The sequence below is a fragment of the Elaeis guineensis genome, chromosome 5 (genome assembly GCF_000442705.2).
Source record: "Elaeis guineensis isolate ETL-2024a chromosome 5, EG11, whole genome shotgun sequence".
Classification (NCBI taxonomy): Eukaryota; Viridiplantae; Streptophyta; class Magnoliopsida; order Arecales; family Arecaceae; genus Elaeis; species Elaeis guineensis.
Genome location: NC_025997.2, coordinates 29,072,019 through 29,144,107, shown reverse-complemented (window position 1 = coordinate 29,144,107; position 72,089 = coordinate 29,072,019). Strand labels below are relative to the sequence as shown.

General features: G+C 35.7%; 1 protein-coding gene and 1 pseudogene across 2 annotated transcripts; both read right to left on the bottom strand.

Annotated features, from left to right (window-relative positions):
* Nucleotides 1–232: 232 nt before the first annotated feature.
* Nucleotides 233–6,893, bottom strand: LOC140851002 (cysteine-tryptophan domain-containing zinc finger protein 7-like; annotated as a pseudogene).
* A 19,247-nt stretch (nucleotides 6,894–26,140) lies between these two features.
* Nucleotides 26,141–48,525, bottom strand: LOC105045252 (cysteine-tryptophan domain-containing zinc finger protein 7). 2 transcript variants are annotated; one of them, XR_012141479.1, is made up of 14 exons: nucleotides 48,212–48,453; nucleotides 47,421–47,493; nucleotides 47,192–47,325; nucleotides 46,708–47,067; nucleotides 45,179–46,605; nucleotides 44,465–44,922; nucleotides 42,166–44,309; nucleotides 41,911–42,071; nucleotides 31,503–31,663; nucleotides 30,161–30,321; nucleotides 28,546–29,248; nucleotides 28,231–28,382; nucleotides 28,027–28,122; nucleotides 26,141–26,356 (listed from the first exon to the last, which is right to left on the bottom strand). XR_012141479.1 is itself a non-coding variant. In XM_073257812.1 (11 exons), the coding sequence occupies exons 1-11, from the start codon at nucleotides 48,365–48,367 to the stop codon at nucleotides 29,057–29,059; spliced, it is 5,427 nt and encodes a 1,808-aa protein (XP_073113913.1). In that variant the 5' UTR covers nucleotides 48,368–48,525; the 3' UTR covers nucleotides 28,870–29,056. The 2 variants fall into 2 exon arrangements, 1 of the variants encoding a protein (XP_073113913.1); XM_073257812.1 differs by lacking the exons at nucleotides 26,141–26,356; nucleotides 28,027–28,122; nucleotides 28,231–28,382 and having other exon boundaries at nucleotides 28,870–29,248; nucleotides 48,212–48,525.
* Between the last annotated feature and the right edge of the window lie 23,564 nt (nucleotides 48,526–72,089).

Genomic DNA, 72,089 nt, shown 5'->3' with positions numbered 1-72,089 from the left:
GATGCATTAGTATTCTTATCATTACCTTTAAGCACTGGTATAGCAAAATTAATGACGTATTCCAAAAGTCCTTGCAAATGTGCAATCACACTGGAATATTGAATATTAAATTTATTTGGGATGTTGAAACAGGTTTGGTGCTGACTATGAAATGGTGGCAAAAATATTGTTCTGTTAGTTTTTTTCAAGGGTTCAAAAGTTACAAATCAAAGACGTTGACCCTTTGTAGATGTTCGATCAGGAGGAAAAATTGAAGACCCAACCATAGAAGTTGCTAGTGCAATCAAAGTGGAAGACAAGCAATGTAAATGCAAATCAAATATGCTGATTTGCCATGAAGCACTTTCTGCTAAAGAAAGGAGACTGAAAAATCAGCATAAGCAGATAAAGGCATACAACACCATAAGGTTAAAACAGCTCACAGAAGCTGCAGCTAGGACAATCACAAAGTACACGATAGGCTTATGACTAGAGTCAAGAATAAAAGAGGCTGGCATGCAATAATGAAGTTTACAAACAATCTGATTTATGGGCTTTATAATAATAAAGTCACTTTGTTAATTGCCCAGTAACAAAATAGTATAGCCTAAAAAGTGATTTAACATGAAGTTTTAGCATACTCGCAGAGTTTTGCTGTTTCAAAATACATCTGCATTGCACGTGATGCATCCCCTTGTTTTGCACTATCAAAATTGAGAGGCTCCAAAGAGAGGCATAATGAAGAAACTTCAAGGCTGCCTGAAAGTATAGGCCTGTGCTTTCAAGTTCTAATCCCTCACTCTGCAAAATGAAACATTTACAAGAACAATTGTAAAGAAACAACATGATCAGTAAGCTTCAAAGATGAGCAAATTAAATGAAATGATTATGCTAACCTTTAAACGATTAGCTGTATGCTTTAAATCTCTTGCTTCTTTCATGACAATATATGCAGCAGAATGACTATCCTTTCGAATTGGACTTGAAGTGTCAGGACCATTTGGGATGCCTTGCCTCAAACTATTGTGGTGCACCCCATTCTGGCTATCAGGCTGTCTGGATTCTTTGCCCGCCCTTGATGCATCAGCATTCACTGCATCATTGGAGGGTACTTCTGACCTGCTTCCCCTTGACAGGTGAAGAGACTTTTTGAGGGCCCTGACTATGTGTTTCCTGTTTATCTCCAGAAGACAAAATTGAATGTGCTTTCCCTATTCCAACTGGCAGTTCCCGTTGATCAATTAGATCAGAAATATTGTGATCTGATGACTTTCCATCATTGTCAGAAAATGCTGGCTGTAGGTCATCATAGATATTGGACTTACCACATCTACCTCCGACAACTGCAACTCCTGAGCCAAGATCTTTATGCTGATTAGAAAGCATGGAGGGACCATGAGTATCCCAATGTTCTTGTATTCCATTATCTCTTCTACCTGTAGAACATCTTGTGGCAGAGTCCTTCCCCAAAAAATCTTTCTCATCATTCTGAAAATTGTAATTTCCATCCCTCAAATCTTCAAGATAAGTAGAATGCTGATGCGAACTCAGGTCAACCTTCTGTTGGCAGCTGCTGCCATTCTTCATAGAATATGAATCCTTGTTTTCAGTAGACAAACCAGAAACCTTAAGCTTACCTTTGTCCAAGTCTGATTTAGAGCTCCTCGGTCTCTCTTTGAACCGTGAAAAAGAGTTCTTGCCAGACTTCTGTTGACCAGAACCATTTACCTTGTGGTTTTTATTCAGCATATCTAAATCTTCAATATGGTCTTTACATGGATGTTCATGAGGATATTTGTAATCCATAAGACCCCTAGTACCACTCACCGCATTAATCTCTTCCAAGTCAATGACTGACAGATCATCATGGCTAACCCCTTTCAAGTGAATTCCATCTTCGGGTTTGCGACAAGATAATTGATTTGATTCTTTATCCTGACGATCAAATGATGCTCTCGTAAGATTTAAAACTCCTGACTCTGCTTCTCTATGATTTTCTATAAGTCGTTGTTGGACAGAACAAGCTATCTCCTTCCTTCCTTTTCCAGAGCGGTCACTTCCACCATCAGCTTCACTATCTGAATATCTTCTTGGGCTCCCCCGGAGAGAGGAACCAACATGTAAAGCATCATCCTTCACCACTGAGTTTCTTCTGTTAAAGAGCTTTTCAGTATTTGAATATCTCAATGGAGATGAAGAAACTGACTCTACTGGAGAGCCCTTTGTTTCCTGAAAGTTGGCTTTACTTTTGCGGGAGCTTGATACCTTTGAAGAACTTGAAGTAGCTGCTGTAGAAGCCTGTGCATAGGCCATGTCCCTCTTCAAGGGATCAACAAAGTCCAATGCCTGTCTAGATGTTTCATTCGCATGGAAAGGCCCCAACTGATGCTCTTTTCCAGTGGCATATCTGCCCTCATCCATTCCATCAGGTAGATGCTCTCTGCTAGCAGGCAAGACAATTCTGGTCAAGGAACCATTTTTATCAATCCTGCCTGTACTGGACCCCTTTCCCTCAGACTTTGAAACCCTACCCTTCTTTAACTTTAACATCTCAGGTCTTAAAACTTCATTAACAGTAGCCTGGACCTCCTGATTGTGCTGATCATCTTGCCACTCCTTCCGTTTTCTCTTCATGGAAGCAAAGTCCAGTTTCTCAGATTTTTCCACATCTGACGCATTGGTTTGTATTTTAATATCCCCATTTGGAAGATACTGACTTTCATTGTTCAACCTCTTAGATGATGCAGATAAACTGCCTTTCATCTCGGACTTCAAGTCCTTTGACAAAGAAACATCTGTGTTCTGGAGATTTTTTGCAATTATCTTAGCTGACAGACCATTAGCCATGCCAGAACCTGCTTTTCCAGATATATCATGGTCAGAATAACAATCTCGGACAGGATGACATGAGCCCTCTTTCTTGATTTTCTTAAATGCTCTAAAATCATTTAGATCAACCTCTCTCTTGCTCTTTGGTTTTGAATTTTTCTCACTTTTTCCAATAAAATCACCTGCAGTAAAGTATAAGAGAAACAATATATTAATGTTACTGAACCAAGTTTGCCTATTACAAAGAAATGAACATCGGCGCAATTAATTGTTGCCTGGTAGGTCTAACGCATTGAAGAATAAGAAGAAGAGCTCAAATTGTACAGGGCGGTACCTCCATTTGAATAGCAGCCAAGATTCTTATAATTCTCCTTTTGTTTGTGCTTTTGCTTCCCTGCAGAGAAGACAGTTGATTTGCCTGCATGGTCAAGACCAACTTTGTCTGACGAGCTTGTTTCAAAAGGATACTGGTTCGCATCATTCAAATTTCTACTTCTGTTAGAGGCTTGTAGGTTCCTATTCACGGGATTTGAAAATTGAATTGAACGATTAGGTACATTAGATGCATCCTTGGGTCCATTTTTTCTCTTCCCAATAGCAGGCAGACTTCGCATATTATTTTCAAATTTTTGATTGAGATGCAGAGCATTGGTTGAAGTAATGCTTGATGCAGCAACATTATGATGACCTTCCATATTAGCACCACTCTCAGGGACAGGAATCAAGTACAGTGCATGTAGAGCTTTTGTTGTTTCCTCCTCACTGAAATTGCAACTATTCATTCCAGGCCTATATGAGAGTTTCAGATGGTAATCAGTTAGAGAACAACATAAATCTAGAAGAATGAATGCAAAAAAACATCAGATGTTAGTTGCCAAACTTCAGAAAAAGGAACATTGAAAAAGTAATAATAATTAGAATATCATAGTAGATACTTAATATATAAATTTGTGCATAACAAAACAAGAAAATGGTAAACAAAATTAAGTTGACAGTGCATTCAGAGAAAAACTTACAGCCAATCAAGCAGGCTACATTGCCAGTTCTTGGGGAGGTGATCCGGGTTGGCACCATAAGGTAAGAGGCGCCATTGCTGGCAAATATCACAACATACCCAATGTTCATTTATAACAACAGGAGCATGGCTGGCAGCAGCTGCACCTGAATCTGGGGCATTGCCCATCGAAGGCATGGTTGTGGGCTCATTAACAGAAACATCAGAGGTTGGAGCATTATCAACCTTTTTATCACCTGACCTCCCCTTTGATGCTTCAATAGATGTAAAGGGATCTTTCTCCTGTTCATACTTCAGAACCTTGAGCTTATCTTTGCAATGTAAATCTGGCAAACCAGCTTCATTCTCAAGCTGTTCAGCATTTACATCACCACAAGACTCTTTAGATGAGCCCTTACTCAATCCTTTATGGGATTTCGAAACTTTGTACTTCTTTTCAAAATGGTTAGCTTTTGCATCAGAGCTTTTCTTCTTTTCTTTTAATGATGCAGAAGAGTAACCACTCAAGTTGTCCCTTGACAACTCCATTAGTGGTGCTGCATCAGTTTGGCTTCCCTTCAATTTTCTTTTTCCCTCAAATAACTGGTCCTTCCCTTGGAATATCTTCTCTCCTTCACAAGACGTAGCTTTCTGAGAAGAAATCTGTTTAGCTGGATTTGCCAGTCCAGCCATGTGCTCCTTCTTTCCCCTGAACATATTCGAATTGCCATTAACTAGATCATACCCTTTCTCAACTTTGCTGCCGTCTTCCCTTTGCAAATCAGATGAAGTACCCTTACTGCTACTTGTAATTCGTTCTTCCAAGGCCTTCTCTGCAATCACTGCTTTTGAGTTAGGTTTTCCTTTTGCATGTGCTGCTTCATTCTCTAAATTGCCAACTACATTATTTTCCATGCTTTCCATTGACTCCAAGTGTTTATCCTTAACTATATCAGGCACTGGTAGTCTCTCCTTTGCTGTTATCTTCTCATGTTCCTTTGAGTGATCCAATATTCTAGTGACACCTTTCACTGACTCCCTAACTATCTGCCTTTTAGCTTTTCTATCAGCATTCTTCGAACCAACTAACAGTGGTATATTCAAGGCATCAGAAACAAGCTTTTGTCCTGCTGCAGTTTCAATATCAATTTCCCTATCCAAAATTGTGCTTATGCTATCTTCGCATTTTAAATTCTTTTCTTCCATGGACTTTCCTTTCTTTTCATTGTAAACTTTGACATCTTTCACAGGCAGTGTCAAATCACTTAGGACTGCACACCTGTCAGGAGTGCCCTTGTACAGCATGCCAGTTTTACATTTTTTAATGAAAGAACTATCTTTCCCTGTCAACTGGAATATATTGTCTGGAAGAGGTGAAAGCAAGACCCCCCCAGGAAATGGAGAGCATGTCATCACCTGCTCCATTAAATTTATGAACATAAAAATCATTAGCTGATGCAAACTCTATGGCCCTGTTCTCTTTAATGGAAGACAAGTTGAAGGTCGTAGCAAAATTTACCTGGAGAATGGTCCACGGAGACTCAGGTGAGAGCCCTCCACTCACATCAGGGCTATCCTCCAATGATGAAGATGGAGACATGTCGAGGCCCAGACCGCTGTAGATAGCAGCATTATTTCTTGCCAAGATGTTGTCAGGGCCAACTTTAATGCGGACCTTTAATGTCTTCTGGTCACTTCCATTAACTGGTTTATTCAAGGAATCATGCTGGGGAATAGACTCCTCATTATTTTGTGTGCTCATACCCATGTCTTTTTTGCTCGAGTTCTCGCATGGTGTCATCGAGGCAGTGCTCTTTTTAGAGAGTGATGCCCCCATTTTGATGGAAGGAGTCTGATATGTTCCCTGTAGAGATACATAATGGTAATTATCAAGTAAAAGCTAGTCTAGTGAACCATTATATGTTTTCTTTTTCTTATAGGAACCTAAACTGGCACATAAATTAGTGCATGCTGAATTTGAATAATGTACCTCGAATGAGGGGGTGTAGGGAGATCTTGTGGCATTGTGGTTTGGTACCCTCGGTGGACTTTTAGGTTGAGACAGAATGGTTGGAGAACGCTGGTAAGTAGGCAAAAAAGACCCATATCCCCCAAACTTTGTCCCTGTTATTCAATCAATTTTTCAGAACCTCATCTCTGGTTACAACCACCATAAACTGGAAAATTGATACCATAGTGGAGGCTATATAATCTGACTTACCCAAGTTTTCCGCCGACACTCCACCTTCAAAATCTTTTTGGAAATGCCCCAATACATCTTGAATTTTTTCATCCTGGAAGCAAATGAAAGCCAGTTATGTAAAGAACCATACAAATGCACATAGAAAAGAAAAGCAGCACCACATTCTCAGTGAGAATTATAAATGTGAAATGCATGAGTATTCTGCATGCTTAAATCCACATGATCTTAAATTCGACGAGCAAAAGGCATAACTTTAGAGCTTCATGACTAGGCAGTTTTCAGAGCCAGAATTCAGCCAAAAAATGTGGTTACAGTTCAACTATAACACATAGCAATTCTTCAACATGCGCTGGTGAACTTAACGAGTTCTGAAAACGAATTCTGACTGTAATTTGTGTTGCTAGATAGATGGAAATGTGGCATTCAATGGAATTTGGAAAAGATCACAATTTTTTTCCACACGCAATGTTGTAATTCCACTGATTCCCAAAATTATGCTCCAGAAAATGACATGAGCAACCAATTTCAAGTACTCAAATAGCCAGCTCAAACAGAAATATAGAAGCGAGAAACGAAAAAACTGTGAAGGGGCAACTTTTTCAAATACAAACTTCAGCCAAACCTCGTCAAAGCCATGAAACTGTCAGTCCTAATAAAACGAAAGATCCAAACTTTCTTCTGAAAACAAAATAAAGCACGACAGGGAGACCAATCGAAGGTCTTACGATGTACGAGAGGGCGATGTCGGGGTCGACGCAGGAGTCGTCCTCCCCCTCCTCCTGCTCAGAGCACGCCTCTCCTTCTTCGAGCTCGTTCTCCTCCATCCCCCCAAACCCTAAGCCTACCCCCTTCCTCTCTTCATCCCTCCTCCTCACCGACAGCATCCAATCACCCCTCCCCCCAATCCGCACCCACCCCGCCCCACCACCCAACTCGAGAAACCCAGCTCAAATCCCTCTCCCTCCGCTGCCTCCCGGAACCCCACAGCCGGATTCCAAAACCTAGAATCGCTCCCCGATAAGGGCGAGTCCAGCGGGGCCAAATCAACACGTCCCTCCGCCCCCAAAATCCTGCGGCGAAGGAGAAGAGATTCGGCGATCGAGAGATCTCCGAGATCGATTTCGTGGGGGAGCCAAAAGACGGCGGCGAGATCGCGAACGCGACAAGCCCCGGAGGGTTTTCTTCCGATATTTTTCTTCCTTGGCGTTCCGCTTAGACAGAAGCTCTCTCTCTTCTTCCAGAGAGGAGAGGAAGAAATAAAAATAAAATAAAATGCTTTTCTCTCTCTTTCTTTTTCTTTTATTTAGGGCAGTCGGGAGACAAAGCACACGCAGCGATCTAACCAGAAGACCCTCGGGGCCGAAACGCTCCCGCTTCAGGTGGAGCCCAGCTCACTGCCGAATGGTAGAGCGACACGTCACCGCGCAGCTTTCTTCCAAGATAGAAGCTTGCAGGTTCGTGATCTCGGTCGGGAACGGTCTGGATCGCCGGGCGGAAGGCAACGTCGCCAAAAATGCTTCCGTGCCCTACCATGAGCGAAGCGTATCCACGTGTCAACGTATGATTGGTAACTTGTTTCAAACCCCACTGAATTGAACTAATTAGGTTAGATCCGTAGAACTACGATGGGTAATTGAAGGGTTTATATAGGCTTCGCTCAGCTGTGCGAGAATTTCACGGTTAACCGCCGCGTTTTTTTGGGTTAGTCCAGTTTATTGCGCTACAGGTACTCAGGAAAGTGACCCAATCCGTGACTTGAATTTCTGGAATAGATAAAAGAGTTTCCGGACTGACGCCGAAAGTTCCGTGAAGAGATTTAAATGACGGAAATGCCCACGGCGGTGGGCATGCCGACTTAAGCATCAGGGGTAAAAATGTCATTTTGGGGTGAAGCGGTGTGCTTATGTGGATCGGTGTTCCGCTGTAAGGCGGCACCGGTTTTGAGTCACACCACGTGGGGATATACCGGACGTCATCCGCTGATTAATAATACAAAAGCGAAGTGAAGGCCATGTCAAGGGTGCCAGTTTTAGCAGCGATGCTGACCAAAGAAATGTTGACTTGGCCGAGTTGCTTATGGTACGTGGATGGTTAGGAACAAGGAGACTCCTTGGGAATGCTGATAAAAATCTTTTTTGTGATGTAAGCTTTATACCATGCATTAGATTTTACATGGGCTAAGATCAGAGAAATTGATGATAATTAAAAAATATATATATATTATAGACAGTACAGAATCGTGTACTGTTTACGATGATTGACTCACATGTGAAGTTGAAAGAAAAAAAAAAATCACATATCGTATCCGACTCCATACGTGAGCAAATCATCGTAAATGCTGCATGCATTTTGTACCATTTATGATGCATAAAAAAAAATTAAAAAAATTTAGAATACTCTTCATGCAATTTCTATATTCCAAAAGATTTTACTTCAATTGAGAACCTCCATCTCCTAATTATCTAAAAATCAAATCTAATGGCCGTAGAATAATTTGATGGATCATGAAGGAATACAAGATTCTGGAGAAGTTCTTATTGCAATACGTGGTTCTTTCATCATGGGTGTGACAATTCCATTGATTGAAATGAGGACACTATGGAGGGACCTTGTATACATCGTTACTATTCCAAAGGTGGAGAAAATTTCATTGGAAGTGAACTGAAAAATGATTGTCACGCTCCCGATCCGAGATTGTGAATCGAAGGTCGTGGCAATCGCCGCATACTCATGAAGAACTCTCTCCATAAGCACGCAAGACATCTCATCACGATATCAATGCATCACAGCGGAATAAATTCAAATAATTATTATTCAACTGTAATTCAAGTAATTAAATCAAATGTCTTACATCCAATAAAATTTTTGCTAAAAATAAAACATTAGATCTAAGTTTATTGAAGTTGACAACGCTAAATCTCGCCTCTAAAAGCTCTGTCCCAATATTTCTTCTCACACTCGAAATTAATTATCTGAATCTGAAAAATAGAAAGAAAGGTAATGAGCTAGACAACCCAGCAAGTAACAAGTATCTCTACCAGATATTTCAAATATTATATAATTTTCAAGAATAATGCTGCAAATAAACATAAAAATATATTTCATGCTGATTTAATACAAATTCAATATTTTTAAATATTCACATATAATATAATCATAAATCCGATTCGATTCAAAACACTCGTAACTCAACAGCTTCGACTATGACCAACGTTTAACCCCCATTGGTGGGGTCCACAGAATACCAGCGCATAACCCCCACTGGCAGGGTCCACAAATACCAGCGCAGAACCCCCACTGGTAGGGTCCACAAACACCAGCGCACAACCCCCACTGGCAGGGTCCACTGAGTACCAACGTATAATCCCCATTGGCGGGGCCCACAGAAACATAGTTAGGCTGAGAGCATAAATCCGATCTATATCAAATACTTTGTATCATAATATATCATAATTTTTCACTGAACATGCGCATAAATCGATATACCATAACATTTCAAAAGCACTTTTCTTTCAAAACATAATTTCATAAATCAGGCATAATTTCAGAGAATAATTATTTATTTTCAGAATAAATATGGAATATCTCGAGAAGATGATTCATTACTTATCTTTCACGGAGCACTGAATGAACAGATCGACTAACTTCTAGGAGATTCTTTCGTGCCTATTATCTAAAATTATATTTTTACATTAATTTTAATTCAAAATTAAATCTAACAAATCCCAAAATCAAAATCTCACTTAAAATCAGACTCTTTCCTAAACTCGATCAAAATCATCAGATGAAGCCTTCCACTATGCTAATCCTAGAGGAATAACTTTAGAGAGAGAGAAATCCATCAAGAGAGAGAAAATTCTAGAGAGAGAAAGTCCAATTCCAGAGAGAGAAAGTCAGAGTTCAGATTGAAAGAAGAGAGAGAAGAGAGAGAAACTCTCTCTCTCATCATTTTTTTATTTTATTTTATTTTTATTTATTTATTTATTTATTTATTTGTTCATATATATATATATAAATATATTATTTATTTTTATTATTATTATTATTTCTTTTCTTTTCTTTTTCTCTTTTTTTTTCTTCTTTTTCTTCTTTTTCTTTTCTTTTCTTTTCTTCTTTTTCTTCTTTTCTTTTCTTTTTCTTTTCTTTTCTTTTTTTTCTTCTTCTTCTTCTCGGCTCTTCCCACGTCGGAACAGGGGACCGGCGTCCCCTCCTTTTGCCAGGCCGTTCAGGCCACGGCTGTTGCTGCGGAGGCCGACAGCAGACGGGGGCCACTCCTCCGGTCACGGAGGAGTATGGCCTTACGATCGCCGGCACCGAAAAATCAAAGAAAAAGAGGCTCAAAAACAGGGTCTCTTTCCCGACCGAAAATCGGCGACACTCGTCGCCGGCCGCCTCAAGCAAAGGTACGGAAAGATAGGAAGGAAGAGAGGAAGGAAAGGAAGACTCACCCCGACCTCCGGTGACCTCACCGACGAGCAATCACGGCGAGAAACCGAACGGTGTCCGCGCTTCGATCGAGAAAAACGGAGAGAAAGAGAGAGGGAGGAGGCCGATGTTCGGTCTCAAGGGAGAGGGGGTCTTCTTATAGAGGGTCCTAGGACTTCGAGAGGTCCTAGGACTCCCAAATTGCTTGGGTTTCGCCGGAGAAGAAGACTCCTATCGGAAATCTTCTTCTCGATTTTCTTCTATTTTTTTTTTTTTTTGAATGGCTTTAGTGGGCTGAGATTTGGGCTATAACATTCTTCACCCCTAAAAAGAAATTTCATCCTCGAAATTTTTCATACCTGTCATCATTGTATTGGAAGCCTGTGCATTCTGTTGAGTAAGCGCATAAACTCTTCTCTGATTTTTAGAAATCTATCCACCACCCTTATGTTGTCCTTCATAAGTTCTTTGGCCAACTTGATTTTCAGTATTTAGCGGGCAGCTAGCAATTTTATGATCCTTCTGACCACATTTGAAACAAGCACCTGTATTCCAATAGCAATCCTTGTCTGCATGATTTTTGCCACATCTGGAGCACGGCTCACCATCAATCTGTTGAGTCTTATTGTCTACTGCTCCCTTAGCTGATCTTTTGATGTTTTTATTATTCTGCCTTTGTGTATCATTTGATTTTGCTCTCTTTCTTTGCCTTCTTTCCCTTTCCATGCGTTCTTCATTGACTTCCCTTTCAATTATCAGTGCTTTGTTTACCACATCTGTATAAGTTGTCAATTCATATGGAACCACTTGTTTTCGAATTTCAGTTCTCAGTCCCATCTCGAACTTGTGAACATATTCTTGCTCACCATCCACTAATCTCGGAGCAAATTTTGCTAACTCTGTAAATTTTGTTTCATATTCAGTCACACTCATACCCTTTTGCTTCAAATAAATAAACTCTTGCTCTTTCTGGATCCTTATACTCCGGAGAAAATACTGATCATAGAATGCAATCCGAAATCTTTCCCAGGTAAGTATTTCGCCGTCTTGTTCATGCTTGCGCTGTAGTCGCTGACACCAGTTGTATGCTTCTCCTTGTAGTAAATAAGCTGCATATCGAATCTTTTCTTCATCAAGACACTCTTGGATAGCGAAGGCCTTCTCCATCTCCATTATCCAGTTATCAGCCTCCAAAGGTTCAGTAGTCCCTTTGAAAACTGGAGGAGCAAGCTTTTTAAATTCTGAAATGTTGTTCCGTTGTACTGGTTGCTCTCCATATTGTGGTGGTGGATGCTGATGTTGTTGTGTATCTCGTTGTATCTGCTGTTGTTCAAACATTTGCTGTTGTATTGGTTGTTGTGTTTGTACCATCCTGATTAGGGTCTGCATTAACTGAGCCATATCTGGTTCCTGACGTGCTCTCGAAGCACTCCCATTAGGATCTACGACTCCCTCCTCCTGAGGGGTGCCACTAGTCAGATGGGGAGTGCTATCATCCCGTGGTTGTGATATCTCTCTTGCAATTCCCTGAGTAGTTCTTGTCATTCTACGGGGAGGCATGGTAACCTTATAGTAGTAAAACCTTATTAGATTCATTTATCTATTTGTTAGGATGGGTTTATTATGATGCTCATACTCTAACGTCCCAATATTCCTAATGTTTACCCACCTACACTCATACTATGTCAAATTCTATGTGTCATAATTTATCCACTTATGCTCTGATACCATATTAATTATGTCACGCCCCCGACCCGAGATTGTGAATTGAGGGTCGCGGCAACCGCCGCATACTCATGAAGAACTCTCTCCATAAGCATGCAAGGCATCTCATCACGATATCAATGCATCACAGCGGAATAAATTCAAATAATTATTATTCAACTGTAATTCAAGTAATTAAATCAAATGTCTTACATCCAATAAAATTTTTGCTAAAAATAAAATATTAGATCTAAGTTTATTGAAGTTGACAATGCTAAATCTCGCCTCTAAAAGCTCTGTCCCAATATTTCTTCCCACGCTCGAAATTAATTATCTGAATCTGAAAAATAGAAAGAAAGGTAATGAGCTAGACAGCCCACTAAGTAACAAGTATCTCTACCAGATATTTTAGATATTATATAATTTTCAAGAATAATACTGCAAATAAATATAAAAATATATTTCATGCTGATTTAATACAAATTTAATATTTTTAAATATTCACATATAATATAATCATAAATCGATTCGATTCAAAACACTCGTAACTCAACAGCCTCGACTATGACCAACGTTTAACCCCTATTGACGGGGTCCACAGAATACCAGCGCATAACCCCCACTGGCAGGATCCACAAATACCAGCGCACAACCCCCACTGGCAGGGTCCATAAACACCAGCGCACAACCCCCACTGGCAGGGTCCACTGAGTACCAACGTATAATCCCCATTGGCGGGGCCCACAGAAACATAGTTAGGCTGAGAGCATAAATCCGATTTATATCAAACACTTTGTATCATAATATATCATAATTTTTCACTGAACATGCGCATAAATCGACATACCATAACATTTCAAAAGCACTTTTCTTTCAAAACATAATTTCATAAATCATGCATAATTTCAGAGAATAATTATTTATTTTCAGAATAAATATGGAATATCTCGAGAAGATGATTCATTACTTACCTTTCATGGAGTACTGAATGAACAGATCGACTAACTTCTAGGAAATTCTTCCGTGCCTATTATCCAAAATTATATTTTTACATTAATTTTAATTCAAAATTAAATCTAACAAATCCCAAAATCAAAACCTCACTTAAAATCAGACTCTTCCTTAAACTCGATCAAAATCATCAGATGAAGCCTTTCACTACGCTAATCCTAGAGGAATAACTTTAGAGAGAGAGAAATCCATTAAGAGAGAGAAAATTTAGAGAGAGAAAGTAGAGAGAGAAAGTCCAATTTCAGAGAGAGAAAGTCAGGGTTCAGACTGAAAGAAGAGAGAGAAGAGAGAGAAACTCTCTCTCTCATCATTTTTTTATTTTATTATTTATTTATTTATTTATTTATTTGTTCATATATATATATATAAATATATATATATATATATTTTTATTATTATTTTTTTTTCTTTTCTTTTCTTTTCTTTTTCTCTTTTTTTTTCTTCTTTTTCTTCTTTTTCTTTTCTTTTCTTTTCTTCTTTTTCTTCTTTTCTTTTCTTTTTCTTTTCTTTTCTTTTTTTTCTTCTTCTTCTTCTCGCTCTTCCCGCGCCGGAACAGGGGACCGGCGTCCCCTCCTTTTGCCGGGCCGTTCAGGCCACGGCTGCCGTGGCGGAGGCCGGCGGCAGACGGGGGCCACTCCCCCAGTCACGGAGGAGTATGGCCGGCGGTCGATTACGATCGCCGGCGTCGGAAAATCAAAGAAAAAGATGCTCAAAAACACGGTCTCTTTTCCGACCGAAAATCGGCGACACTCGTCGCCGGCCGCCTCAAGCAAAGGTACGAAAGATAGAGAAAGAAGAGAGGAAGGAAAGAAGACTCACCCCGGCCTCCGGTGACCTCACCAGCGAGCAATCACGGCAAGAAACCGAACGGTGTCCGCGGCTTCGATCGAGAAAAATGGAGAGAAAGAGAGAAGGAGGAGGCCGATGTTCGGTCTCAAGGAAGAGGGGTCTTCTTATAGAGGGTCCTAGGACTTCGAGAGGTCCTAGGACTCCCAAATTGCTTGGGTTTCGCCGGAGAAGAAGACTCCTATCGGGAGTCTTCTTCCCGGTTTTCCTCTGGTTTTTTTTTTTTTTGAATGGCTTTGGTGGGCTGAGATTTGGGCTATAACAATGATCATCTCCTAGATTTTTTGTAGAGGCCTCTCCATCTATTGATGATGGATATTTGGAGACTTACATCCAGTATCATGTATGATTCAACACGTCTCCAAAGAAGCTAATGGGATGGCTTTTGAAATTAGGATACTTTATCGGTTTTAACAATGTATCTCTAGGATGTATCGATGGCAGATGCGACTAAATATATTTGTACAAGAACTTTTTAGAGTAATTGGATTCAATAACTAAATAAATAAATAGCACTCTACTTGATGACATGTGGTGTTGTGATCCTACTCTCCCTTGCTATTGGCTGGTCGGCGAAGGTAATTCGCAGAGGCCAGCTCGAGCATATTCCGTATGAAAGTGGGCGTGCAGCAGAGGATTGACGTTAAGCTTGCATCCATGATAATAATTAGAACAGTAATAGAGTTTTCAATTTTCATGGAGGTCTTTGTGGGTCTCATGGTGAATGTTGGAAGGGGCCAAAAAATAACAGTATCTGAAGCTTTGCTCCACGAAAACTATTATGGAACGAGTGTGGGCGCATGAGATCGACGTCGAATAGTTGGGAGTATGATAAGTTGTTGGGGAATTTAAATTATGATAAATTGATAAACGAGAGAGCTAATAAATTTGATGTATTACAACACTCAGTTGTTAATAAAAATGCATAATCATATTAAGAAAACTGAAATGAATTCCTAGATGCATATTTTACTTAATTTAAAACAAAACATGGATAATTTCTTCTTCTATTTGGAACTTTAGGTACATGATTACGTATTGAATATCAAACATGCGATCGACATCAACTTTTGCTTTATCATTTCCGATCAAAAATGGGTGATTAATTAAAAATTAGAATGCCCTGATGCATGAGGTAAAAAATAAATTAATAAGCATTGTCAAATGCCAAATGATTACTAAAAGGTAACCATTGCTTACTATTTTGCACCTTTGAGAGGAAAGCTTACCTGAGGGATGAATTGTGTATTAGATTTGCAAACAGGCAAGCACAAACATAAGAAATATCATAAATTTGGATCACATTGATATTAATGCATGAGATACCAGTTAGTATATATGCAGTTGAAATTGCAAGGTTACTGAACTGAAATTATTTTCATAATTGACTTCTACATTTTGTAATACAATACTGTGTAGATGAGATCCTTTGCTTTTGCATATCATTGAAAATCATCTCTTTTCTCATTCAAAGTGGTGAAGTACTTGTAGAAAGTTTAGAGGTATATAGTCGTCCATGCTTATCCTATCAATGCACCTTTCAAGAAGATGAAAGAAATGGTACACTCTATTATTCTTAGCATCGATAGTGATGAATTGATCCTAGAAGCATTCAAGCGTCTGAAGGACAACAAGATTGGTGGCCTTCCTGTTGTGGAGGGACCCAGACGCAAAATTGTTGGTAGCTTGAGCGTACGTGACATCAAATTCTTGTTGCTCAAACTTGACCTATTTTCCAATTCAGGTGTTAAATCTTGCAACTGATTTAAATATCAAATGATGGTTGCCTATACTTTCAAAAAGACAAAACAAGCATTTCAAGATCGTCATTGTTATAAAATCCGCATAAGAAGCCTTCTACATGCTTACATATGAAGTAGTTTGCCCTTCAAATTATTATCAAGTTTTGTCTTACTTTTAAAATTTTTTTATCAAAAAAAGCCGATGGCGATCATAAGCATCGTCGGAAACCATTTAAACCTTGCCACTAATGATGCTGATAAGCATTGTCGGAAATTCCTAAAGTTAATAAATAGCTTAGTCTCTGATGATGCTTTTGAGTATGGTTGGTTTCCGACGATGCTTATAAGCATCGTTAGTGCCAACTATGGTTTTAAGAACTAATTGATGCTTATAAGTGTCGTTAAATTTAAGATTTTTGTCTATGATGACAAACGTCATTGGAGACCATTTAATCCTTGCCACTAATGACAGTTATCAACGTCGTCGGAAACATCTAAAGTTAATAAATAGCTTGGCTTCCAATGATGCTTTTGAGTGTGGTTGGTTTTTGATGATGCTTATAAGCGTCGTTAGTGCCAACTATGATTTTAGGGGCTAAATGATGCTTATAAAAATTTAAAAATTTTCATCCACGATGATAAGCATCGTTAACTTTTAAGATTTTTCTATGCATGCATAGCTGAACCGCCCACGACGCTTTGGGAAGCATCATGCTAGCATTTAGCCATTTGGATTTGCATCGATAAAGGTCAAAAATAGCGTCGACAATTTTTATTTTTTTGTAGTGAGATGGCTGCTGATGATGATGAACTAGTGATATCCACTAGGTGATTATCCTCCATACCTTGAAGTAGGTACAAGCTACTTTATAAGTAGCTTGACTTGCTACTCTCCATTCATTATCCCAAAGGGATGATTAGTTCCAATGACAAAGCCACATGTTGATGTAATTTCATTGACATTCTCTTGAGCAATCATCTATGAACCAAGATGGTTGAAGCCCGTCGTGGACTCGAAGACCAGCCTAATATTGACTGAACCATCATTAATTGTCTATTCAATCTTTTCTTCTCCTGCATTGACCCATAGGATATCTTTCTCATTGTCTCGGTCCGTAGATTCTAAGGATACTGTGTAGCAAATCTAACTTTTAGATAAAAATTCTCTACTTCCTGCCTTCCGGTTTAGAGTAGTTACTTCTCTCTAGCTGTCTTACTACTAGACTAGTTGCATTTCTTCTTAGTAGCGGAATGTTGGCTATACTATATCCTTTTGCTTTTTATCCTATGGGTCTCGACACTCTTGGTTACACCATAGATGGTGGATGTTTTCATCTTGCTCCTCATGCCATATGAAAATGAAAAAATCGCTCTAGTAAGGAAAGAAAGGAACGAGTTGTTCTTGCTTGCCTTTACCTACCCTGCTAAGGAGTTCCCGCAATATCTGTGAACACTCATCAGGTAGGCCTTCAGCTCACCAATAGTTCAAATTCCTCAAGTTAGAAGGAAAAAGAACCGTAAATAAATAGGTTACAGAGAAGGGGGCAGATTCATGAGTATGCCTCGTATGTCTTTACCAAAAGATAGTCTTTTTCTCAATAAAAGAGAAGGCGATCCCTACTCTTTCCCCTAAAGAATGCGGCTAGAAACTTCACCCTTGACTTGCACTTTTTTCATGAATGAAATGCACCAATATGTTGTCAAGCTTCGTGGTCTGGAAGGGATCTAGCTAGTGCGAGTAAGCTTCAACAACGGGAGTCCATTTTTTTAGGTAGGCTGAAAAATGGTAAGACAAGTTTCTTAAGCATCCTAATATCTCATGTTGTGAAACTTCATAAGCCAATTTACCCAACAAAATAGTAGGATTTGCTGATTTTGTAATTATGTGCACTGAAATATATTGTGGCACATAATATCAACTTTCAATAATAGAAATCAACCTATTTACCTATTCCAACATTGAAGTCTATTTACCTATTTATGGCTTTCTCTATAATTTTTTTCTTATCTTTCTTCATTAATAGCACGATGGCAACTATGTAGGGACCCATCAAGCATGTTACAAAATTTGCTTGTCCTTCCTGTCCGGATCGAATGTGCCAAAAAACTTACTAGTTGAGGAAAAGAGTAACAAGTCAATGGACTATGATAGATAGATATAATTAGCCAAAAAGATTGTGATTGAAGGAAGAATAGAGAGTAACATAGATCTAGATGCCTTGATTTTTACAAGTATCTTCCTACCATCACATCACCATTTGAAGGAAGTGAATTTAGATAGAGATAAGGGGTATAGCACAAGACTATGACAATATAAATTCTAAAATATGGCTACCCTTCAAATAGAAACTATTGGTAGATTCAAAATTAAGATAAGATAAAATGCATTGATTTAGATTACCGAAGGGTTCTTCACACAGAGTACCTATGCATTATTTATTCTACAATATAATAATTGCCCACTCTAACAACTACCATTCATATTTGGTTCCACTCTTGACAGTTTTAGCAACTGATGCCAATTATCTCTACTATGCACATTCATTATCATGGTTGCTCTACATATAATTATTGGATCGATGATCGTATCTTATTAATGATAGCTTATATTGGTTGTCTCTTTTACCTTAACCTATAATATAATAGTATACTTGGGAGTAACTCTGAGACTGCTTTAATCATCTTGGTCTATCCCTACATACTATGGTTGATCATGGCTAGATCTTAAGTTTTCAACCCGTTTATCAATGAGCAAATTTTTCTCTTTTAGTCCATGTCTTCACATAATGAAATTTATCATGATCAAACTCCATAAAATCCAACAAAGATCATTTGACTTTCATCAAGTTTGACTAAATCGAATATTAGTCAATGTTGCGCTTGTTTATGGCAGCCAATTTAGTTGTTGAGATAGGATATAAATAATCATATTACTAATAATGTGTGTGTGTTTTTTCTCATACAAGATTAGCCAATATGTATCCAAAAACTAATAAATAGAAATACAATCCTTATTTTCTATTACCACAAAAGTTGTCAGTTTTGTTACTAGATTATAGTTACAAGGGCTTCCAAAATAAACATATTCTACTCATTTTCTATATCTTTTTGACTAATTTCATATACCCAATTATCAGGATCCATGTATTGTGCGACTGCATGGAGCACATGGAATCATGGCAATCATGCAATGCACACATGGTCATGATTATAGGTTGAACTAGTTTAGTTTAATCTAAAAATAGAGAAGATCTAAACTCTCCCAAAATTCAACAGAGAGGTCCCTAGTTTAAATATAAGTTATAGCATCTTAGAGACCTTATTTTCTAAGGATATCACATAAAAACGGTGTGTTTAGGAAGGCTCCGATGAATTTCTTAGGATTATGTTAATTTATAAATTTTATGGTAAGTTCATGGCATTACTGATAGAGACATGATGCCAAAAAGAATAAGTTGCCATCATTGGAGGATGTTTAAATTTTCTTTTCTTTTTTATTACATAGGTAAAATCTTAGCAGGATATCAAAACTCTCATAGCCTGACATATTAGGATACATAAAGAAATATTATAGCAAACTAATGTAACAAGTATGGAACAAGATTGCATTTTTTTGATAAATCACTATTAATATGTAGATCACATGCACAATAGGATAAATATATATCTATTAAAAGATACCAAGACTATGAAAACACATGATCCTCTGAAAATTATTATCCTCAGCTACTTTAATCTATATGCCTATCTAGAGCTTTACCTAGCTTTGAGTCTCTATCAATTATAGGCCAAAGGGATACCTTGTAAGAAGCTTTCTTTTACAGTTTTCTTTTCTCTCTAACTCTTGTAAAAGGGAGAACCATCTCCTTATACGCTTCTCTCTCTCTCTCAAAGACATGAGAACCACTAGGATTTCTACCCTTTTTATGAAAAAAATGAGGCACCAAGAAAACCTAGTCTGCCCCAAATAAGAAGCTCCCTAGAGTCCTAATAAGAAGGGTGAGGTGGCATTTTTAAATGCCCCTCTATGCTCCTAGATGGACTCCGAATAGGAGAGCTAATTAAGAAGATGTTGGTCATTTAAGTAGCTACCTCATCTCTTATAAATGTGCACATTACCAATGAGAGTGCACAATTTAGGTAGCACTCAACTCGGCAAAGATACCAGCAACCTTCTCTGCTTGGTGGGCCTAAGTAAGATCCTATATAAGTGGTCTAAGATTAATTTAGGTTTAGCTTTACTTGACCTAACCTAGCCTAGTCGCTATCTTGATCCAACTTGTGAGAGAATAATCAACTTAAATATTTTGTTAAATGACCTAAAAATAGATGAGATATGTTGGATGCATTACTAAGATAAATTAACTCGAATTCCTACTCAACAAAGACCTATCTTTTCAAATTCACTTTGTCATGTATTAGCTACGTGGTTCAGCATGGGGATATGGAGTCCATATCCTCTTAGTAGGTAAGATGAAACTAGTTGATCTTGCAATTTTTGCATAAGCTACATCTTACAATTCAGTCCCCCCATCATCTCAGTATCCTCACATGATTATTACCTATTATACTATCAAATCTTTAGCCATATAATATCATAGTGATATCAGAATGTTGGATCATGTTAAACTTCCTTTCATGTGACTATTCGTACGCAATCTTTTGGTGATATTAGAACCTTGGATCATGTTAAACTTCCTTTCATGTAACCATTCATACACAATCTTTTGAAAATAATTAATTATTAGTTATAATAATTTATAAAAGTAGTTATTTTCAAAATCTTTTAAGTAACTATTTGGTTGAGTCTAATATGTCGGAACATATCTCTATTCTAATATGTATACCATGTCATTATAATGATTTTCTTGTTGAAAAGCTTAACTATTTCTTGCATTTAGATCCTATAAATCATTATGCTCCCAGTCAAGAATATAGACCATAGTACCATTGTTAATACATAGGTTTGGTTGCAAATTTATTAACTTATATAACGTGTGTGTAGCATAGTCCAATAATGATGGCTAGAATGCTATGTACATCAATGATGTTATCAAGATTCTAGTTTCTCCTTTTGTCTTTAAAATTACTCTAGTGACATGATAGCCAAAAAAATCAGCTAAAAAAGCAATACACCATAAGAGCTCATTCTTTGGAAGGTAAATAACTTTTCTGAGAATCTCTATTTTCTTAGATAAATATTTTTTTAACAACATTTAGGTAAAAAAATAATTTATTTATTTTTTCATGTACTGAAAAATGGCTTCAAAATCTGTTATGCATGTTCTTTTATTTTACTACTTTTTCGAGGTATATTACTAATGTCTATCCATATTCCCATAATACCAAGATTTCACATGAAAATGATGGCATGGACATGCCGGTAGGCTCTAATTATTGTCACTATAATTTATCGGACTAAGATTCTAGTAATGTCCGTGAAAGAAAAAAGATTATTAGACCAAGATTCTAGTAATGTCCATGGATTGCTTGCAACACTGAAATGTTTCACTTATGGTCTCATTACAGTAGCTACCAGGCCTTCAAAATGGAGCCATGAATCCAACTCTAGTACAGCCCAGTACATGATGGCTTATGACGTGCCACCAAAATTGAGCCCACACTGTCTCCATACATCAGAGCACATCGAACAACCCCTATATTTCTTCGTGTTAATTTGTGTTAACATAAACTAACACAGGCGTTAAGTCCCATCTAACAACGCAGACTTGAGCTCTGATACCATGTTAAGATCTTATTTAAAAATGCATATGTTTAGATAGATGGGTCTAACTGCAGACAAGCACGACAAAAATTCTTAACCTATCTGATACGAGACTATTATTCCTAAACAATTTAATCTAGCTCATCCAGCAATCAAGTCTATCACCTATTAAAGTCGATCAAAATCCCGGACTTAGGATTGAAACCTCAGCAACCATCTCTTTAATGACAATTTAATGGTAGTTAAATATTTATGTGACTATATATCCCTATCAACTTTGCAATCCCATGATAATGGATGCCAGTCTATTTTTCCCCTCAAAGTAAAACCTCCTGTCATTTATTTTCCTTTTTCTTTACCCATTTATTTTCTTCTTTCTGGGTCAAGCATTGGCAGCAGTCAATGTTCCTGGCCAATAAAATAGCGTGACCAAGAACGAAAAATGATGATCCACACGCTTGGGGGCAGTTTAGACATCACCTCAGTTGGCTGCCTTTCCTATCACCTGGTCCACTAGATGTTATGGCAATGGTCCACCAATATTTTAGGCTCTCCTTTTTCTTACACACTATTGGGCTTTCTTACAGCCCAAGTTGTCTTCACCACATCTGCATCAATATCTACTGCCCGGAATCAAATTTGGTAGACATTGAACTACAGATTAGATCATTTGACAATAACAACTTAATTAGACAAGATCTCCCAACTGTGCGACCATGGGGACAATATCATGATGAGGTTTTTTGGAGTCCAGGAAAAGCAAGCCAATGACTAATTTTGTGCACCTAGCTGTTGTAACCTCGGTCATTGTAAAACTTCAAGCACCTCAGTCACGTATCACCACTATTCTCAGCAGCCAAAACCCTAGGTGGCAGTTTGATTGGCATGGGTCTCCACCGGCTAGTCAGGAGATACATTTGACACTGAACCGATTCAAATCAGTTTTTTAAAACCGAAACTAGCACAAACAACAATCCCGCCATCAATAAAAACCACTTGAAACTGAATCGAAATATATATATATATATATATATATATATATATATATATATATATATTATATATATATATATATATATATATATAAATTCTATTACATATATTAAAGATAACATAAAAAAATTCAGAAATAAATGCAAGTATCTATGTACGTACATATGGTGAGTTGGTTCAGTTTTTAAACTGATTGTTAGAAAACAAATCAAAACCGAATAAATTTTTTCTGATTCAAATCTTTTTTGAACCGACACTACATTAGTTTAATAAAAAAAATGATATAAACTGAACCGAAATGATCAGATTTACGATTTGACCCTTTTTTGCGCACCCTTACTGATGACCATGGTAGAGGTAGCCCGACAGTAAATAACAATTCATCTATGTGAGTTTCTTTATCAAATTATCACTATGATTGTTAAACTTCAACCACCTCAGTCACATATCGACACTACCCTCTGCAGCCAAAACCCTAGGTAGCAGTTTGATCGGCATGGGCCTCCAACATGCACAGTTCAGATCAATTAGGAGGTATACTTGAAACTAAACCAATTCAAATTAGTTTCCTAAAATCGAAACCGAAATCAACACCAAAAGCGAGCCAGCCATCTACAAAAACCGCTGGAAACTGAATCAATAAACAAAAATTCTATTGTATACGTAAAAGGTAATATGAGGAGAAAAATTTAGAGGTAAATGCAAGTATATATATATGTATGTATGCTTGTTCAGTCCAGTTTTAATTGGTTTTTAAAAAACTCAAATCGAAACCAAATCAAAATTTTTTGGTTCAAATCTTTTCTCAAATCGACACCGTACCAGGATATAAATTAAATCAAGGAGACCGATCTTTTCGGGCCTGTGGTTCGGCCGATTTTTTTGCACATCCTTGCCGATAAACATGATAAAGAAACCCCAATGGTAAATAACTAAATGCCCACGTGAGTTTATGTGTCAAACTGTCACCATAATAATTTTACCAAAAAAACTGTCACAATAGTAAGGTTGGTGGATGTATATCCAGAACATAGGACAATGTCAGACCCAACCTGGACTGCTCACATGTGCACCTTTACCTACATCACGAGTAGATCTGCAACTGCCGGTCCCAAAACGAAGACTATTTGGTGAAATGCATTCACATAAACAAATTGTTGGGCAGTAACTAATAACTGCTTCACAAACAAATACTATAATTTACCTGAGAAATCTGTCTAAACGACAGAAAAAGTGAGAAAAAAAAAAAAAAGAGATACCGGTTCCATCTACCCAGTCCAATTTTGTTGCAAACTTAAAGTGCATTTGCTTAGCCATTAAAAAATATTTTTTTTTTATTTTTTGATTTTTAAAAAATAAAAATCAAAAAATAATATTTGATAACATCATGAAAAGTAAAAAGAAAAATCAAAAAAATTAAAATATTTACTTTATATGTAAAATAAAAAATTTTTACTTTTCAAAACTTGCTTTTCTGCTATTTTTGCTTTCGCACATCTAAAACACTAAACCAAAAAGTAAAGAGTCCGAATCCTTCTTTCTCGTCGAGCTCTTCACCTCCCTACCCTCTTCTTCCTTCCATTCTGAATCCTTCTTCCTCGTCGAGCTCTTCATCTGTCATCCCCAAATGTTGCTTTTTGCTTTATAGCAACGTAGTTACCAAACATACTTTTTATTTTTTTACTTTTATTTAATAGTAAAAATAAAAAAATAAAAAATATTTTTTAAAAATTAAAAATCAAAAATCAAAAAGTGTAACCAAACGCACTCTTAATTTTTAGGACTTATTTGGCTCATGAGAAGTAGAGAAGAGAAAAGGCAATTCCTGAAAAGTAAAGAGGGGGTCTCTTGCTTGATTAGAATTTTAAGAGAAGAGAGAATAAAAAAATCTCTTTCAATAAGAAGACACTTTCTATGTTTCATGGAAAATAAAAATCTATGGAGAAGATAGATTTTGAAACTTCCCACAAAATAAAAATTAATAATATTTTTTTCTTTTCAAAAATATTCTTTTAAGATCTATAGTTAAGATTTTGTAAAATATCAATGAATGATTAGGATAAAATACTGAATAATAATAATATAATATTATATAAATATAATATAATATTTATATTTAATATTATTTTAATATTTATATCAATATAATATTTTTATTAATATTAATATAGTATTTATATTAATATATTAATGTTTATATTAAGGTAAGTTAATATTATATTTTATCTATATTAGTAAATTTATTATGTTAAAATACTAATTTTGTATTAATAGAATATTAATATATATTAGTATTATAATAATATAATAAATTATTATAATCTAATGTTACATTATAATATACTCATATTATATTTATATTAATATAAATATAACATAATTATTTATATAAAATTTAGGAGTAAAAAGATATTATCTTATATCTATTAAAAATATAATAGATATTGTATATCATTTTTTCAGAAAAATGAATGCTCAACCAAACATAAGTCACTTTTCAATAAATTATGATCAATCAAATATTTTAAAATTTTATTTACAAAATAATTTTTTAAAAAATAATTTTTTAAAAAATTATTCTTTGAGAAGAAAAGTTCTCCCCACAAATTAAATGAAACCTCAGCATAAAAGCTGGAAGATAAGGATGGAGCTGCAACTTATCCTCGCACTTCTCGGGATAGTTCAATGAATGCTGCAAGGGAATTGGCAATATATATTCTAGAAGCAGTCGTAGAGGAAAGATTTTGCAATTGAGTGACAAACTCCCTTTTTTTTTTTGGGGGGGGGGGGTAAAAGACAAACTGTGTTTGTTTGCAAACGGCCTGCACATCAACGAAGGAACTAAAAGAATGCTAGTACTTTAATAAAACGAAAATTTCAACATACCTTTTACAGAAAAATTCAAGTCACTTCCTTTTTTGGTTACAGAATTCAAGTCACTTCTTGACAATAAAATCCTAAACCTACTCTTTATTCGAGTAAAAAATATTGGTGCAACGTCATGCTCCAGTCATTTTTATATGAGTATCTTCTAAACTGGGAGGTTTTTTTCTAAATGCGTATGAATGAAAGAAGAATAAAACTTTGAACCGAAGAATTTGAATCAAATAATGGTTCGCCAGATACGAGGTAGGTCTCCGAAGCAGATAAGAAAGCAGACATTTTGACAAGGTTCCCTCCAGAGGAAACCCAAGCCCTGATGCCTGTCAACGTTGCAGTAAAAACTTTTTAATTCATATCAACACCTGGAATGCATGGAATCTGAGTTATTAGCCTAGTCAAAATTGCAACGTCCTGCAACATGCTGATCACTCGGGAAACAAAATGGAAAATCTGCTCTCAGCCTGCCCCTCATCTCGCAGTGTGTGTGTGTGTGTATATATATATATATATATATATATATCCAGACCCAGGAAAATCATCATTATTTCAAGCATCATAAAAGTTTTATCTTAGAGAGAACATGGCAGAGGGGTGTCCTGGTGAACTAGCCTAGATAGAGAGGAAGAGAAACATGATGGGAATCCAAGAACAAGACCTCATGGTGATGTTTTAGGTGCTTGATCACTGGTGGAGTGCAGCAGAAGAGATGCATGAGCTGTACTTCACTGAAATCCTTACATCCACGATACCCAACCAACCATGCCACAAAAAAATAAATAGGCCCAACCAGAGTAAGCACCAAAAAATTGGAAGGGGGAAAAAAAAATTCATGCTTCCATGTTAAGTTTTTTTATTTTCAAATAAATCAATGCACTTTTCTTCTATTTAAACAAATGGGGAGTCACCAGATCCAACTCAGAGTGTGTGCTCTTTTGTACAATTCTTGATACAAACCGATCAAAACAACTGAAAGCATATAGCCGCCCGTGTTGCTGCACAGTCATCTCGTCATCTTTTCCAACCTAGAAGACAGAAATTTTGAACAATCAGCACTCATCTAAAACAACACTCGCACATTAAGGTTGCTGTCTAGTGCTCAAATGACCACAGTTCGCTGTTTCCTATAAAAGAACAGGATTTGCATCATAATTACAACCCAACAGCAGCATATATTTGCTAAGCTCATTGCAGCTGCATGAATATCCCAGGAAAACATGCCATTAATCTAAACCAAGGCAGGTAGAGTTCCATTAAATTGTTATTTATATTTACAAACAAACATTAATTTAAATTTGGATTCGTTGTTACTTATAAATTCATATAATGCTGATTATTACTTGAAAGTATTTTAATTTGGATCAACCCAACATCCAACTTACCAAGATCCCAGAATCAGCACAATTACAAGCCTTGGGAACAAGGTTTAACATGTTTAAAAACATAATCATAAACCACATCAACTGTTTCATCTTACCATCAAGGGTGTCCTTTTTTCAACTCAAAAAAAGTCCACTAAATGCAAAGGTAAGAAACCTTGAAAGCGGTTGTTTGTGGGTCTTTATATGTTCTTAGATTGCAAAATCATGATGTATGGTGCAAATTCTCAATTAGATGGTCCCTGGTTATTTGTAAAATCTGAGGCAAATCTAACACAAAGTACTCGCTGGATCAGAAAAAATTGTCCACTGCATAACTACTCAATACCAAAATAAGAAATTTCAAAATCATCTAAGTCGTGACGTTTGGCACTTTCAGGAAATTGAAGATCTTGTAAATAATATGAAATCTTTGTATATGGCCCACTATTGTTAGCAGGACTTGGAGTTCTGAATAGAGCAAAAATACTCATTTAGAAGGTTTGAACCCCATATTTAATGCCCAAAACATAAATGAAAACTTTTAATTAAGGAAAAATCATGACAATGTCCTAAACTAAAGTAGTTCATTATATAAATAACATGAGGATGACATCCTGGTCTCATTGGAAGGAGAAAACAAAGCAAAAGATCTGTTGGAAGTGCAAATAAAGCACATAGAATATTCGCACCTACCAAGGTGCGTCAATGGACAAAACCATGAAGATTTGGTATTCCACTGATGACCTTCCAAAACTAAAATCAGAAACATTAGCATGAACATTGTGCTCAAGTGCTACAAGCGTACAAACAACTTCAGATGCTCACATTTATGCTTTAATGTCAACCAAATTTTCATCATTTACTTGTATTCATGTGCTCAAATCTGCTAAATTTAGAAGTACATGTAATGATATCAGCAACTCATTTTCATGTCTCCAACACTTGGACATAAAATATTCCGGCATCCAACAGCAAATTGTACAAGCACTTGCATACAATGGTGGAGATTTCAACCAGTTTAACCAACAGATTCTAAAATATAAATGGATCATCTAGCAAAATTTGCAAAGAAGAATAGAGAGTTTTGATCTTATCCAAGGAAGATTTGATAGAAAGTTATGTTGGTCTGAGAATGTACGTAACTACACCCTGGACAGGGACTTAGTTTTCTTTGATTCTGTTCAAGTACTTTGTCCATTTCTCCCTGTTTCTTCCATCCACTACATCGCCTTTACCAAAATTTTATCATACTCTCTTCTGTCTCTCTGTGAATGTATCTTACTGCTTATCAAATCTTTAAAACATTGTTGTAACTGGGTAGCATGGAGTTTTACCTGTTGGAATTTTGACTAAAGACTGACAGCAACAAGAACCCAACAACTATACCCTTGCTCCCCACCCTATGTCAGTGTTATGATTTAACAAATCCCCTGCCACATACAATAGACATGCATCAGTTAATCGAGTCTAAGATAAGCCTTAGAAGATGGAAAAGCAAAAAGGAAAAAAAAAAAAACATAAAACTCCACTTAACAGACCTCTTCAGGTAAGGTTAGAACCAAGATGCTTCAATGTCAAAGAACCTAAAAACTGAATGTCTTTATACACTCTAAATGCTCAGTACTAGTCTGCCTTGTCCAGGATCACACGTGCTCCAACCCTGGTTATCAACAAAAGCCGGTAGGACAACCTGAAAAGATAAGAAAATAAATAAAATAAAACAAAATGCAAACAATTTAGCATCGCCTATAGCAGTTGGCCTCCAAATAGAAAACAGTTTATCCCATATTATTATAGCTTAAAACAAGAAAAGAATGAGAAACATAATTCTGAAAACATTATAAAATACGTACAATGACAAGCAATGTCAGCTGTATTCTGCTTCATCGCATTTTAAACAAGGTCAGCTTTGGCACCTCAAACCAAACTGAGCATAATGGAAAACAACTCATGTCTGCCCACTTCCACAATGTTTCCACTGTCACAGATTTTGAATCCATGAACAAAGCAAGGGAACAACCTTCTCTATGGATGGTCTCCATCATGTTGCAGAGGAAGACTAGTAAGAAATGCACATCATCTGTCACCTCTCTACAGTTGATAGCACAAGGGCCAATGAATTAAGCCCTTAAACGAGCCTAAAAACAACAAAGGCTGCAATGAATACAAAGACTGCAATGTGATCTTTCTGTACACATTTACGGGAAGCAAGACTTAAAAGTCCAATCCCTTGTGGAGGAAAGAATATGCTATCATAACAGTGAGAAGGAAACTAATCAAGCATTTTCGCCCCACTATAACCAGCACAGCAGAGGATAAATTGTTTATATTCACAGGGACAATTCTTCCTCTATCTTTGAGCACTCAACAATTAATAGACTCCATCGACAGTCGTACAAGTGGCAATAGTCCTTCCATGTTGTGAAAGCTGAACTCCAGAACCTTTCTCACTGAAGACATGCCATCAGGCCTGTCCTTCTCCAGGCTGGCAGTAGCAGCTGCAATTGCAATTTGTGATTTCCTGGTTGCTTCAAATGCACAGTTTACATCACTTGCCTGCAGTCAAATTTGTTTAGGACACTTTCAGATTCCATGATAAAGCCATTAACAATCAAAAAAGGTATACATTGCATTTGTCTTATATATGAGAAAACAGCAGATCACCTGTCCATATGTGCCAATACTAACAAAAAGCCCTACATCTCTATATCCACCTTTAGATAAAGCCAATTTTAGGCAACATTCTTGCCGCAAATTGCATGAAATTCCCAAACAAAAATTTTCTTCATGAACATAAAAAGACACCATGCATATACATACATATATCCTATGAATCATGGAAATGGATACAAACAGGGTTGTGGAAAAATACAAATCTGGGAAAAAGAAATCGATATGATGCAGCTGAGACCTGGTAGTAAAAAATACACAACTTCTACAAATTCATTCATAAAGCATAATGAGTTATCATGATAGCAATATTCCATGCTTGACACAATAACTTCAAAATCCAAAATCTCATTGTTTGGTTATCATCCATAGACTGCAACATGTAACACATACAATAACATCAAAATTACAAAATCTAAAATTAATCCCCATCACTAAGAAGTCAACACTCACCCAAGAAGGGCATAAAAGAAAGAAATAGAAAAAGCACTGCCCCTCATCCCTGGAGGAATCTATAAAGTATCACAATATTGTATCCAACCCATATTGGATGGAAACACATGTACTGCCAGTGAATGATAAAATGGTGCCAATTTCTTGAAAATATTTAAGTTAGTGTTTCCAGTGGCTTCAGGCAAGTGTATATTTGTCTGTGTTTGTTGTTGTCATTCTCATTTTTTTTTGGGAATCGGGCTAATAAGATATAATTTATCAAATAAAAGTTATTTACACCAAATTTGATATGCCTATTTCTCATCTACCAAAGCTTCATGAAGAATCCAAATTAGTAAGACTTACATAGCTGAGCAACCGCATGATGTGGGGATGATTGCAAGCAGCTATAACATGGTTGCCGGCAACCTGTGGAGAACTAACACCTCTGACTGACATAGCTTTACCAAATGTACCCTGATTATTTAAATTATCAACATCTGAAGCAGAAGAAGACGGAGACTCCCCTATGATCAAAAAATGGAAAATTGTCAACATCCAAGCACGTCTCTTCATTAGAATGAGAATAGTAACTCAAATAGCAGGCATAAACAGAAATAATGTGAAGTAATTATTGAATAGCACAGGAAGGAAAACATTGAAAAGCAACCATAAAGTATGCCAAACTATATCAGGGAAAGGAAGTGCAGATCAACTTAAGCGACAACATATGATGCATGACAATCTTTGATCATTAAAAATTCCCATTTAATAAGAATAGATTACTTTAGGATAAATAATATACATATGTGTGTGCATATAGACACATCAAAGAATATCCCCTCAAAACTTAACCTTTGGGAAATCAATGGAATTTTGTTATCCATTGTCTTGAAAGGAACTAAGCATTGGTAAGGGCTAACCCTTGGCAGATTCATTATCTATTCCATGAAATCAATAAGAACCAACAACCCCTCTCTATGCAACTTTCTGCAACGGTTTCCAGTGAAAGCATATATTGCCTATATTCCAATGAAACTAGCTTACTTTTTTTTTTTTTTTTTTTTTTGAACTTGAGGGTAGGCAGCTGCAAAGCCCATCCTCCTTTTATTATTGTGAAGGAGGGACTTGAACCTTGGCTGCTGGTAACAACAGCCAGCAACTTTGACTCTACCATTTGCACTTTCAACATGACCAAATTCACAGGCAACTGGACACTGATATCATCATTAGCAAATAATTATTTAAAAATTTTATAGGAAACAGAATCCAACTAGCCCATTATTGGAGGTCATAACAAGATTCTCGTTGTCCAAACAAAATGATGAATTATATTCACAAATAATACTGGTCATAATGTTCATTTCTCAGAGTTGGCAAAAAATAGAAGTACAGGCTTATGCTTATGGAACTTCACAATGAGCTCATGAGATATCGCAGTCGATCATATGTGAAGTAGTCTGTATTGTCCACTTTGTCATTTCAAGCGGATGAGATCCTTATAGCACAATCTGCTCATTCACATGCTAGTTTTTCACACAACTCCTATTGAGCTCTGATAATTGGATTGTTAGAAGTATCAACTACAATTATCAATATTTAAATCTATAGCTCAGGCAACAACCACTATTAACTCTATGTATTCAAGAAGCAAAACTTAGGGTAACCTTTAAACCAAATTGCCAAGAATTGCTACATCTCCACTAACCTGGTTGAAGAATCTGAAGAGCTGCTTGCAATTCATGTTGGTCTTTGATTGCATTGGGATATTTGTAGTATGCAGACTTCAAATAGGCCACTTCTACGCACTTGTATGCTAAAGCAGCAGCTGCCATTTCTTTACATCTTTCATATTCATGAGCACAAAATCTGTTGAAAATAACTAAGCATCAGCCAAATAAAATGGCCTAATGTAGCCAAAATATTTTCTTTATTCTAACATGAGGTTTTAATTTGAGCAAAAAAATATATAGATTAGCATGGTCCAGTTCCTCAACTTAGATAGGATATTCCCATTCCTCAACTTGCATAGAGACATGTAATTGGATACCAATATGCATAGGTACTCAAGTTGCTAAGTAAAAAATAAAATCATGACTGCTTCATAATCAGTCCAGATCCACTGGGTCAATCACCCCAAACCATCATGCACAAGCCAATGCAAGTCAGGTTATTTGAACTAGAAAAAAGTATGAGCAGCTTTTTTAACCACCAACCCAAGCTGTTTAACCATCTGACCCACATCGATCGGATGACTAATGCCCACACAGTTCCAGTGATAGAGATTCCTAGAGATAGGCAATTAAAAAAAAAAAAAAAAGGGAAATGGCTTATTTTTCTGATACCCCTTTTTTCCCATCTAGGTTTCTATTTCCCCAGTTAAGGATTTCAGGTGGAGTTTAATTCCCCTTGATGCCGACAATGAGATTGAGAAGACAACCAGAATCATTTCTGGAATCAACAATAGAAGCCATAGTCCTAGATAGGAACAGTTGATCTGTGCTTTCTCCACCAGATCTCAAACATCTTTAGGAATTAGCGGTAACACTTGGTTCCGACTCAGTTCTTCCTCTTCCAATTAGCTGATCTGGAAAGGATCACATTCAATTCAATTTTCACTAGTGAAGATCAGGTTGTAGCCGGCTGGAATATTGCTCCTCTCCTCATCTTCTTCCTCGGATGAACACAGGGCTTGGCCATTGGCTCTCTTCTGGACCGAGGCACGTCGAGGCAAGTAGGCAGACAAAGGGCTCGCTAGTTAAGACAGGAAGAAATGGTAGAGGCCAGACATGAAAAACGGATACATGCTGTCCAAATATAGATTTCTGATTGACCCATAATTAGAACAACGAACCATGAGCCGGCCACCAGAAGTGGTTCCCTCCAGGTTGGTGAGTTTAAAGCACTAGTGATATGCACTAGGACATACTTCTTAAAAGTACATATTGAGGTCAAAACGGGTATAGAAATGTTGAATATTATCAAACCACTCTTCTCCTCCTTCCGAAATCATGATTTATCTCAGTCTTTGTCATGCCCCAAATCCAGGACATAACACGGCTATGCTACCGAAAGATGCAGCCCACGATAACACGAATCCAATCAATCATAATCAACTAAAATCCTTCATAAATAAAACATAATAAAAGATTCAATTCCATTATTCATCAAATAATTAAACCAATATTGGTTTGAAGCATCTAAATCCAAAAGCACATACTAACCAAAATCTCAACATTCGTAAATAAATAACTAAAAATTCATTATCATAAAATAAACTAAACTTCCGCTACCAAATTTTCAAGCTTACTACACAAATCTCCAAGTTTAAATCCTTTATCGGTCTTAACCTTTTTCTCTGTAAAAGAAAAAGAAATATAAAAAGAATATGAGCTACACTAGCCTATTAAGTAGAACCGACGCTTTCTTATCGGATCAAACATAAGTTTTTCATGATAATAAAATATTTAAAAAATAACAGATGTTACAAAAATAAATATTTCATAGAGTATATAATAAAACAAGTTATAAACCAAATCATGCTTGCATAAATCATGATTATTTCATAAACATGAATCATAAATCATTCTTGTCAGATATTCGTATCATGTTTCAAAATATTGCTCACAGATATTCGTGCTAAGGTCACTATTATATCCGTGACAGGACTATGTTTCTTAATCGACAAAGTTTTTATTTCGTATGCTAACTTTATACCCATTGACAGGGTCATGTTTTGTGTGGATGCTAGCTCCGGATGTCGATCTTCCCGAAGGGATTCGTTCATAGCTATTTGAGAGCCTTTGAAATGTTTACATCTTTTTCTTAAAACATACATATACATAGGTGAAAAAATCATAAAATTCATACTTCAAACTATGCTATTTTTATAAAACATATTCATGGAATCAATGCTCATAATAAAACATGCTTTTTCATATCACATATATGGATCCTTATTTTATGAAAAACATGATTTCATCAACAACAATTCTTTGCATAGAAAATATGGTTATTTAAACATATATAAGGAGCGTAAGATCCACTTACCTCGTTCTTCTTAAATCTTCAGACTTCATTAGAAGAATCAACTAATCCTATTTAAAATATCAAATCATCATCAATTTCTATTCGATGAATATAATAAAATTAAATCATAAGAAAAGAGTACTATTGATCGGACGTATCGGACCATCCAGACATCAGGACAATTCAGGATCTCCGAGCTGAGGGTCAGATTTAAGCGACTTGATCAAGGAATCGTGAAGTACAAATCAGATCAAGTTCAAGATCAATCAATAAGGTTCATTAATAATAAATTTGAAAGATATTTGATATGGCCAAATGAGGTTGACATACAACACGGATATCAAAGCGGCTTCAGATCATCTTGTTGGAGTCGACATGAGTCTCTAGAAGATGAAGGCATGACTCAGTACAGGATTCATAGATCTTCTTAAACAGAGAAAGTCGGTCATGAGAGAGAAAGTAGAGAGAGAAAGTGAAGAGAGAATCTTCGCATCCTTCAAAAGAGGCAATCATGATTGAGATCATCAGATATCATATCAAGATGACTCAATATGGATTAACTATGATCAGATGCTATAAATTTTGAATAAAGACCGGACTGGAATCCAACCTACTGCACGAATTTCGAAGCGATTCAGATCATCTTATTTTCATCTCAAGTTTGTCCTAGGATCCGTAATGCAGTGAGAGAGAGAAAGAGAGAGAAGAGAAAGACCTTAGAGAGAGAAAAAAGGAGGAGAGAATCTTTTTCTCTCTTTTTTTTTCCTTTTCTTTTCTTGTTCTTCTTTCTTTTCTTTTCTTCTTTCTTTTCTTGGCCGAACAGAGGGACACAAGGGGGGCTTGGTGGGTCATGCTCCGACGAGGTGCAGCGGCACGATCGGAGGTTCGACAGCAGTGTCCAACGGTCATAGGGCAAGGCGACGATGCACAGGTGGCCGACGGCAAGGACCGATCAACAGAAAATCATAGAAAAAAAATATCCAAAAATAAGGGATTATTCTTTGTGGTGTTTTCCGGCCAAATCGATGGCCGACAGTAAGCCCTGGGTCAAAGGGAGAAAGGGAAGAGAGAGAGGAAGAAGGAGAGGAGCATACCTCGAGCTCCAACAATGTCTCTGGCGTCGATTCAAGGGGAACAGGGTGAGCATGTCCGTAGCTTCAATGAAAAAATCCTAAGAAAAGGAAGAGAGAGAAGACTGGTGTTCACCGTAGGTGGCTTTGGAGGAGGGAGGGGAGGTTTTATAGAGTGGAGGGGAGGCCAAATCCTTCTCAGATTCGACTTCCTCTTCGATGAGGTCGCACAATTCAACGTTTTCCTTCTCTTTTTTTTTTATTTTTGTTTTGTTTAAAGCAGGATATCACATTCTACCCTCAAAAAAAATTTCGTCCTCGAAATTTGGCATACTTGAGGTCTCGAATATTAAAATACATAATCCTCGTATTGTCCTTAAGCTTCTAAATTATTTACATCTTAAAGTACTTGTTCCATGAGTTTTCAATATAAATAATTATACGGTATTTCAAAACAAGATTATTTTTATTTGCAAGATAATGAATTTCTTTGATCTCTTAATCTTAGACTGAAATTTCATAATTCCTTATCTATGAAATTATTTGCTTTTGATTAATTTTACAAGAGAATCATAATCGACCCCATCTATTTTTCATAAACATAGAAAGGTTTAAAGCATTAGATGCTCAAAATTCTTCTAACCATTGCTATAACAAAAGAACCAATTATCGAAGATAGTATTGCAATATCTAAACAAGCCCAAGAATCAATAATCTTGTCCTTTCATTTATTAATGGTGGTCTCTTTTACAAAAATCAAATCTCCGTTCATATCACTTACTGCATTAGTATTCTTAACTAGTTTTAATATAATTCAACCACCATACTTCTATTATGCACTTTGATATGAACCCATCGAATTCTTCAAGTCTATTGGATGAATCCTAACAAAAGATCCAATTATTCCTCGAGCATGCCACATTAAAATTAAATCTTGATCCACTTTCTATATTTGAAATCATTGCATAAGCTTTCACCACTCATCTAGAATTCAATATATCTAAAATTAATTTGGAATAAGTTAACTCTAGATTTCCTGATAATTGGGACAATTCCAAACTAACCTTTCTTTATAAAATGATTAACCCAAATCTCCAACAAATTAGAAGGTCTCAAGTCAATACCATTGTAAGTAGAATCAATTTGGTTATCTTTTATGGATAGCTTCTTTCATCACGACTCTTACATCAATAAATAAATCGACATGAAATCTTGTCGTTTATTTATTAAAAACTCATATAAGTCTTTCAAAAATTTGATAATAGCAAGATACCTTAGATCAGCTTCAAAACCTAAACTTTGACTTGAAATAATCAATATACTCCATTATCTTCAACAGACTTAAGAAAGATCAAGTAATCTAATATAAAAGATAACAATACAAATTATTAAAGATTCCACCAATATGTGCATGTCATCCAATCCACAAATAAACTAAATATATATATATATTTCATTTACCTACCAATTTTATACATGATCCTCTTATAGGTTCAATGCTCGAAAAATATTTGTTTTTTGTATGATGTAATTCTTTCTTAAGCCAAATCCTAAATAAATTTATTCTAATAAATCTAAAATTATAATGATCAAATAATTAACATCAAAATTTGAAAAGCCATCATGATCTTTATCCATATCAAGTTTAAAACTCCAGAATCATCTAAATAACAATAGAACAAATATACTCGATACAATATATCAATATATCATATTTTATTCCAGAGTCAACATCTCTCATACTTAAGTCTTATTTATAGAAATCCAAGATATAATTCATCCAATTCTTTAATATACATCGTATACCACTTTTTGCAAAAAAAATTATTATAATGCCTATTGATCCAAAATCTAGACTTTGAATTCTTGCTGTTACTTCTATCATGTTTCTTGTGATCATAACCTTCATATTTAAATCCCACTTAAGTCATGGTCCCTATTGATCATAACCTAAACTCTGATATTATTTATATCATGTCCTAGTCACTTAATCCACAGTCTCAAGTAATCATAACCTAGGCTCCGATACCATAAAATATCACGTTCCAAATTCGGAACATAACACAGCCATGTTATCGAGAGGTACAGCCCACGATAACACGAAGCCAATCAATCATAATAACTAAAATCCTTCATAAATAAAACATAATAAAAGATTCAATTCCATTATTCATCAAATAATTAAACCAATATTCGTTTGGAGCATCTAAATCCAAAAGCAAGTACCAATCCAAATCTCAACATTCGTAAATAAATAACTACAAATCCATGATCATAAAATAAACTAAACTTCCGCTACCAAATTTTCAAGCTTGCTACACAGATCCTCAAGTTTAAATCCTTCATCGATCTTAATCTTTTTTCTCTGTAAAAAAAAATATATATATGAGCTATACTAGTCCAGTAAGTAGAACCGATGCTTCCTTATCAGATTAAGCATAAGTTTTTCCATGATAATGCAATATTTAGAAAGTAACAGATATTACAAAAATAAATATTTCATAGAGCATATAATAAAACAAGTTATAAACCCAATCATGCTTGCATAAAGCATAATTATTTTATAAACATGAATCATAAATCATTCTTGTCAGATATTCGTATCATGTTTCAAAATATTGCTCACAAATATTCGTGCTAAGATCACTATTATATCCGTGACAAAGCCATGTTTCTTAATCGATAGAGTTCTTATTTTGTATGCCAACTTTACACCCATTGGCGGGGCCATGTTTTGTGTGGATGTTATTTCCGAATATCGACCTTCCCGAAGAGACTCGTTTATAGCTATCTGAGAGCCTTTGAAATCTTTACATCTTTTTCTTAAAACATACATATACATAGATGAAAAAATCATAAAATTCATACTTCATAACCATGCTATTTTCATAAAATATATTCATGGAATCAATGCTCATAATAAAACATACTTTTTCATATCACATATATTGATCCTTATTTCATGAAAAATATGATTTCATCAATAATAATTCTTTGCATAGAAAATATGGCTATTAAAAAATATATAAGGAGCGTAAGATCTACTTACCTAGTTCGTCTTAGATCTTCAGACTTCATTAGAAGAATCAGTTAATCCTATTTAAAATATCAAATCATCATCAATTTCTATTCGATGAATATAATAAGATTAAATCATAAGGAAAGAGGACTATTGATCGGACGTGTCGGACCATCCAGACACCAGAGCAATTCAGGATTTTCGAGCTAAGGGTCAAATTTAAGTGACTTGATCAAGAAATCGTGAAGTACAAATCGGATTAAGGTCAAGATCAATCAATAGGGTTCATTAATAATGAATTTGAAAGATACTTGATATGGCCAAATAAGGTTGACATACAACACGGATACCAAAGCGACTTCGGATCATCTTATTGGAGTCAACATGAGTCCCTAGAAGATGAAGGCATGACTTAGTACAAGATTCATAGATCTTCTTAAAGAGAGAAAATCGATCATGAGATAGAAAGTAGAGAGAGAAAATGGAGAGAGAATCTTCATATCCTTCAAAAGAGGCAATCATGATTGAGATCATCAGAGGTCGTATCAAGATGACTCAATATGGATTAATTATGATCAGATGCTATAAATTTCGAATAAGAACCGGACTGGGAATCAACATACTGCATGAATTTCGAAGTGATTCTAGTTCATCTTATTTTCATCTCAAGTTTGTCCTAGGGTCCGTGATGCAGTTGGAGAGAGAACGAGAGTAGAAAGATCCTAAAAAGAGAAGAAGAGAGAGACGAGAAAGAAAAAATCCTTCTCTCTCTTTTTTTCTTTTTTTCTTTTCCTTTTCTTTTCTTCTTCTTTCTTTTCTTTTCTTCTTTCGTTTCCTAGCCGAACAGAGGAGGGACACGAGGGGGGCTTCGTGGCTCATGCTCCGGCGAGGTGCGGCGGCATGGCCAGAGGTCCGGCAACAATGACCGATGGTCACAGGGCAAGACGATGATGCACGAGTGGCCGGCAGCAAGGACCAATTAGCAGAAAATCATGAAAAAAAAATATCCAAAAATAGGGGATTATTCTTTATGGTGTTTTCCGGCCAAACCAGTGGCCAATGATGAGCCCTGGGTCAAGGGGAGAAAGGGAAGAGGGAGAGGAAGGAGAGGGGCATACCTCGAGCTCCGACAATGTCTCCGATATCGATTCAAGGGGAACACAGTGAGTGTGTCCGCAGCTTCAATAGAAAAATCCTAGAAAAAGGAAGAGGAAGGGGACCGGTGTTCACCGTAGGTAGCTTTGGAGGAGGGAGGGGAGGTTTTATAGAGTCAAAGGGAGGCCGAATCCTTCTCAAATTCGACTTTCTCTCCGATGAGGTCGCGCGAAAGAAGACTCCCACTGGGAGTCTTCAACGTTTTCCTTCTCTTTTTTTTTGTCTCTTTTTTTTTTTTTTTTTTTTTTTTGTTTAGAGTGGGATATCACAGTCTTTTATCTTCATCAACTACAACTGGTCATGTTATGGCTTCAATCACAAAATGACTAACTTCTCTTTTGTACAAGCAAGAAGATTATGATGTTAGGCGTCAGAAGACTCATTCTAAAATATAAACTCTTATGGCTCAGGCTCAGATTCCCATTAGAAAGCTTTTGGCTTTTTTCAAAGCAAGAGACCAAGGGATAAGCCTTAGTATGGTGCATGATGATGTCAAAACTCAAAAGCAAGCATATTAACCTATTTTCAGTGATGGTGGTTGCTAACATCATCTTTGATCTCTTTTATCCAGAACATATTTGTAATGACTAGGCAAGTAATGATGGTTCCTGTGTAACAAGACAAAAAAAAGGGTCCAGATTATATCTTGCTGCACGAGTTCACATTCTTTTCAACACAAAAACTGAAATGTGCATACCTATATTGAGATTTCTATATGTCCACCTTGACTCTATCAAACCATAACCATCAACCACTTCTTGACTATATATATTGCAAGCATCCTCAATTACCAGGTAATTTTTATTAAGGGAAAATCCCCAAGACTGAAAGCTTTTTTAAATCTTCCAAAAACATTTATCCATGCTATCTCCAGTTTCTCCCCTATCCAAATTGTTCAATGTGAATCAAATATTTTTCTAATGAAGGCTCCCTGGACCTCCAATGGTAATTCCTTACTTCCTTTTCCATCTCCATCATTTAGCCCACAATAATACCAACTCCTTTCCTCCTCAATACTTAATCCACCCCCTAATGTTTCTTGACTGACAATATTACCTCAACAATGTTCATGTGAGCAAAACTCACCTTGTATGCTTCATGCCCTAGCCCCCCTTTTATTCTCGACATAATAAGCTATACAGTATTCTCCCACCCACTTCTACCACCAAACATTCCCACTGCCCACGCAACCACCCCCCATTGCCTCTTTGTTTGCCTTAAAAAATGTTCTCCTTTGGACCTTGTCCTCCTCTATTGTTTCCTAACCACACCATGACTTCACCTTGCTGCTTCACCCACTTAATGCCATTGATGTGAAGACTCAAGTTGCTCTGGAAGATGTCTCAATGGACCTCCAATCTGCTTTAGATCTCCCATTTCTTGATCTCTCATCTCCCTGTTTCCTTTTCACCCACAAATGGATGCTCTAACAAGTCAAATTGAGTTTTTCATGTCAAGCTGAAGCTAGCTTGAAGCTTTCACGAGCCGAGCTTAAGCTAAGTCTTCTCCCAATTCAACTTGAGCTCAAGCCAAGCTTGAAATGCTGAGATTTAATTTCAAGTAAAGCTTGAAAAATCTCTAGCTCACTTGTGTTCAACTAATTTGCATCTTTATTATATGATAGCATTTAATTTATTTTCATATCGTTGAAATGTATGCAGCCACATGCTATATATGCACTATATGGTCCCTTCACTGCCCTCTCTCCGGCCACCATTTTCTAAAACACTAGCTACAAGGGATATTGAAGTGCAAGAGAAACAGCTGTGTATTGAAGGATCAGGATCAAGAAGCACCTTCTAGCACACATGGGTATTGATCACATAGGACTAATGAATAGTCATTAGTGCGATCTAATGGTGCTAGCTTTCTTCATTTCATGTTCATAAAGGTCTAATAGCACCTCGAATTTAGATTTCCAATTCATGCATGAACTCCTAAATTTGAGGCAAACCATGTAAAGAATTATCTTTCTTAATAAGATCTAATTTGAATTTTTAATGGAAAGGATAGAAGAATGCATTTTAGACATTAGAAATTCCTTCTTGTCTAACTGATCCAGGGTTTTCTTTAGAGGTGAATAATGCCTCCATGATTAAGTCGTGAAAATGGCATGATTCAGAATCAGGAGCTTCTTCATATTCAATGCATCATGAAGTGGTGTTCCTATGGTTACCCTTAAGCATTGGTATAACATAGTTAGGTATCCCATAAGTCCTTGCTGAATTTGCAATCACTTTGATTATTAAAAGCATTTGGGATGTTCAAACATCATTTTGGGTTCAGTACTAGCTATGAAATGGTTGTGAGAAAATATTTGTATTTATTTTTAAAGATTCAAAAGTTACAAATCAAGGACATCAACACCTTGTTTATGAGGCTTGTAGATGTTTTCTAAGGAGGAAAAACAGACCCAACCATGGAAGTTGCCAGTGAACCAAAGAGGTAGCCTAACTAATGTAATGCCACTCAAATATGTTGATCTCCCAGCAATCCAAAGGATTTCCTGGTAAAGGAGAGGAGGCTCGAAGAACTAGCACAATTAGAAAAGCGCATGATTATTTTATGATCAACTATTTGATCAGCATAAGGTTACAACTTATAACAGCTCAGGGGGTGCATCTAGCAAAATCACGAAGTACTCTAGGTTTCCAGCTAGATCAAGAAGAAAGAGGCTGGCACCCATTTTTGTACCTCAAGGACAAATTATCTGATATGGTTGTTATCATAATGAAGTTGCTTTGTCAATTGCCAGTTAATAAAATAATACAACATTAAACAAAAGTAATTTATCATGGTATTTTTAGCTTAAAAAATAATTTATCATGGTATTTTTGGCTTACTCAGAGAGCTTTGCTGTTTCAAAATATATCTGCATTGAACGGGAAGCATCTCCTTGTTTTGTACCATCAAAACTGATAGGCTCCATAAGAAAGGCACAATGCAGAAACTTCAATGCTGCCTGAAAGTATAGGCATGTGCTTTCAAGTTCTAGTCCCTCACTCTGTAAAATAAAGCATTTATTAAAATGTTTGTAAGTGAATAGTAACACTAGTGCACCTCAAAATGAGCAAATTATATGAAACAAGTATGGCGACCTTTAAACGATTAGCTTTATGCTTTAAATCTCTTGCTTCTTTCATGGCAATGTGCGCAGCAGAATGGCCATCCTTTCGAATTGGACTTGATGTGTCAGGATCGTTTGGGGGGGGCTGCCTCAAACCCATATGGTGCACTCCATTCTGGATATTGGGCTGTCTAGATTGTTTCCCTGCCCTGGATATATCAGCATTTACTGCATCACTGGACGGTACTTCTGACCTGCTTTCTTTGACAGGTGAGGAGAGCTTCTGAGGGCCCCGACAGTGAGTTCCTTGTTTATCCCTAGGAAGAAAAATTGAATGTGCTTTCCCCGTAACAGATGGCAGTTCCGGTAGATCAATCCGATCAGAAATTAAGTGATTTGGTGATTTTTCCTCATTGTAAGAAAATCCCAATTGACGGTCATCCCGTACATTGGACTTGCCACATCTAGCTCCTACAACTGAAACCCTTGAGTCAAGATCTTTGAGCTGATTAGGAAGAATGGAAGGACCATGCTCGTCCAAACTTTCTTGCATTCCAAAACTTGAGTTATTAACTCTTCTACCTGTAGAATATCTTGCAGTACAGTCTTTCTTCCCTGAGCAATCTTTCTCATCCTTCCCCTCAAAATTGTAATTTTCATCCCTCGCATCTTCAAGATAAGTAGAACGCTGATAAGAATCAGGGTCAACCTTCTGTCGGCAGCTGCTGCCATTCTTGGTAGAATATGAATCCTTGTTTTCGCAAGAGGAACCAGGAACCCTTAGTTTACCATTGTCCATGTCTGATTTAGAACTCCTATGTCTCCCTTGGAACTTTGAAGAAGAGTTCTTACCAGAGTTCTGATGACTAGAACCGTCTAGCTGGTGGTGTTTATTCAGCTTATCAAGATCTTGAGCATGGTCTTTACATAGAGATTCATGAAGATATTTGTTATCATGATCCATAAGATTTCTAATACCACTCACCACATTAATCTCTTCAAACTCAGAGGTTGAGACACCATCACATGCACCCCTTTTCAAATGCATCTCATCTTCAACTTTGCCACCAGATAATTGATTTGTTTCTCTGCTCTGGCAATACAATGGCCTTCTCACAGAATCTAAAACTCCAGATTCTAGTGCTTTATAATTTTCCATATGTTGTTGGACCAAATAAGATGTTTCCTTACTTATTTTTCTCGAACGATCACTTCCACCATCAACTTCACTATCTGAACATCTTTTTGGACTCCTCAGGACAGAGGAACCCATATTTATTGCATCTTCCTTTACCACTGACTTTCTTTTGGTAAAAAGCTTCTCAGTATTTGAAATCCTTAATGGAGACGAAGAAACTGACTCTACTGGAGAGCCCTTGAGTTCCTGAAAGTTGGCTTTACTTCTGCGGGAGCTTGAAACCTTTGAAGAACTTGAAGTAGCTGCCATACAAGCCTGTGCATAAGCCATATCGCTCTTCAAGGTATCAACACAGTCCAATGCCTGTGGAAATGTTGCAATCCCCTGGCACTGCCCCAACTGATGCTCCTTTCCAACAGCATATCTGCCTTCATCATCCATTCCATCAGGTGGATGTTCTCCACTGGAAGGCAAGATAACCCTCATTGAGGAACCTCCTTTGTCCATCCCACCATCAATCTTACTTGTACTAGAAACCATTCTGGACTTCGAAACCCTAGCCTTCTTTGACTTTAACATCTCATTTTCACTTAATACTTCATTAAGGCAGGCCTGAGCCTCCTGACTGTCCTGCCACTCCTTTGGTTTTCTCTTCTTAGCAGCAAATGTCAGTCTCTGAGGTTTTTCAAGATCTGACGCACTGACTATTTCTTTAATCTCCCCAGTTGAAATATCCTGAACTTCATTTTTTAACCTCTTAGATGACACAGATAAACTGCCTTTCATCTCGCACTTCAAGTCCTTGGACAAAGAAATATCATTGTGCTTCTGACGATTTTTTGCAATTTTCAAAGTTGAAAGACCATTAACCATGTCAGGACCAGCTTTTCCAGCTACATCATGGTCAGGATAACAATCTTTGATATGATAATGTGAGCCTTCATTCTTGATTTTTTTAAATGCTCTAGAGTCATCTTGATCAACCTCTCTCTTGCTCTTTGGCTTTGATTGTTTCTCTCTCTTTTCAATAAAATCACCTGTAGCAGAGTACAAGAGAAACAACCTATTACCATCACAGAACCAAGTTCATATGTTGCAAAAAAAATGAGTATTGGCACAATTAATGGTTGCCTGGTAGGTCAAGTGCCTCCAGAAAGATGTAAAGAAGTGCTTAAATGGTACCGGACAGTACCTCCATTCGAATAGCAGCCCAGATTTTTGTGCTTCTCCTTTTGTTTGTGTTTTTGCTTCTCTGAAGAGAAGTCAGTTAATTTTCTTGCATGTCCCATGCCAACTTTGTCTGATGAGTTTGTTTCAAAAGGATACTGGCTTGCATTATTTAAACTTCTATTTTTGATAGAGGCCTGCTGGTTCATTTTCACAGGATTTGAAAACTGAATTGAATGATTAGACACATTTGATGCATCCTTGGGTCCATTCTTCCTCTTCCGAATAGCAGGCACACTCTGAGAATTTTGTTCAAATTTTTGATTGAGATACTGAGCATTGGTTGTTGTAATGCCTGATGCAGAAACATTATGATGACCTTCCAAACTAGCACCACTCTCTGGGGCAACAGGAACCAGGTAGAGTGCATTGAGAGCTCTTGTTGTTTCCTCCTCACTGATTTCACAACTATTCATTCCAGGCCTAGATAAGAGTTTCAAATAGTAATCAGCTAGAGCACAATATTAATCTATAGGCATTAATGATAAAAATGCAAGTTGTTCCGTGACCTACTTAAACTAGAAAAATAATGAAAATTTAACCAGGTATTGCTATACTAATAAATACTCATAAGAATTTCTGCATCAAAAAAACAAAGACAAGAAAAAAGATATAATACACTGATGACCAAACCAAATTAAGTTTTGATGGTCGACAGTGCATTGAAAGAAGAACTTACAGCCAATTAAGCATGTTACATTTCCAACTCTTGGGTAGGTGATCAGGATTTGTCCAATAGGGTAAGAGACGCCACTTCTGGCATGCATCGCAACATACCCAATGTTCCTCTATAACAACAGGAGCATGAGGGGCAGCAGCTGCACCTGAAGTTGCTGCAGTTCCCATCAAAGGCATAACTGTAGACTCACTAACAGGCACATCAGTGATTGGAGGCTTATCGATCTTTTTACCACCAGACCTCTCCTTTGATGTTTTAATAGATTGAAACAGCTCCTCATGCTCAGGCTTCAGAACTTTCATCTTATCTTTTGAATGTAAATCCGGCAGATCAGTTCCATTTTCTCGCTGTTTGGCATTTATATCACCCAAAACATCCCCACGCAACTCTTTAAAGGAGCCACCATTCAGTTCTTTACGGGATTTTGAAACTTTGGACTTTTTTTCAGAATAGTTGGCTTTTGCATGAGACTTTTTCCTTTTTTCTTTTAATAATGCAGAAGAGTGACCACTCAGGTTATCCTTAGATAACTCCATGAGTGATGCAGCATCAGTTTGTTTTCCCAGTTGTCTTTTGCCTTCAGACAACTGGTCCTTTCCTTGGAATATCTTCTCTCCATCTTGTTCAAATGGAGTACCTTTCTGCAATGAAACATGTTTAATGTGATCTGCAGGTCCAGAAACTTGCTCCTTCCTCCCCTTAAGCCTGTCAGAATCGGCATTACCTAGATCATATTTTTCCTTAATTTTGCCTTTGACTTCTTGTTGCAAATCAAATGAAGGACCCTTAGGATTACATGTATTTCGTTCTTCCAAGGCCTTCTCTGCCATAATTGTTTTTGAGTTAAACATCCCTTTTGAATATGTTGTATCATTTCCTAAACTGCCAGCCCCATTATTTTCCATGTTTTCCATTGACTCCAATTGTTTATGCTTCACTAAATCAGGTGAGGGTATTCTCTCCTTCACTTGTATCTTCTTTGAATCCTTCGGCCCATTCAACATCCTACTGACACCCTTCACTGGCTCCCCAACTATCTGCCTTTCTGCCTTTCTATCAGCATTCCTTGAACCAGACAACAATGGCATATTCATTGAATTAGAAACAAGCTCGTGTCCAGCTGGGGTTTCAATGTTAGTTTCCCGGTTCATAGCAGTGTCTATCTCATCTTTGTATTTTAAATTCTTTACTTCCATGGACCTCCCTTTCTTATCATCAGATTTCATTTTGTTCTCACTGCAACCTTCAACATCTCTAATAGGCAGTGTCAAATCACCCAAGACTGCATACTTTTCAGGACTGTCCTTGTAAAGCATGCCTGTTTTACAGTTTTTAATGAAAGAAGTATCTTTTTTACTCAACTGGAAAAGACTTTCTCGAAGAGGTGAAAGCAAAAATCCCCCCGGTACCGGAAAGCATGTCATTATCTGCTTCATCATATTTATGAACACAAGAATCGTTAGCTAATGAAAACTATATTATCCTGCCTTCTTTAATTGAAGACAAGCCAATGGTTGTAGCAAATTTACCTGGAGAATGGTCCTGGGAGACTCATCAGGCATGTCTGGAAATTCAGGGGTAAGCCCTCCACTCCCGTCAGGGCTGTCCTCCAGTGATGAAGATGGAGACATGTCGAGGCCCAGGCCACTGTAGATAGCAGCATTATTTCTTGCCAAGATATTATCAGGGCCAACTTTTATGCGGACCTTTAGTGTCTTCTGGTCACTGCTATTAACTGGTTTACACAATGAATCATGATGGGGAATAGGCTTCTCATTATTGACTGTCCCAATGTTATTTTTGCTTGAGTTATCTAACAGTGGTGCCGAGGCAGTGCTATCTTTGGAAAGTGATGACCACATCCCGATTGAAGGATTCTGATGTGTACCCTATAGAGAGACATGATGATGATTCCAAAATAAAGGCAGGCATGCTGGCCTGCTGTACATTTCCTTCTACCTAAAGACCTAAAATGGTACATAATTTAATACGTGCTCAATTACAAGAAAATACCTCAAATAAAGGGGCATAGGGAGATCTTGCAGCATTGGTGTTTGGTGCTTTTGGTGGACTTTTAGGTTGAGTAAGAATGAATGGAGAGCGCTGGTAAGTAGGCAAAAATGAACCATATCCCCCAAACTTTGACCCTGTTGTCGAATCAATTTTCCAACCATCATCTACTGCTAAAATTACTATAATTGGAAAACTAATATCATACTGAAGACTATGTAATCTGCCTTACCCAAGTTTTCTGCTGACACTCCACCTTCAAAGTCTTTTTGGAAGTGACCCAGTACATCTTGAAGTCTTTCACCCTGAAAGAAAAAGAAAGCCAGCAATGTAAAAAACAGTATAGATGCACATGGAAAAGAAGGGTGCCACCACATTCTCACCGAGAACTATAAACATAAACTGTATGAGTACTCTGCCTGCTTAAATTCATGTACTCTCAATTCAACAATCAAACATCATAAATTTAAAGCCCCATGAAAAAACTGGTTTTTTCAGCCAAAGTTCTAAATCTCTGTGCAAGATCATATAATATTTTTACAGTTGCCACCATAAGACTTTAGAAGAACTCACACATTTCTATATTTCATGGAAAATATTCAGTACTGGCTCATCCACAATGCTTGCAGCGAAACTTAAGGGGTTCCTAGAAAGAACTTTGATGAAAAGTCTTTCTGAAAAAGCATATTGACCCACAAAAATTATAGGTAAATTGACACTATTGAATTTGGAAAAGAACATGCATCTTTTCATCTAGGCGTCCCATCATAAAACAATGCGTCTAATTCCGCGGGTTCCCAAAATTATGCTTCAGAAGACAACATGAGCAACAAATTCGAACTACCTATACAGCCTACTCAAATTCCAACATAGAAGAAAGAAAAATAGAATCCGTAAAAGGCAAACTACTAGCACCAACCCTCATCAAAGCCATGAATATATCAATTCAGATGAAACGAAAGATTCAATCTTTCTCCTAAAAATGATAGAAACTACAACCGAGAGACCAATGAAAGTCCTTACGATGTAGGAGAGGGCAATATCGGGGTCGATGCAGGAGTCGTCATCCTCCTCCTGCCCGGACCACGCCTCTCCTTCTTCGAGCTCGTTCTCCTCCATTCCCCTAAACCCTAATTCTATCTGCTTTCTCCCCTCATGACCCCTCCTTACTGACAGCATCCAATCACCCACCCGCCCCACCGCCCAACACGAGACACCCCGGCCAAATCCTTCTCTACTCACCGCCTCCAAGCGAACCAGAACCGAAACCCTACAATCCACCCTAGAACCGCTCCAAGGTAGGGGCAAACCCGGCGGGCTGCATCGATCCCTACCCCCGCCCCCCGAAATCCGTCGGCGATCGACGCCAGGAGAAGCGGAGATTCCGCGATCGCAAGATCTCCGAGATCGAATTCGATGGAAAGAAGAGACGGCGGCGAGATCGAGATCGCGACGATCGCCGGAGGGTTTTTCTCTTCTTGGCTGTCCGCCAAGGGAGAGAGAGAGGGGTGTTCTCTTCTCAAGAAACAGGAGGTGAAGAGAAAAAATGAAAGAAACAAAAGGTTTTCTTTCTTGCTTTTATATTAAGGCAGCGGGGAGGCAGAGCATACGCAGCCAAACAGGGCCGAAAGGGGTTTCTTATTTTAATTAATTTTTCTCACCGTTTATTCTATTTTCTATTTTATGTTTCGCAACCGGTTGATGAGTTCGGACGCCGCCGGAGACCAGCTCTGGTGTTTTTTTTGGCAGCGAAGGCTTTCCCCAAGGTGGGACCCAGCCAAAAAGCTGGGGGACGACTGACACGTCAGCAACTCGTCGGGAGGAGGTGGTGGCGTCATAGAACACTGTTTGCAGCCGATATCAAACGTTCGCCGAACTGGTGCAACTCGTGGCATTATTTAATTGGTGGACTCCGTGACCCCACCTTTCTTATCCAATAATCCCTTTCCATGTGTATGAAAGATATCTAGTAGCAACATTTGGCTGCGTAGCAACTACTGTTGGGTAGAGAAGGGTTCCAGAGGTTCTGTTTCGTCGTGGGAGACTTCGATCCTGGGGAGCCTAGACACACCCAGAGAAGATACCCTAGCTTGGGACTTCGAAAATAGATAGAGAAATTATGAGAGAGAAAAATATTTTTTTGGGACTGCGGCGAGTGGCGAGTGGCGGTGAAATTTTCCGGTGGCAGTTAAATAGGGGGCATTTCCATGAAGGGGCGAAAATGTCATCATTCGTGTGTGAAGCATTGTCTGTATTCAGCAGTTTTTTCATAATTTTTATACCTCAAATTTATTAGATGACGAAGTTTTGAGGTCAAAACTAAATTTTTGAGTTTTAGGATGTTTAACATTATTCATTGTAGGGATAAAAATGATATGATTATTATTCATCTAAATCTATTTTTGTATCAAAATCAATTGGGATATGGATAAAAATTTAAAAATCCGACTAATATCCGTATCTATATCTGTAAAAAAAAAAATAAATATGGATATAGATAGATATAACTATCTATCTGTATCCGAATATCCAAATCTATATATAACCTTATATAATTTTATATAGTATTTATTAATTTTTTAAAAAATATACAATCATAAAATATCTTATTATTTTGATTTATCATCTATTTATTAATATTTTTGATTCTGTAATCATGAAATTTAATTATCTAAGTTATATCCATACTTTTAATATCCAAATTATATCCGTATCTATTTAAAATAAATATGGATATAAATTTTTACATCCGAATAATATCCATATCTATATTTATATTCATCAGATAAAATAAATATGGATATGAATATGCTGGCATCCAATCCGTATCTGATCTAATTTCAGTCCTAATTCATTATGTTTGAAAACCATGGCAATAGTGTTGTATATATATAAAATTATCCACTTATGAACATCCTTTTATAATGCCTATCGCTTGCAGAGACTTTGATCTATAATTGTAGTTCACTTCGTTTGGATATATTTAAAATAACTCTTTCAAGTATACTTTGATCAGATTTTAAAATTATGATAAAATTATTAAATAAGAATTTTGCTATTGTGCATTCTTATTTTTTTATACTAATTTTCAAAAAATATTTTCAAATATGTTACAAAAAAATATTTTCAAAAAATAATATTAAACTTTCTATGCGTGCTTTTGACATAGAAAATATTTTTTTAAAACAATCATCAAGATTCATCATGCTTGTTAGCATATTGTTTATTTTATTGATCTTATTAAATATAATATTTGATATCTTTATATATTTACGTGTGAATGTATATTAAGATTATGGTAACAAGAGCGGTGCAATTAACCATTGACACCACTTCTCTCATCTTGCTTTTCACATTGTGAAAACTATACTTAATGTTGGGCAAGCATATAATATGAGGGTTTTTTTGTATGTACATCCTCTTAAATATTCAAATTTATATAAATATTCTTTCAAAATTGATATCTACATGTATATTCTTATAAAATATTTTTTTTATATTTATAACATCATCTAATGTTGTTAAAATTAACAGTTTAAAATTAAAATGACTAAAACATCCTTATAGGTAAATATGCAAAAAAAAAAATTATAAAGATATATATATATATAATATATATATATATATATATATTATATATATATATGCAAATAGCAATTTATGAGGGTATTCATGTAAATGTTTGAAAGGATAAATATATAAAAAATCTAAATTAAATTTTTTGCATATAATACACCTCTATTGGTTTGCTATTTTTTTCTTATTCTAATGAAAAAAATTAACATACACAACTAAAATGATGAATATACTTTATTTATTGACTTACATAGATAAAATGATATTTTTATTAAATGATGGATCAAAAATTATTTTATCTAAAAAATAGATAGATCGTAACCATCTATATTTCCTCTAATATATAATAATATGCTTATGAGAAAGTATCTAAATCTGATATTAAATGGATAGCTTGTATGTTTGCACCAAATGGATATAGTTGTGGATTTGGAGATTATATAATAATAAAAATTTATGATTTTATTATATTTTATTTTAATAATTTTTATCGAAAATATCTTTGTAAAATGCATAAGGTATATCGTATTGTTATAAGATAGATATAGTCATCTCATCTTGGCTAAAAATAAAATAAAATATATTATCTTAAGATATAAAATATTATATAATATCATCATTATGTTGTTATATTATATAATATGTTACTCTATTATAGAGTAAGAGAGTCTAAATCTATCTAAATAAAATAGATAAAAATTAAATTAAAATTTTTACATATATATTCTTCTAAACATTCAAATTTACATAAATACCCTCATCAAATTGCTATTTACATATATATCCTTATATTTTTTTTACACATCTACCCATGAGGATATTTTAGTTATTTAAATTTTAAACCATTAATTTTTTAATGGTGTTAGATAATATGGATACATATATAAAAAATAAAAAATATATATATATGTAAAATAAATATTTTATGAGGATATATATGTAAATATTAATTTTGAAAGAATATTCACATAAATTTTAATATTTAGAAGGATATACACATAAAAAATTCTAAATATAGTAGATTAAAGTTACTACAATATGAACTACCGATAAAATGTGAATCATGTATGAAGTTAGAGAATATATTAAGATATTTTCATTAGATAGTTAAGTCAATGACCCTTGATCAATAAAGAGAGATGCTAAATTCGCACTTAAAGATTTTTCCCTTTTGGATTGTGAATCCAAGTTTTTGCCTTTAAAGTTCTCATTATTTTTTGGACACAAATATTTTATAATCTTCCCTAGATTTTATAAATGTCTATATATGATAGGTCATTAATTTTATGCTCCTTATAAAAATCCTTTTTAGTAATATCACCAATAAAGATCAAATACATGCCTACAATGAACAAGAAAAATTGTGAGATATGCATCTAAAGTATTTTTTTTTCAAATGTCCACTTTAATATGAGTACATTGATCAATGTATATCAACATTCAATGATAAAAAAGTTGCCAATATTGTATGATAATTAAATCTATAAATTAAGTAGAATATCAATTGAGTATGAAACATGTTTTGAAATAATAACAAATATAAATAAAATTTGCAAAAATAATTATACAAAAATTCATTTGAGAAAATTGATATTAACACTATATTAGAGTGTGTAAGCTTTAAGTATCGATGTTTATGACTCAAAATCCAAGAATATAAGGGAGAAAAGGAAGATAAATAGAAAAGTCCAAGTTAGAAACAATGAGGGGTTGCTTGGGAGATCATATTAAGAATTTTGAAAAATAAAAAGTATGACTACAATCTCCAGAAGGATAGTTTAACTATTAAAAATTAGTATTTGACGCTTGTAATGTATGTGTCTTTCTGAAAAATGGAGAGCGCTTAGGAGATATAAGAGAGTGTGATTCAAAGGTTGGAAAAATAAAGCAAGACAAATATATCATATTATTTATTTAAAAGAAGGGAATGGAGGTTTAGGATATATTTAGATACAAGAGAAATAGCTTGGAAACTCAATTTTCTTAAAAAAAGAAATATCAAACTTGTTATTTGTTTATTATACTAGAAAAGCAAAAATTTGGAAGTCTGATAACTATTTTTCTAAAAAGCTTTTGAAAATCTTAGTCCCCATTTGGTATGATTTTTCCTTTAAAGAATATGATAATTAAAGTAGGAAATAGTTCAGTCATAATCTTTCTTTTTTAAAAAAAAAGGTTATCCTATTTTTAAAAAATTGGAAATGAGAAATTTTCACCTTTTTTTTAATTGGGAACTTCTCTATCATGCCTTCCAACTCTTTTCCTTTGAATCCAATCCATCCTCTACTGTGACTTTCTAATGCTTTGTCATAGCCTTTTGATGCTCTACTCCGACTCTCTTCTACCTCTCCCCCTACTTTTCTCTTTCACAGTCCTAGCAAGAGCTGGAGGAGGAGGTTGGGGGTAGGGGGCAATAGAGATAGTATTGAAAAATATGTCCTAAAGCCAATCGTTTGGACGATTGTGCTCATTTTGTAATATGTATATGAATTATTAATTAATGAATAAAAATTATTTTGACATTATTCATTATAAAGTTACATCTTTCTTGCTAGAACTCTTGTGTTGTGATGAAGTCCTTAGAACTATAAAGCAATCGATAAAGGAGGATTTATCATATAGTTTTTAAACATATTCGCGATCAAATGATACGTCATTAAAGGATGATGATGTTTATTGAGTGAAAATCATTGTGTGCCATATGGATTGATTGTCCTCTTAACCAAAGAGTGTGGAGACACTGATATGGCATACAGGTGAGATGTAGAAGTACATCGTCACTGAACAAGTGACTCACCTAATGAGTATTCTTCTATCAAGAGCAGCTCGCAAAGTATATGGACATAAGTATTCTTCAGACCTAAGATCACCACAGTGACTTGCAAGCAACTCACTGTACTTTGGTGCCGAACTACCTATATTTCTAATATAATGACGGAAGGTTATTGAGTACAGTTAAATACTTGTGAAGTCTATGTATGGATCGAGATAGAATTGACCCTTCTAGATTATAGAAGCTGACACATCACTATATTTTAATTTAATAAAATCTTGATCAGGATAATCCTTATGATGTATTTGAAAAGTTGGAATACAATGTGAATTATCATTCAGGGTTGACAGTTTAACCTTAGACCGTCTTAGAGCATTCAGGATCAAAGGGATGAATTATGTGGTAACTATATGCATAGGCTCTCAAATATTATCTTGCAATAATTTGACCTTTCTGGACGTTAGGAATTATTGCTAGATGGTAACTTTGATTAGTACAGAAAATAGTTTCTGTGCTACCGACTTAATATTCGAATCTATAAAATCATGCACAAAGTCAAGCGACGTAGGAAAAAATTGATCGAAGTCTAAATGTTCAATTTGAAAGTATGTGACTTGATTGAATAAATAGATTAACTTGATTAAAAATTAAGTTATAGGTTATATGGAATTAAACAGTTGACTATGTCTAGCTAGCACTAAACATGAGGTTCATGTTCAATTTTGAGGATGAACAAGATTTGATCTTTAATCCAAAGGAGTCTATGAGAGATTGGATTTAAGTGCTAATTAATTTTAGATTAGATTAGATTTAATTAAATTTAATTAGATTCATAAATTCAAGTTAGATTAGGTCCTAAATTTTGAATAGCTTGATTGACAGTCTATTTGAAATTATTTTGAATCAGGTTTGAATTGGATTCAAATTGATCCATATTTGGATTAGATCCTTAGAATCTACTTTTACTGAGACTCTTTCTCCTTCATAGCCGACCAACACTTGATGGGGTGCTGATTGTTGCCACCCCACATGGGGTGTGGGTAGGGGTGCACATTGGCGCCAAGTTAGGCACCAATCCTTTCTCCCTTAGGACTCCTTTGATAAGTCATGGATTAATTCAAAATTTATTTGAATTAAAAATTTTAATCTTATGGATTATGAAAAATCATTTATAAATAGAGGAGACCTCTAACTATCATGGCATAACAATTGGATTGTGTGCTAAGGAGAGAAAGAGAGAGATGTGTGGAGAGGTATGGGCGTCCCCCCTTGGCATGCTCCCTTTGGGCATCCTCTTCCTCCTTGGCATGAAGGCATCTTAGGCGTCCCTCTTACTGGTGTGAGGCATTACACCTGAGCCTCTCTCTCCTCTCTTTGGTGCCTTGCGAAGGTGCTTCAATCGAAGGCTTTATCCTGCTTTTCTGCGAAGTTCGCCATGCGCGTGAAGTAGAGAGTTTGTGGATTTAGACCTACGTGAGATTTTGGATTCAGAATCATTGAGATTTGATCCCTATTTCACTACGTATCAAGTAAAGATCTAAGTTTTATTAAGCTTTTTTAGAAAATAATTAGATTTACTCTGGCTATCCATTGCATTTTTGATAGAAACAGGCTTTCTCTCCCTTCAACTGAGATCAGAGACAGGCTTTGATACATGGATGAATAATTAATTTTTTTAATTTATTTATCTATTGTACATAATTAAAATTTTATGTTAGATATTAAATCTAATTTAGATTTATTTAAATAAAATTTATGATCTGATTTTGATTGGATTATAAGAACCTAATCAATAGTTGGTTAAGGTTATTATAAATTTGTTATAACAGAATTTTTTTATTACTAAATTTTATTGGAATAACAACTTATTTTAAAATTTATTTTAAATTAATTTTAATAAAATTTTAATATTATTATTTTGATTATGAAGTTGGACTTATTTCAGATCTGAATTGAATCTATTTTGATAGATTTTTAGATTTGGTTTCTATCAAAATTCTGCACAACGTCAAAATAGATCTAATCAGAAAATTAATCTTTATGTGTTTACATATGCATCTAATTAATTTTTTTATAGGATTTCATATCTGAATTTGATATTTATAATTAGTATAAGATATATTTCAGATCTGATATAATATATATAATGTATCAAATATGATTAGATTAGATGAAGAACATGGTTGATGTGATCAAAGTCATGCTCATGACATAAAATATTTTTATCAAATTACATGTTGATGTGATTCCATATGAAATAAGATTTCAGATCTTAATAGCCCAGTATTCGAATTGATGAGATCACCAGACCATCCGATCATAAGAGGAAGAAGGGATTCATCTCTCTCTCTTGTCCATTCGACAGATTCTCTTATGACGTGTAGGGGTGTCATTGTGATCTGGTTTCATGAAGAAGAAGAGCAAACAGATTTTATAAATTATTTTGATCATAAATAAATTTAGATTAGATCTAAAATAATTTATTATTTATTATAATAAGATAGATTCAGATATAAAATTATTTTAAAATCTGAAAAGCATGTTACATTAGATATAATCGGTAGTGATCTAAAAGTAGTCATGATACATATGATATATATATAAAGTTTAGATCATACTTATGTATATTTAATTATTAAATATATATATATATAATTATTTTTATAATATAAAACACATGATATGCTTCACATAAAATTTTGATAGAATAGTTCTACAAACTGAAACATACGTTTCACATACTTAATTTAGAATTAAGTTTAAACGATCTAGATTTAAGAATTGAAGATTACTAAGACACCACATAAATTAATGGGCAATGGGCTAGCATGAATCAGATCTTTCTAATGGATTAGACCTAGGGTTAAAAATAAATATGGACTGAATAGATAAATTGATTAAATCTAATCAAAAATTGAATTAGATTAGATCAGAATTTTTCTAGATCAACCTCAATAGTTGAAGCTTGATCAAGTCCATATTTTTGACCTTACTAAATGGACCATGATCATGGCTCAGTGGTTGAGCCCAAATCTTCTGGTGGACCAAATCAAAATTAATTAACCAGTTGGTGTTTAAGGTAAGTTTGACAGTTTTGATCAAATGGTTATTAATTGGAAGCTACTCACCTAGATGCGTCTACGGTGAGTTAATGGCATATCCCTCCACTGTCTCACTTATCTCGCCAATATGGTAAATTATATTTTGATTAGGTCACTAGTCGATTCGAGCTGATCTATGTTATTAAGGTTAATCAGTATGACTGATTCAAATATCTTTAGACCAACTTGTGTCTAATCTTCTACATGACTTGATGAAGTCAGTGGAAGGATTTACAATTTGCAGGTCAATTTTTTCTCTTATTTTTAAATTAATAAATCAAAATTTTAAATTATTAGATCCTTAAAATGATACAGTTATGGAGATAACTTGTTCATAGCCTCCCATTAAGGTGTGTGATAATGAGTCCAATAATCTAAATAGGTATTGGAGGTGCCACACGCCTGGTGTCTATTAGGTATTGAAATTATCATTCATTATATGACTATCTTATTGTGCCCTTCAGATCAATGCTCAAGTTGGCCAAGCCATACTACAGCCTGGATATTCATTTGTTGGATGCGCTTAGTGTGGCCATGTTAATGGTTGGAGCTAACCAAAATTTTCAATGGAGGTGCTACACGCCTACTGAAGAGAGGCCTAGAGCAAAACCTAATTGCTAAAAGTTATTTAGAGAAATAATTGATTATGAACCTACCCATGGATGCACTAGGATTGGCCGAGCCACATTCACTCTCGAATGTAGTCTGTGTGGATTCTAGTATCCGCTAAGAAATTAATATAATTTCTCAAATTAGAGGTAGAAGGTATCGATTTATATAAAATAGTAGGAGAACCTTTAGACTAAAGTCTATATCTTTAGGATTAAAATAATTTATATACTAATAGGTTTATGTTTTTTCTTTTCAGCTATGGCCAACACACTATCATTTCGTTCGCTGTTGGACAGCGACATGCTTATTGTACCCAACTTTGATAGTTGGTATCAGAAGTTAAAAATCATTCTAGAGTATGAGAGGATCCTGTACGTGCTTACGGATCCACCACCTAAAGAACCTACTGTCAATGCATCCCATACTGTAAGAGATACTTACTTAAAATGGCTCAGTGACCGCACGATAGTGCGTTGCATTATGAGGATGGCCATGAACGACAAATTTAGTCATAAATTCGAAAGTATGCAACCAGAGGATATGATTCAAATATTGAATGAGTCCTTTGGTACCTCAAAAGATGCGGAGAGATATAAAATCTCCTGTGCAATGTTTAATGCCCGTATGAGAAAGGGGCATCAGTCACTGATCATGTGTTGTACATGATCAAGCAGATTGAATGCTTGAGCATTACATGAATAGTTAGGCAAAGATGCTATCCTCAATTCGCTACCGAAATTTTACCTACACTTCTTGAGTCATTATAGAATGACCAAGCTTGCAGTGAACTATCATGATTTGCTAGGATTACTACAGACATTCGAGAAAGACCATCAGCTCCAAAAGGAGCCGGTGCTTGTAGTGGGAGGTTCATCTGTAGGTCATCGATCTCTAAAAAAGAAAAGAAGAAGAAGGTGCAAAAAAATCATACTGTCGATCTTAAGTCAAAGCAGAGCAAAAAGTTGAAAGTCGACAAGAGCCAGACAGAATACTTCTTTTGCAAGAAGCTAGATCATTGAAAAAAGAACTATCCTGCTTATATAGCTATCTTTGATCCAAACAGACCTAAGAACAAGAGAATCGAACAATCGGTTGCTTTGCAAGGTACTTATATGATAACTTCTTATAATTTCTCTATTTGTGATACTACTACCTAAGTATTGGATATTAAAAGTCTGATTAATATTTGTAATTTGTTGCAAAGACTGCAGGTCAGTAGAAAATTTAGAGAAGACGAGCGATTCATGAACGTTGGAGATGGAAGTCTTGTTCTGGTTCTAATATTAGGAACATGCAGCTTATTTTCGAGTCTAAAAGTATCATGTTATATGAGTGTCATTATTGTCTTTTTTTTTTATGAATATCATTTCTGTAGGCCTTTTGGCCAAATTTGATTTTAAATTTTTAATAAAGGATGATTTTTGTAATATTGTGAATGATACTATAATTATACGTGGATAATTGAGACATGGCATATATATATTATCGCAGTCTGTTGGTGTAATGTATACATCAAACAAATATCTTAGGATAGATAATGTCAGTGATTCCTATCTTTGGTATTATAGGCCAGGTCATGTGAATAAGAATAGGATAGATAGGTTAATCAAGGAGGGTGTCTTTGAAATTAATGATTGTGAATCATTATCGACCTATGAAGTTTGTCTACTTGATAAGATGACCAAGTCATCTTTTAAAAAAAAAGATGAACGAGCCAGTGATGTTTTAGGTCTAATACATAGTGATGTATGTGAACCCATGAATATAGCTGTCAGAGGAGGATACTATTACTTCATTACATTTACAGATGACCTATCGAGGTATGGGTATGTCTACCTTATGAAGCACAAATCCAAATCATTTAAAATATTTAAACGATTCTATAATGAAGTAGAAGAATAGATTGGGAAGAGTATTAAAACTCTTCAGTCAGATCGAGGAGGTAAATATCTTACTAGTGATTTTCTGACATATCTAGAGGAGAATGGAATTCTTTCTCAGTGGATCCCTCTTGAAACACCACAACATAATGGGATGTCTGAAAGGAGAAATCGAACCTTGTTAGATATGGTTTGATCCACGATGAGGTTTGTAAATCTGTCAATCTCTTTTTGGGGATACACTCTTGAAATTATTTGCTATATTCTGAATAAGATTCTGAGCAAGTCCATCGATAAAACTCCATATGAGATATGGACTGGGCGTAGGCCAATACTCTCACACCTTAAGATCTGGGGGTATCCAGTTTATGTCAAGCATTTAAAGACAGATAAGCTTGGATTAAAGTTTGATAAATACTTGTTCGTAGGGTACCCAAAGAAAACTAAAGGATATCACTTCTACCTTACTGAAGAACAAAAGATGTTCATAAGCAACAGAGTAATCTTTTTGAAAAAAGAATTCTTTGGAAAAAGAGCTAACGTCAATAAAATTGAACTTGGTGAAGTTCATGAGATAGAAGAACCGACATACACAGAATCAAATTTAATTGGAGAATCAAATTCGGAGCCTGTAGAGGCATCATTAAGGAGATTCAGTAGAGTACCGCATCAATCGGATAGATACTATAATTTTTTAATTCGAGACGATGATCCTATCGAACTCAATGAGAACGATGAGGATCTGATCACCTATATGGAAGCCATACAAAAGTCTGACTCCCAGAAGTGGCTTGAGATCATGAAATCCGATATAGAGTCCATGGAGATCAATGGTGTATAAACACTAATTGATACGCTCGAAAGGATAAAATCCATAGGATACAAGTAGATTTTCAAAAGAAAAAAAAGAGCGAACGAAAAGATAAAGATCTATAAAGCCTATCTAGTTGTCAAGAGTTACCATCAACGTTATGGTATTGACTATGACGAGACATTCTCACCTATGCAATGCTTAAGTCTATCTGGATTATGCTTGCGATAGCAGCACACTTAGTTTATAAGATCTGGCAAATGGATATCAAAACCATTTTCCTTAATAGGAAGCTAGAAGAAAAGATGTATATGATACAACTTGAAAGATTCACATCCACAGACGAATTTAAGGTGTGCAAACTGAATAGGTCCAACTATGGATTGAAGCAGGCATCTAAGAGTTAGAACATATATTTTGATAAGATAATCAAAATGTATGGCTTCATTAGAAATAGAGAAGAGCCTTGTGTCTACAAATGGGCTAACGATTCTGTGGTCATCTTCTTTATACTATATGAAGATGACATACTGTTAATAGAAAAAGGCATCCTGATTTTACAGAGTATGAAGCTTTGGTTCTCATCACAGTTCTTCATGAAAGATTTGAAAGAAGCATCCTACATCCTAGAGATGAAGATCTATAGAGATAGATCTAGAAGATTGCTTGGATTATCCCAATCTATGTATATTGATACCACATTGAAACGGTTCAACGTGGAGAATTCTAAGAAAGACTATCTTTCGATAGACCATGAAATTACTCTCTCTAAGAAAAAAATATTTGATAATCCCTCAGGAGAGAGAGCGTATGAGTAAAATTCTATATATTTTGATAGTGGGGTCTATCATGTATGCCATGATGTGTACGTGATTGAATGTGACCTATTCATTAGGGTAGTGAGTAGATATCAGTCTGATCTGTTTGAAAATCATTAGAAGATTGTGAAGACAATCCTTAAGTATTTAAGAAATACTAAAGATCAATGACTTATCTATTGGGATACTGACTTAAAACTTATGGGATATACTGATTTTAATTTTCAATCAGACCATGATGACAACAGAAGCGTGTCGGACTACGTATTTACTTTAAATGGAGGAGCAATTTACTGAAAGAGTTTCAAGCAATATACTGTGGCTGATTCTGTATGCGAAGCAGAATACATTGCTGCATCCGATGCTGTAAAGGAGACGGTGTGGTTGCAGAAGTTTATCACCAAGCTTGGAGTTACATCCTCTATTGGTAGCTCTGTTCTGCTGTATTGTGACAGCACTGGAGCCATAGCTCAAGCGAAAGAATCAAAGTCATACAAGCATACCAAGCACATTCTGCATTGTTATCATCTTATACGTGAGATCATAGATCGAGGTGACATCGAGATTCAGAAGATCAATGAAAAAGAGAATATAGCCGATCCCTTCACTAAAACTCTCGAGATCAAAGAGTTTGATGATCATAAGTAAAAGATGGGTGTAAGATACTACTTCGATTGACTTTAGTTCAAGTAAAAATTATTGAAAAATATATCCTAAAATCAATCATTTGGACGATTATGCTCTTTCTGTAATATGTATATGAATTATTAATTAATAAATAAAAATTATTTTGGCATTATTCATCACAAAGTTATATTTTTCTTGCTAGAACTCTTGTATTATAATGAAGTCCTTAGAACTATAAAGTAATCAATAAATAAAATTTATTATATAATTTTTAAATATATTTATGATCAAATGATACGTCATTAAAGGATGATGACGTTTATCGAATGGAGGTCGTTGTTGTTGGGATGCACAGGGGTTTCATGCATGCATTTCAAAAATTTTTCAGTATAAAAAAATTAAATTAAACTATTTAATCTACAAATACATGCATAAGATCTGATTTTAAAACTCTTACAAATGGATCGATGACATGAATTTATATGTATAAAAATTTGAATCTAAAATGACAAGCATGCGAACCAAAAATAGCATTTAGTAATAGATCTAATCTACTACTTCTAGGATTTCGAACCCAATATCTGAAAGTGGATAGTCAAACTCTATGATCGAGAATATAGAATTGAAAGTCTTCTTTGGTCACTCACAGTCGTACAAGCATCCGATCTCTATGGATGATCCACATGAAGCCCCTCGAACTGATCAGTCCTCCACGGAAGTGCTAGCTCGCGCAGTCAGCTTCTGATGGCAGATCTGACTTGATCTCCTTCTTCGATTATCTCAAACCTTTCTGATGTCGAAGATAGATCAGAGAAGGATGCTGGATGGTGGAGAAAAATCAGATGAAGACTCTCTTCTCTTTGATTTTTTCCTTACCCAAAAATCTAGAACAGTTCTAGGTCTCTCACCCGAGAGGAGAATGGTCTTCTCTTTTGTTCACGCCAAAGAAGAATGAAACCCACCCAAATCTCACATCCTAAAGAAGAATTTTTGCCCCACTATCTCTCTGGTATCTCAAAGTGAAAAGCTCTCTTAGTTTGGTGCATAAAAATATGGCTTTTTTAGGATTGTCGCACAAACCAGATAAGACAAGATAAGGGCTGGAGTTTGTTGCAATTCAAATCATTTTAAATTTTAATTTAACTTCAATTTTTTCTCACCCTTATCTAACTTAAAGAGGGATTTATCAGAGAAAATTGAGTAAGAAAATCAATTGAAAAGACTTTTTTTTCTCGTACATAATGGGCACCTTCAAAAACTGCCAATATGTGGAAGGATATGGATAAGGTTTTAAGTTGAAATTCAAACTAATTTGAATTCAAATCAAAACCAATCAATTTCTATCCTTAATGGATGACAAAAGAAAGATATTTTTTAATTTTTTTATATACAAACTGATTTTGTATGGTGAGAAAAGGTGTGAGATAATTTGGATGGCGTAAGGGAGAGATCTCACTCATTTAGGACTCCAGGGTTTAATCAATTGGATTTTTTTCAAATTCAATCCAATTAGATCCAAATAAAATATGATGAACTTAATCTAATTAGGCTCTTATAACTTCAATTAAATTTAATTAAATCAATAAATTAATTGATCCATAGATCCGATCAAATCAGGATCATTTCTTTCTTACCGATTAGGTCATTTTATAACCTAATCAGACCTGACCTGATTGAATCCAATTCAATCAAACTTGATCAAGACTTTAATACTCAATCAAATTGAGCTAATTAGTGATCTAATTACTAATTAATTTTCTTTTAATGATAGAGTCCAAATCTAGTGGAACTCTTCTCTAGAGTCTCCGTCCAGTAGGACTCTTCAGCAGAGTCCCCATCCACTAAAACTATTCAGATTAGCCATATGATCGGAGAAAAATTTTTAATGTGTGTGATCTCATAGGTTCGAACCTAAGTTAGTAGCACAAAAACTGATTCCTATACCAATCGGAGTAACCATCTAGCAATGGTATCCGACGTCCGGATAGGTCGAATGTATGCAAAACAACACTTAAGAATCTATTTGGATATAGTTACCATATAATTCATCTCTTTGACCCTTGATGTCGGAATGATTTAGAGTTTAAACTATCAACTCTTAACAGTACATCTATTATGTGTCTCAACATGATAAATCCTGTGACTTCTCACAAAGATTGCCTTAGCCAAGATCTTACTAAATTGAAACACAAAGCATTCTCTTCAATCTCTTGGAGTGGTCAATTTCATCTTGACTCATGCACCGACTTCACAAGTACTTGACTGTACTCAAAAACCTTCCGATCTTGAATTAAAAATTCAGATAGTCTGACACTAAAGTACAGTGAGTTGCTTGTAAGTCACTATAGTGATCTCAGATCGGAGGAACACTTATACCCATATCCTTTCGAAGTGACTCTTGACAGTAGAGTACTTCAGAGTTGGTCACGTTCAGTGAAATATACTCCTATATTTCACTTGCATGCCATACCAGTGTCTCTACGTTCCTTGGTTAAGAGGCCAACTAACTTATATAGCACACAATGATCTACACTTGATATGTCTATCATTCTAGTAATAGCATATCATTTGATCGCCAACTCATTTAAGGACTAAACGATAAATTCTTCTTTATCGATTTAAAATAGTTCTAAAGACTTTTATCATAATACAGAAGTTCGATGTAGAAGATGTACAAGCTTATGATGAAAATTATCAAATAAATATTTTATTAATTAATTCATATATAATTACATCAAATAGTATAACCGTCAATAGGATGATGATTGGCTTTGGGATATATTTTTCAACAGTTGTGTGTCATATGGGTTGGTTGTTCTCTTAAGTAAGGAGTGTAGAGATACTGGTATGACATACGGTGAGATGTAGGAGTACATCATCACTAAATAAGTGACTCACTTGCTAAGCACTCTGCTGTCAAGAGCAGCTCGCGAAGCATATGCGCATAAGTGTCCCTCAAATCTGAGATTATCATAATGATTTGTAAGTAACTCACTGTGCTTTGGTGCCAGACTACCTGCATTTCTAATGTAATGACGGAAGGCTACTAGGTACAGTCAAGTGCTTGCAAAGTCTGTGTATGGATCGAGATGGAATTTACCCCTCCAGATTATAGGAGTTGATACATCATTGTATTTCAATTTAGTAAAATTTTAATCAAGATAATCCATGTGATAGATTTGAAAGGTTGGAATACATTGTGGATGATCATTTAGAATTAACAATTTAGCCGTAGATCGTCCCAGAGTATCCAGGGTCAAAGAAATGAATTATGCGGTAACCATATGCATAGGTTCTTGAATATTATCTTGTGATAATTCGATCTATCCGAATATTAAAAATCATTGCTAGATGGTAACTTCGATTAGTACAGAAAACAGTTTCTGTGCTACCAGCTTAGTGTTCGAACTTATGGAGTCACGCACAAAATCAAGTGATGTAGGAAAGAATTGACCTAAGTCTATATGTTCAATTTGAAAATACGTGATTTGATTGAATAAATAGATTAACTTGATTAAGAATTAACTTATGGATCATACGAAATTAAACAATTGACTATGTCTAGCTAGCACTAGACATGAGGTTCAGGTTCAACTCCGAAGATGAACGAAATTTGATCTTTGATCCAAAGAAGTCTATGAGAGATTGAATTTAAGTGCTAATTAATTTTAGATTAGATTTGATTTGATTAGATTTAATTGGGTTCATAAATTCAAATTAGACTTGGTCCTAAATCCTGAATACTTTGGGATTGACAGTCTATTCAAAATTATTTTGAATCAGATTCGAATTGGATTCAAATTGATCCATATTTGAATTAGATCCTTAGAGTCCACTTTTACTGAGACTCTCTCTCCTTCATGGCCAACCAACATCTGATGGGGTGCTGGTTGTTACCACCCCACATGGGGTGTGGGTGTGGGTGCATGTTGGCTTCAAGTTAGGCGCCAATTCTTTCTCCCTTAGGACTCCTTCTTTGATAAGTCATGGATTAATTCAAAACTTGTTGAATTAGAAATTCTAGTCTTATGGATCATGAAAAATCATCTATAAATGGAGGAGATCTCTAACTATCATGGCATAACAATTGGATTGTGTGCTAAGGAGAGAAAGAGAGAGAGAGAGAGAGAGACATGTGGAGAGGTGTGGGCATCCCCCCTTGGCGTGCTCCCTTTGGGCATCCTCTTCCTCCTTGGCATGGAGGCATCTTGAGCATCCCTCTTGCTGGTGTGAGATGTCACACCTGAGCCTCTCTCTCCTCTCTTTAGTGCCTTGTAAAAGTGCTTCAATCCAAGCTTCATCCTACTTTCCTCCGAAGTTTGGCGTATGTACGAAGTAGAGGATTTGTAGATTCAGATCTATCTGAAATTTTGAATTTAGAATCATTGAGATTTGATCCCTATTTCGCTACGTATCAGGTAAAGATCTAATCTTTATTAAGCTTTTTTAGAAAATAATTAGATACATCTTGGCTATCTATTGCGTTTTTGATAGAAATAGGCTTTCTCTCCCTTCAAATAGGTGGTAGTGGGTGGCAAAGGGGGAGGCAAAGAGATGGGAGATGGAATAAGAGGAGGCGGAGGCAAGGGGCATGGAGAAGGATTAGGTAGGGATAGAGAAGGTGGAGATAGGGGGATGGAGGAGACGAGAGTAGAGAAGCAGATGAATATAAGGGCAATTGATGTTTAAAAAAATAGTGATACCAACATGGGGTCTATTTTTAGAAATCTAAAAAAATAAAAATAAATTTTCTATTTTTAATTTTTAAAAAAAATTAAAAATGATGTCAGATGAGGTTTTAGTTTTCTATTTCTTTATCTAGGATTTTCAACAATTAAATTTATACTCATCCTATATTTAGTTAGGGTCATAAGAGGGAAGATAGATCGGGTTAGAAGGATTAATGACCCCCATCCACTATTTAGTTCAAAAAAATGTTATGAATGATGGATAAAAATGAAGGATTGTCTATCCATCTTGCCCCATTATTTGTTCGTTTCAAATTGAAAGAATGTAAGGAAGGATAAATAAAACATGTGAGAAGCAAATTCTATATTGATAAAATTATCTCTTATTAATTTGACAAAGTTCTAACACTTCGTCAACTCTTTTATTAGAATAAATTATCTTTATTAAATTATAAACTAATTTTTATCTAATTAATATATATGTATAAATAAATTAATTTATATATAATTAATTTATAAAATTATTTATAAAATTAAATTAAACTAAATATTTATATAAATTTTTAATATAATTATAAATTATAAAAATTATAATTTATATATCATCTTATTTTTTAATATAAATAAATATTATAAATTAATAATAATATTTTTTTTTATCAAATGATAGTTCAGTAAAAATGTCATAGAAATATCACACATCCTTTCTTTCATTCCTTCTAAAAGAAAATCATTTCCATCACCTTCCATATTTACCAAATAAATGGAAGGACTATCCTCCTTTTCTCTCTTATAATCCTTCATATCAAAGAAAGGGTTAAAAAATGAAATAAGTAAAATTCCAGTGAAGTTAAAACCCACTCCACCATGTGGATGGAGAAGCACCACTCAAGTTTCATTAATAATAGTAAATATACATCTAGTTACATAAACCTTCTATCATTAAAACCTTCTATCATTAAAATCATAGAGATATATTATTTTCTAATATTATGTATTTACAGAAATCCCCAATCTATATCTATAGCAACCAACTAGAAATACAACAATTGTTTCTTAGATGATGATTTAAAATTCATTATATTATGCCAATCTTGCTAGACTATCATGTTTAATAGGGTTTACTAATTATCATAGATCTATATTATAGAATAATTATGAAATGCATATACATATAAAATTATTACAATATATAACACCCAAAAATCATAGAAACTTAACAAGACATACCCAGAGATTTTTTTTATTATGTGTCAAATGCTTACAAATGACTATGTTAAACCATATGCTTAGATATTCATATTTTGATTTATCATTTAAAACATTTATATAAGTTGATGTTCATTTTCATGCATTTTGAATGCATAGGTTATAGTCAATATCTTAGACTTTTGATCTATGTATAGTACAAGCTATTTTGTCTAACAAACTCTGATGACAATCTAGTGTTTGTTTATATGAAGACAAAATATTCTTAGGTAATTTGAAAAGTTATTACTAGCGATATTTATCATAAATATTAATGGCATATTTTTGGTTTTGCATTCATAAAATTCATGTTTCATTCAGTTGATAGAATTCTAGTTCAACTCTATGCCCATTAATTTGATATTGTTGCTATTATGCATAATGTAATATTTGCATTTGTATGTATGTATAGGTTTGTGCATGGATAGACCGATAGAGAGATAGAGAACATCCAATCATACTTAGCTAGTAAATTTTATTTAGTTAGCACATCTCTTCACATGAGAGAGGTTATGAGTTTGTTTGGACATCTTAATAGGCCTTAGAAACATGGATTGCTTCAATTTATTAGACTATAATAATTCTAATAATGCTATTAAAAATAAATTAATTAAATTAGAAAAATCTATGAATAGTAGCAAGGGAATAAAAAGAATCTCTTGTGGATTTGCAATATACAGAGTTACCACCTTTGACTATCCATTAAATTGCAGTTATTATTATTAGGCCACTTGAAGCAATTCCAAAAACCATCTCTTGATGGCTCGAGATACAAAAAGAAATTCATTTATTTTCTATCTAAAATTAAAATATAATACTTAAAGCATTGGTTACAAGCTAACTATTAAAAATAGACAGAGGCTAATAGCCTAATATAGTACATATAGAGCTAATACTGGAAATGGGCCTTAACTGAGTAATCATCCTCACTTCTCTCTCAAAATTTTTAAAATCTTTCTGTTGAAAAGGATCCCTCATGAGTACGAAATATGGATCTCCGATCCAAGATCACAAATACTGATAACGATGTCGATACTGCAATAGGAAGAAAGAAGAGATATAAGAAAGGACACAATCAAATATGTGCATCAATTCAAGGCTTACCTCCATGGAACATATAAGCTTCACTATAAAAAAAAATAATACAAGAGGAGATCAAACACTCTCTACCTTGTACATCAATCTCTCTCTCAACAAGAAGCACAAAATCCTTACAATGCTCTCAAAAAAAAATTCAAAAAAAGACCCTCTGTCGTTCTTCAAAATCCTCTTGTTTCCTTACTGCTTCTCAGGCTGTCAGGCCTTATTTGTAGGTCTTAAATTGAGTCCTAATCGAAATTAAAGTCTTAACAGGACTCAAAAAACTCTTTTGATCATTTGATCACCCCTGCATGCACTTGCAGCCATCCGATCGCATCTACAAGCCTTCCTAATCATCCGATCGTACAAAACAACACATGGACCATGATAAACACCATGTGAGGCCTTCTCCTGGACCGTGAGTGGATCGTGTAGTGCCTACGCCATGCTGTCGTGATGTGGACCGCATGTGCACCGTGCGCCTCATGCGCGAGCGCGCCCTGGACCATGCGGTAGACCATGCTGCTCGCGTGCATGTGCCACATGCGCCAGTAGGCCGCATGCTCCTTGGGCCTCACATGCTGAGCTTCTCTACTGTGGATTTTTCCATCTTGGACTGCTTTGGATCAAATTTGAGGTGCCAAAATTCAATAATCTCCACCTTGACTCGACATTCAGCCTCAATATAACTTTGAGAGCTTCTGGATGATCTCACTCCTATGTCTTGGGATATATGTCTGACTGCTCATGGATGGACAAATATGAGAGTCGAGTCAGACCACTCGATCCCATCTCCATCATATGCTGCAATCTGTCTGACCTGAGACCTACTCAGAGTAGCCTCCTATGGTAATAGAAACTTCATCTTGCGATGTTACCTATTATCCTTCTGAATCTCCCATCTTATGTCCAATCCACCTGTACCTGAAGCTCCACCTCACTCTGAGCTCTCACTGGCTTCGGAAGCTCCACCTCGCGCTAAGCTCCCTGCCAAGAGATAATATCCTCCATATCTCTTCCCTTTCAATACAATCCTATTGGTATGCTAAATCTTCAGGATTCCATCTTCAGCTCTCTACTTGTAGTTGCTTGAATCCAATCACTTAGTGAAATTAGATTATTCCTGAAATTGGGTATGTATCAGACCTCACCTAGTTTCTTCACTGCTCCATCATGAGTTTATAAGCTGACAGTCTCAATACCCTTGATCATACAGTTCGATCCATTCGACAGATGAATGTATCCTCACTGCTTTCTAAAAAGTCAAACAGCTCCTCTTTACATCAAACATGATATGAACATACAGAATCTAATATTCACTATGGAGAAGAAGTAGATACCTCATAAGATATCAGAAGAACACCATCACTTTCTTCTGTATCGCTATCTTGGACCGCTGTTGTAGTAGCCTTCGTCCGATCTTTGAGATGTAGGCAATCTCTGACTCGATGCTCCAGCTCATCACACTTGTAACACCTGATCTTACTGTAGTCCCTTGACTTGAATCTAGACCGCCCACCTTACGATTCTCTGCCCCTTCATTCTTTGCCATTGCCACCTTCGGTCACCATCATAACCGAGTCACCATCAAAACTTGAAGCTTGATTTTTCCGTTTAAGAATGTCATTCTAGAGAAGTACAGAAGTAACCTCATCCATCTTGATGATGCTTTTTTCTATAAGAAGAGTAGTCACCAAAGGCTCAAGAGAAGAAGAAAATGATGAAAATAAATCAATGCCTTGGTCTTCTCCTCAACCTTCTCACCAATGTTGAGAAGATCAGTGAAGATCTTCTGAAAGTTATTGAGATGCTTCTGCATGCTCTGTCTCTCATTCATCCGAAGCTGGTAGAACTGCTTTCAGAGAAAGAGAGTATTGATGAGTGATTTCATCAAGTACATCTCCTCGAATTTTGTCTACATCACCATTAAAAAAATCTCACTAAGTACATGGATCACCACATCATCCATCAAGTACAAGCAGATTGTACTCATCATCTGCATCTAAGCTACTTTCAACTCTTATCCTCCATGATAGTCGACTTCTCCTTTCATAAGAGAGCATCAATCAATCTTTGCTAGATGAGCACATCCTTCACCTTTGCTTGCCATAGGGAGAAATTACTATTCCTATCATATTGGATGATCTCTACCTTGATTGAGGCTATCTTCTCCATCTTCTTCAATCTCGATCAACACCATCATAATTTGGACAACCACATGCTCTGATACTACTTGTTAGGAAGCATCCCTCACATGTACAGAATACGAATCTCTTGTCCCAAATCGCAAACACCGGTGACAATGTTGATACCACAATAGGAAGAAAGAAAATATATAAAAATGATACAATCAAATATGTGGATCAGCCCAATGCTTATCTCTACAGGACATGATACTTCATTATGAAAGAAAATAAATATAAGAGGAGATCAAACACTCTCTACTCTGTACATCAATCTCTTTCTAAATAAGAAGCACAAAATCCTTACAATGCTCTAAAAAAAAAACCCAAAAAAGATCATGTGCTGCTCTCTAAGATCCTCAAGCTCGTTTATTGCTCCACAGGCTGTCAAGCCTCTTTTATAGGCCCCAAATTAAGTCCTAGTTGAAATCAGAGTCTTAACAGGACTCAAGAAACTCTTCTAGCCACTTAATCACCCCTGCACATGCCCGCAACTGTCTGATCGCATCGACAAGCCTTTCTAGTCATTCGATCGTGCAAAACAGCATGTGGACCGTGACAAACACCACGTGAGGCCTTCTCTTGAATTGCTTGTGGATCGTGTGGTGCCTGCACTATTAGGACTGCCATGCACTTGCGTGGACCTAAGGAGACTAGCGACGAAATCCTCTCCAAGAGTCTATGATCATCCAGGCTCTTCAAGAACAGCAAATGCCATATCCTCGATCGTTGCATTGTCTGAACCTTATAGTAGCGACCTAGTCCACACCTCCCTCACTTCTAGGGACCTGAGATATGCCTCCAGATTTGATTTTCCACTCCCAAGATCCTTGAAATTAGGACTAGGGACGTGCTATCTTGGAGCTAGCATATCTGGACCAAAACCAATGATGAGGAGGAGTTAGGGATGGCAATGGGTAGGGTTTGGGTCGGGTAGTATACTACCCATCCCCAAATCCGAACTTAATACCCTATACCCAAATCCTACCCGATACCCAATCGGATAAGAAAAGAGATACCCATTCCCATACCTAACGGGTTCGGAGATACCTGTGGGTAACCCATTTCTCCATACCCAATCCATACCCGCCCCATACCCAACCCATACCCGTCCATTCTATACTAAAAAAAAAAGTAAAATAATTTTATGCATATTATCAATCAAAAATAGAATTACCAATTATATGTATATACATACATACATACATACGCACATACACGCTTCTAACACACACACACATACATACATGCATACATATATGCATGCATACATATACATACATACATATATATAATTATATATATATATATAGAGAGAGAGAGAAAGAGAGAGAGATCATATATATGTGTGTGTGTATATGTGTGTGTGTATATATGTATATGTATGTATGTATGTATATATATATATATATGTATGTATGTATATGTATATGTATATGTATATGTATATGTATATATATATGTATATATATATATATATATATATATATATATATATATATAT

Coding starts and splice junctions, on each gene's coding strand:
- LOC105045252 (XM_073257812.1), bottom strand. CDS start 48,367: ATGCTGTCAGTAAGGAGGGGTCATGAGGGGAGAAAGCAGATAGAATTA. Junction 42,072..42,165: donor ATAAAGCTAATCGTTTAAAG/GTCGCCATACTT, acceptor TTTATTTTACAG/AGTGAGGGACTAGAACTTGA. Junction 29,249..30,160: donor TCATGCGGTTGCTCAGCTAT/GTAAGTCTTACT, acceptor ATTTGACTGCAG/GCAAGTGATGTAAACTGTGC.